The sequence below is a fragment of the Chamaea fasciata genome, unplaced genomic scaffold, assembly GCF_029207755.1.
Source record: "Chamaea fasciata isolate MVZ Bird 193981 ecotype frontalis unplaced genomic scaffold, bChaFas1.0.hap1 SCAF_6, whole genome shotgun sequence".
Taxonomy (NCBI): Eukaryota; Metazoa; Chordata; class Aves; order Passeriformes; family Sylviidae; genus Chamaea; species Chamaea fasciata.
This window is the reverse complement of record NW_027094091.1, coordinates 64,416,233-64,488,321: the sequence shown is the minus strand read 5'-3', so window position 1 is coordinate 64,488,321 and position 72,089 is coordinate 64,416,233. Positions and strand designations below refer to the sequence as shown.

At 36.9% G+C, this 72,089-nt stretch overlaps 1 long non-coding RNA gene across 1 annotated transcript; it reads left to right on the top strand.

Moving 5' to 3' along the window:
* The first annotated feature begins 15,050 nt into the window (after positions 1 to 15,050).
* On the top strand, positions 15,051 to 29,317 carry LOC136290727 (uncharacterized). The gene is made up of 4 exons (XR_010721345.1): positions 15,051 to 15,124; positions 24,755 to 24,856; positions 25,244 to 25,378; positions 29,281 to 29,317. It is a non-coding gene; the product is annotated as an uncharacterized lncRNA (long non-coding RNA).
* Positions 29,318 to 72,089: the final 42,772 nt, after the last annotated feature.

The following is a 72,089-nucleotide window of genomic DNA, read 5'->3' as shown; positions in this document are numbered from 1 at the left end:
CTGTCTTTTTTCTCTAGGAATTGTTTTATCTCCCTATCACAGTTATTTTTAATATCTTGTTGACATGTTAAACCCCATGAAATGTGTCTGGAGAAGCTTGCAACTTTTATGAGGAAAACAGCTCTGGTTCATTGTTCTATTTTAGATAAAGAGCAGACAAATGAGGAGAACAACTCGAGTGATCTTGCTGAGTGGAACAGTAAACTGGATAATCTGTTGAAACACCTGTGACGTGAATGTAGAAGGCTGAGGTGTATAAAGCATGGGAAAAGGTGACCTACATTAAGATGGTGTAGGTGGTGTAGTGTGTAAGAAATTCCCCCTTGAGTTGGCATTAAGATACTCTGAGGTGAATATTAAAATGCAAGTGTAAACGTAAAAGACATCTGATTTAAATTTCTGATGTCTCAATTTTCTAAGTCTCTTGAGAGAAGAACAAAGCCTGTGTTCATTTAATTGTATAGTGTCTTGAAAAAAGTTCTATTAGAGGACCAGTATTTGCATATCTGATACTGGTCAAAAATCCTTAGAAGTTACAGGTTCTGGGAGTTTCATTTTTTTCACATTGTATCATGTATCTCTCTAAACAGCTTGTAATATAATCAGAAAGTACTGACCCACAAGCTACAAAAATAGCATAAATAATACTCTTTAGCTTAGTGAATCTTGTTCTGGAAAGGAGCTCTAGTGATTATAAATGAATTATCTTATTTTATCCTCTTTGCTTAGCCTGTCTTTATGTGTGGTAAGATACCACAGCTCTTCCCACATCTAAAAGGACTACATAAACCCTTATGGAGATAAATGTCCTGCTCCTTAGTGCTTCAGCTCATTCACTAAACCAGTGTTTAATCACTTAAAAAAAAAAAAATCAGAGCACAAAATTGGCAGACTCATGTGAAACAGCACTTGTGAAGATGCAGAAGGTTTCTGGTAATATATCTTGGTCATTTTGTTCCTTGTTCCATTCAATGAAATGTTGTCTTCTTAATGAAAGTCATCAGAAACAAATAGCTCCATATACAGAAGAGTGGGAAATCTACTTTCTGGCACTAATTTTGTTTTCTTCTTGTCTCTAGTTGTAGTAGAGTCTGGGTTTCAGAATAGCATCTGCAAGGCTAGTGTTTTCCTGTAAACCTGTGAAAGCCACAGTCTAATGAAAAATATGGCGAAAAATAAAATGAAATCCAGATGTAATTAGCCAGTCATTAACTTCAGTGGCATTATATGATGGAAATATTATTTGTCTGTAAGCAACAACTATAAAATATCAATGATCTTCCATTGGAGTGAAGTATACCTCATTTCAAATAGCTTTCCCTCAGTTTTCATGTTTGCTGAAATATTTAAGGTACACCACTGCTTTTATCATACATCTGCACAAAACATGTTTACCCTAAAAAGTTTTGACATGTCTGGGTAAGGTAGCTAATTATTAAAAAATTAAGACACTTTCATATGGCTTTGAAATCGTAAGCCCCATTCATTTATTCACTTTAAACTAAAAAATTAATAAAACTTTCAAGCACGTGGAGAGCAGTAATTAATTATATTTCCTCTGGGTTTAAAAACACCATAATTTTCTAACTGCAGTTCTTCCAAAGTGCTAGATTCTTGTTTGTTCTGAGATACATAGCATATAGCTTTTCTAAGGTTAAGAGACGTAGCATGTAACTTCAGGAGGTGTAAAATCTATTCTAAAAGACTTTCATGTACACACAGCAGTTCATAATATATGATAAATAAAATTTTAAAAAGAGTTGATTTTTATGATAGATATTGGAATGAAATATTACATAGTCTCTATCTAGACTCAAAAAAAGCTCTGGCAAGTATAACTGAGGAAGGGAAAATAAAGACACAAGAGGGTAAAAATGTGATAATCCATCCTAAATATCATTTAGAAAAGTTTCAGTTTTCCTGTTACTGATTTGCTGTAACTTTCAAAATAAGGCTAGTTGAATCCATTCTGTTTTTTTCTCACACTTCTTATAGATGCCATGTTCAAAATAAATTGCTCTGGGCAATGTGAGGAGGTGACAGAATACAAAAACACGTGAGTATTTTTCAGAGTTAATGTTTTGAAAGCCACTTTTTCTTTTTTTTTTTTTTTCTTCTGTTTTGGCAAGAAGTACTATGCATTGAAATTGAATAAATCAAAGGTGCAAGTAGTTCACATAACAGTTTTGCGAGCTTTAAGAGATATCTGACATATGATTTCAATCTTAACAGAAAAATAACCTCCTTTCAACTTGTGATAATGAAGAGTCAAATTATTAAATTTCCTAAGATGGTATTTTTGTAAAACCCAGATTTTTTTTTTAAACTATATATTGATTTTTTAATGTAATTTTTCAACTATGTTGGTGACTAATTCTATGACACCAGATGAAAATTATCCAAATTTCTTCCCAGATTTCCGCTTATTTTAGTAATTCTGTATAGGCTCAACTTAGAGTCTCTGCCTTGGATCTTTGGTAGGAAATATGATACCTCCTACAGAATTGTGGATGTGGGATTTAATATGTCTAGACTTCAGGCTATATTGATGTTCATCATCTGAGAAATCATGAGTAAAATTGTATAGGTGAGGAGAACATAGCTCGACCCCCTTTTTAAATGATATGCTAAATGTTTGGTTGGAGTCATAGAGATGGGTTAGAAAAGTTTGTATTTGATCCTAGAAAGAACAGATTTTAGCTCAGAAAACTCAGCAAAATTCAGGCATAAATTAGAGTAGCACACACCAAATAAATGCTGTAGGCATCTTACTTCAGGACACAGGGTTTTAAAACATGAAGGCTGCATCATGATCTCCTCCACGTTTCAGAGCTGGTTTCTCTGATGGATCCTGCTGTTTTGAATCTTTTTAGGAATCCATCAAGAGAAGTCTAAAAATCCTGTCTGCAGTAATTAATTAAAAGGTGGTAACTGAATCTGGTATTTTGTTAAGGTTTTTTTTGTGCATCTCAGATTTCATGAGACTCACAATGTATTGTAGATACCTAAAGGGGTAATTGCAATTTTCAAGTGCAGCTGCCAACTCTCTGATACCCATGCTGCTAATTACCTGAAGGTAAATCTATGTTTCTAACTTTTGACAATAAATGAATGAAACTGTTTTCCTGGTAATTCAAACATTCATGATCTGTTTCTTAAATTTAGAAAACAGTTGTCCAGTCATGCTTGACTTGATTCACTGCTCTGTTTCAGGGAAGGAATTGTAGTGTATGAAGTTCTATAAACTGAAAAAGTGAGAAAGAAGCACCAGTGAAAATGGTTTATTAGTCATTAACAGAGGGAAAACTCTATGCTACGTGAGGTGGTCCAACATGTAACGAAGTTGTTTATCACACATCCTTTTTGATTGCGTTACAAGTTGAATTTTGTTAGTATGTTGTTTTAGTCCACTAGTACAAGTGAAAAGCCACAGGATAGAGATAATATCCAATTACTTTTTAGGCTGAAAATAATTTCTGTTAACATTGGAAAAAAAGCCATAAGAAGCATCACACTAACTTTAAAAGAACTTACAATATTACAAAGGGTTTTGGAATGCTATGAACCAGCTTTTAATGTGTGCTTCTTCACTAAGGCAGAAAATTGCACTGGGGAAAAAATACCCAACCTGTTTCTGCTCCATTGCAACAGTTTCACAGATGATGCTCTGCTTTGAATTTTCATTGGAGAAAGTTTAACATTACTAACACTTTGACTGTTCTGATGAGTTCTGATATAAAATGTTAATTGAAAATCAGTTTGGTTGCATATGTATATATCTTCAAGAGGAGTCTGATATTCTTCTAAATTATTATTCTGAGACATTTCTGCTCCTTACCAACCCCACTGATTTCATTGCAGGAGCACAAGTATAATTTTTAGAGTATAAGAATAGGGGGAAATTGCCATTTTTTTTTTCCCTTCCTCATTACAATCACCATCATAACAGTTTCTTGGTTTACCAATCCTATTCTTGTTACAGTTTCTGTCACAGAAATAAGAATGGAACTGTAATGCCAGTGCAGGCTGGGAAATGCTAAGTGGCTGCAAGAATTACTTGAATGTGATGGTCTGGAATCCACTTAACGGTTTTCTTATCTAGAAGAGAAAAGACAACTAGCAATCAAATGAGAAACACTGAATAAGGCAGAATGGCTATTTTTAGTGAGGCAGTATTTAACTATTGGTAGTGAGTGGGAAGCTAATAAAGTAATATTTGGGATGAGGAGATTTTCTTGAATTTTTCTGCCTGTCTTCTCCCAGTTTTATTGTCAAAGCTGATGTATTTGCCAGCAAGCCTCCTAAAGAATGGTAACAATGACCATGTTATTGCAATTCCAAAACCAACAGCTAAACCCAAAAATATGTTAATGTCCTGCACAATTGCCTTTTCAGTTATAGTAACAAAGGGATTTGGCCCATGAAATTAATAAACTAGTACATTTGTGTCATCCCCTAATCTCTTCTCACTAACATTTCAATCACTTTATTGTATGTTATAACTCTTGCTGTATTTTGGCAGATATCTTCAAGTAGCTATCGTTGCTGATTGAATACTTATGGTCAGTAAAGACTAAGTTAAATGTAATCACAATAATTTGGGTTATTTGGTTTATGAGGTTCACCCCAGATTTACAGTATTATAATTGAGATATGAATTTGACCATTTAAAGGAATCCTGTTGTTGCTTGCTAGGTAACACTCATTGAATGCTAACTATCACTTTGTTCCATGTGCTACAGGCAATTGCTTCATCTAATTTAATATGTTTAAACATTTGAAATACTTCCGTAAGTGTTCCTTGCCTTGTACTAGTTTGTTCTACATTTTATTTAATTCTTCCAGTTTATAACATGACATTGTCTCACAGTGTTTCGTATAAAATTGCCACAGACATTCTGAATTATTTCATACTGTCAGCATTTCTTCTTTCTCAGATTTCCTGTCTACATAATCTTTTTCTGGTGTTTATGAGAGACACTTTATTAACTCTCCAGTTTGAAACAGATCAAAAGAATGTAATCTTAATCTTTAGGGGCAATTTTTTGCTTTGTCTGCCCTGGCCCAGTTCTCTATATTCTGGGTGCTTAAAAGAATCACAGCCAAAGTGCTACTGTTATTATTTACATGGTATTAGGAGTTTCAGTCATGTAATTGCCGCAAGGACAATGATCTCAACAAATATGCCATTCTTCAGCAGTGGGAAAAGAGAAAAACCCATGCACTCAGAGGAGTCTTGTGAGATGGGTTATCTATTGATGAAACCTCTGTGATTTCCTCATTTTAATCTCAGATGAAGATTAAAAAAACTATGACACTTTTGCTATACATCTCAGTACTTCAGTGAAGGTGATTTGACAGCATTTCTATGAAAGACCAGATGGTGGGAGAATACTCTGAAGTGTGTTCTTTTCTTTCCCTCCAGTAGCTTGTTTCATTCCAGTGGATAATTGATGCAGAAGGGAAATTCATAGCATAAACTGCTTTCCATAAACATCAAAATCATTTGCGACGGAAACAAAGCTTTATTATTTTAGAGGGGGGTTGAATGCTGTTTAAAAGGTGCCTCTTATTAGGTACTTTAGAGAACACTTGGGTAAATGAGTAAAAGTTGCTGATGTTTATGATTGTTAAATTCAAACTCTTGCTGTCAGCAGGTGACATTCCATATATAAGTTTGTGCATATATGGAACACAGAGTTTATTGTCTGTCTAGGTCCTAATTTAACAATTATGAGCAATGCAATGAGGGATATATTGGAGCAAAGGTCTCTCTAGCTGGACACCTGAATACCTTGATACTGATTTAGACAACTGGGGTTACATAATTTATGCTCTAAAATAAGTTCATATAATGTTCCCATTTAAGTATTTTAATGCCACCAGATACCTCTGCAACTAGGCGGCCAAATCTTGAAACTCTTACATTCAAAATAATATTTAAGTTTCTCTTTAAAACTATAGTAGTATTCTTGTTTCTATGTGTCTTTGTAAGGCTGAGAGTAGACCTTTTTTAAAAAAGGTCTTTATGCAAAGAGAACTTTAAGTAAAAAGCTACAAACCATAAAACTTCAGCAGCTTACGATAATTAGTTAAAACATGAAAAAGTGTTAAACCTGTTCACCTTGAAAGTGAAAATATATGGACATCAAATGCAAAGATGGGTTTAACCAGAAACTATACAAAATCTACTCCTCTAAGTTAAATGCTTTTGATTAAACAAAATCACTTGTTGCCTAGGCCATTTTGGGGGCAGAAAACAGAATGATATTTTCTGGATCGTTTAAATGAACATGGGTAAAAAAAAAATTTATGTTTGAACAAGGAGAAAAAATATGCAATGAAGCAGCAAATCAGATAAACAATTGCCTTGAATGTTGATGGATGGTTTCCCATGGTACCAAAAGGACATGTTTAGGTGAGTATTTAGCTGTTATCATTGTTGTTGATAATTTTATCAGATGTAAGGTTACATCTGATAAAGACAAGAGTAGATATTGACAGGACAAGGGTTTCATTTTGGTTCAGTGTAAAAAAGGTGACATTTTAAGACTAACAAAAAGTAAACTGTGGTGTGAATACATGAAAAGTTATTTCAAGAAAAAAGCAAATCAATGAAAATAGTAGTAAAGATGTTTTCATCATCTTTTGTATTTCTGAGTTTGGAGAAATGTTTCATACCTGAAGAAAGTCTTTCAACCTTTAACTAGCTCTTTCAGGTTTGGGGCTTTGGGTGCTTTTTAGGCATCTAGCTTGAGAGATGTTTTTGTTTTTGCCCTTGTCCACGTTGAGTTGCTGATGAATTTTCTGCCTTGTTATACAAAGTGTTTTTTAAAATATTGAAGATGGGGTGGCCTTTTAAATTATACACCCTGCTGCTTTCTGGGGAGGCAGGGAGGGTTTTGTTCTCAGTGCTTCTGGACCTCACCTGGAGCATGGGCAGGTACTGTGTGACTGCTCATGCTGAACAGCTCCAAGTTGCTACCTGTCAGAATGACACTGTCATATCTTTAGTGCTAAGATGATGTTTTCTCAATCCATTTCTGCATAATTCTACCCTTTAGGCTGCATTTAGATCCCTCTATAATCAAATGTCACGACCTATGATGCCATGATGTGGTCAAGATATGCAAACATTGACTTTTTAATTTGGATCACTTTATAGATGTTAAAATGTTTGTGTTTGATTGTTCATTTATTTTCTTGTAGTAGTTCTTGTTGAGGCAAAGCTGTACACATTTAATTATTTCAGTTTTTTTTGATTAATCAGTCCCTCCAAAGTGGTAATTAATTTAGACGGCATTCTCTGAACTCTGAACTCCTTGCAATATATCATTTTTTTTCCTGCTACACTGCATTGGAAAGTGGAGTTTCGGCAATGCCACATGAACAGAAGTCATTAATCATCTCTATGTGAAGCCTGTGTATATGCAACCAAATCTAGCACTAGTTTTTGCTGCATCTGATAACATAGAGTAAATGTTAAAAACAAAAGGGGTCAACCCAGCTGAAATCTAATGTATTTTGTTGAGAAAATAATTGGTGTTATTTCCTAAAGGAATGCCAGTAAAATGTGAGGCTTTGTTGGCTGAACACAGTTGCATCTGAAGTCTGAACTATTACTCCCTCTCCAAAAGGTTTATTAACAAGCCTGACTTGGGTTGAGCTGTTATCTCAAGTCCCACACATACTAGAATATTTTTCTGTGTGAAAGAATGAAACTGAGTATCCCATCAACAGGAGTAAGCCAAAAACTTTTCATTCAATTAGCATCTTATCAAAGAAAAATAGAGCTGGATCACACAGATCTATGGGAATTTGAGAGATATAACTGGACCTTTATAGAACAAGTTCATCTTCTTGTCCACAAAAAGGATGATTTAAATCAGTGTGTGGGGTTTTTTTTGTTTTTGGTTTGGTTTTTTTCTCGCAATTATTTGTTTAACCTTTTACACCCTTGAATAGTCTGCAAGTATAAAAGCTTCACAATTTCCTCCTGTGCTTCACTGTTTCTCAAATGACAAAAAAACTCTTTAACTCTTAGGCACCATTACTCCTATTTGTTATAGAGGTACTCTGATAAGCATTTTGGTAATTTTGTCTTGTCAGTCACTCTCCAGTGAAAGTAGATGAAATATTTTTTTTCCCCCACTATGAACTTCTAATGCACCAAGTCATCTGATCCTTTCTGACTTCTTGAGAACAAAAGCCAGCAGTACATGACAGATAAAAGGGGTATGGAAGAAATTTTGCCTCTATTATAGGTACCTCTATTTTGCCTCTATAATAGGTGGGAAAAAAAAGCTGCAAGTGGAAGTTAGATTCTGTGAGCTGCAAAGAAGTGACATAGAAGCAGATGATACCACTCTTTTCTTTATAAGACTTTCTCCTGAGTCTTAGGAGGAAATGACTTGGAAGTGCAAAGAGACAGAGAATGTTGTTTCCTGTGTGGTTTCATGTATCCCGTAATGTACCAGAAGGAACACTCACCCACAAGATTTTTTTTTAGTCTACTAGAAAATGTGCATTTTGTGCATAAGGTTTTTCTGTTTTCTAATAATATTTCTCATACTGTAGTTTCCTGATGTATTTTACTGTTTATTGGTCAGATTACAACACCACTAGAAAACTCTCAGCCGAACTTTGAATTGGATTTGTTTCCATATATATGTGTGTATATGTACCTATGGATATGTTAATGAAGCATAAGTTGTTTCTCTGCAGAATAAGCAGGCAAGGGGTGCCTTTTATTGTGAGAATTTGACTCATGGCAGAACTTGCAATCTCACCCAAACCATCAGCAAATATGCAGGTGTACAGGCAATACTGTTACCATTTCCTACACAGTGAACTGAAGGCAGCAAATGTTTTGCCATAAAAACAATGAGAAAAACACACACACACACACACACACACACACACACACACATATATATATATATATATTTATATATGTGTGTATGTATGTATATATTTAGCATTGCAGTGCAATACTTTTGGCATAAGACAACTCTTTTTACATTTGTGGTATCTATGTATAGATACAGAGAAATTAGTTACTACTTTGCGTTTACTGTTTCCATACTTATGCAAATCTTGTTGCAAATTAGACGAGAAATAAATAAAGCTACTGATGTGCAATCAGCTTATGGAGTCTTTTATTCTGTGCTGATCATACTTTGAATTTGTTTTCCATACTGTTTCATACTTTTTTTCTCCTTACAGTCAAGGAGCGGGAACTCCCACTGACAGATTTACCAGTTGTTTTTGGTGTTGTCTTGGCTGGTTATAATCTCAGTAGGGGATATTACTCCTTCATGAATTATGAAACTCTAATACAGTTTTTAGTATTGTGAGATTTTATGAAATCTGACAGATGGCTGTTCTGTTCTTCTGAGCCTTGTTTATCTTTCTAAAAAACTCCTAGGTGTCTGACTATATCTAGACTTCAGCAATTAAAACCACAGAGCCTTATCATTGGGATAATCTTTACAAACATTGCATGGGCTCTCGTGACCCATAAACCTGCGTACTGTAAAATAACACTTCACTGTGTGTTCTCAGTGCAGGCTTCCCTGCAGTTACACTCTGAAAGTGAGGTTTCATTTCATATGTATGTGAGTGTCCACCCGCAGGGATGAATGTGAGTGAACAGCAAAGCCCTAGAAAGAACTAAATTACATTTATCATATACTTTCAGTTGATTTCCTTCCAATTTGCCCATTAATTCATTTCAAGAGGTACCTCTGAGACTCTTTTTAAAACTGTTTATTAATATGTAGATATTTTATGGGTGTAAGGCATACCATAACCACATTTATGTTCAGATGGGGGTCTGAGACCAAGAAGAGTATGGTAGCAAAGAGGCTTTTGTCTTGATTTTTCAGAGAGAGATTTTCAAGCATTAAGAATGTACCAATGCATTTTGGGCAGTAAAACAGAAATAAACAGTGTGAACCTTTGCAAGATCAATAGAAGTTTTAAAATAAAACATTCAGAATGGGGAGCCAAGACCAAAGTGAAAACAGAACCTGGGACATTCTAGAGGAGCTTGCATAGTTGCCTTGTAAAACCTTTTATAAAACAGCTTAATTACATTGCTCTCTGCTGGTAATAGGAAAGATTGCAGTCTGATGTTTGAAACCTGGGGAAAAAATATCCATCTGGCATAAGATCTGGTAGAAGAATTCAGCAGACTGTTTCTGGGTTTGGCATCAAAATAGGATAGGATTTCTTTTTTCCTGCAAAAATGGATGTTCCCTTCTTTAGGGAAAAACAAACCGTCCCGCAGCTATATAGGGTGATGAGGGAACTGTTGTGTGGAATTAGGAGGAAAAGTTGTGCTGGGGTCTGGTGCTATAGATTGTTTTTTTCTTGTTGTTTATGTTTTACATTCAAAATTAATACACACATGGAGGTAAAAAACCAAAACCAAACCGAAAACCAAACCAAACCAACCAAACAAAAAACCCCAAACAAAACCCCAAGCTTTTCCCCATTAAACTATGTTGGGAGTTTTTTCACTATTGTCATGGTTTCATGCAAATAATTTTTCTGATTAACCTTCAATGGATACTTTGTGCTACTGAAGTCAATGGCAGCAATGAATCTTGTTTATATGTGTTCATATCTTAAAATGAGGTGGGAATTAAATTCTTGACTGATATGTGCATGATAAAATCTTGAAAATTCCCCTCACTCATATTTAGGTACTAAATATTTAGGTATCAGATTTCAGATACCTGTACCTGAAGTACCTGACAGGAGTCTATGACAGAGATCAGGAGAGACACGAGTAGATATTGACAGGACAGGGGTTTCAAATTGAGAAAAATAGGTTTAGATAAGGCATTAGAAAGAATTTTTTTTTCTGTGAGAGTGATGAAGCACTGAACCAGGTTGCCCGGGGAAGTAGTGGACGCCCCATCCATGGAAGTGTTCAAGGCCAGGTTGGAGGGAGTTCTGCATAACTTTGTCTAGTGGAAGATGTTCCTGTCCATGGCAGTGGGGTGGGAACTGGATGATCTTTGAGGTTCCTCCCAACACAAACCGTTCTGTGATGCTATAACTAGGTGCCTAAATTCTTCTGCCACCACTTTGGTTAGGTGCCTCTGAAGGTTCACATGACAACTGATGGGGAATCCAAGGCCCGAGAAAATTATGTGGAAAGAGGCTTGATTGAATCTGAGTGGAACGTTCTTTACCAATGGCACCTCTTTTATCTTCCAACCGTAAAGCTTTTTTGCATTCCTAGAAAGTACCCAGATTCAGAGGAAGGCAAAATAGTCTCTACTGCTTTTTTGATGCATAATTTCCTACCTACTGTCTTTTTTGTGTTGCTCAGCTCACTGGCTTCAAAGGAAGTACAAAGGCAGAATAATAAAATTGGTCTGGGTAGTAAATGGAGCCATTGTGCACTGTAATGCTGACAGCCAGCTTCTCAAAATATTTCTAAAAGTAGACATGATCCATAGATTTTGAGCGAAACCGGTTACGATGCTAGTGCTTATAGAAGTTTCAACAGAGTCTTCTACAACTTCCTTCAGAGCTGGAATAATCACCAAAAATTAGGAGAAAGGTAGCCAGCAACTAAAGGGATTGTACCTTTAAAAAACAAACAAAAAGCTACTAGGTAATTATTTATCTTTTTAGAATCTTTGGTAATAAGTCCAAAGAAGTTACAGCCAAGCTAAAGCTTTGACAGTTTTCTTGTGTTATCAGTTTCAGTGGAAAAAACAGTTTAATGAGCTTAGTATAAGCAATGTCAACTAAACAGGCTGTATGCAGACATGGGAAATTTGATTGAACCAGGAAAAGCAGCAGAGATTTGAGAAAAGATGGACAGGAAGAGAGCACTCAGAGTGTAACAAATGAACCTTATAATATGTTCAGTACCAAAAACTCAGGGATATGGTAAACTGAAAATGCATAGTAAAAGTGGTCAGCAAACTAACAGTTTCCATGACATGAGTCTGGTTATTCCTGCTGTTGGAGCTTTGGTAAAATGGATTTTATTTTTAACCTGAAATATCAGTCAGGAAATCACAGTCACAAGATACTAACTTTGTTGACCTTGTTCTGACATGGACAGATTGACCAAATCTGTTGTTTAGGGGAAGTTTTGAGTGCAGTTTTGACAGAGCTTGATTACTGTATAATTAAATTCACTGATTTTTACATGTTAGAATAATTTCAGAGAAACACCTTTTCTTACATAGAAAGAACTGCAGTATATGTGAATTATTCATGGAAGGCAACTGAAGATCAGGTTCCTTTTGTGTAAAAAAAAATAAAGATTAGCTAAGGACTCCTTGGTACTGTAAGATGCACTGCCATTAGCTTTATTCCATCCACTTCCTCCATGGTTTTCATGTTGTTCTTCAACAATATCATACACACTTTAAAATGATAAGGAAAAAATTGAAGTGCTAGTTGCTATGATGATAGAGCAAGTTAATTCTATGATTTACTATATTTTCCACAAAAAAGTCACCTGAACGTTTCTAAGTGAACAAATCTTTTTAACTGTTCTTTCTTCCTAAGAGTATTTTGTTGTCTTAAGTTTCCATTAATACTTTCTTTGTTTTCTAAACTCCAGGTACCTACTGAAAGCCAAAAAGGGGTTGACTAAATCAGAAGCATTGAACTCTGCTTTCTATGGCTTGGAATGAGTGAGGTAGGATGTTTGAAGTACTCAGCTCTATTTTTAAGGAAACTACCAATGCTCTTTTTATCTTAACATTTCACAAAACATAATTTTATTGTGCTGTCACCATTAGTAATTAATATGCAATCCCTATTTATATGATATGTTGAAATTGAAAAGATACTCTGAAAGCTGTTTACAATACATGTGCCATCATAACAATGTAAAAATACACATTACCAAAAAATTTGCATAGAAGCACAAAGGATTCCTACAAAATTGTGATTTTAGACAATACACAACTATGTAGATATCCCTAGTGATATAGTTGATATAGTTAGAGGTCTTCCTAGTCAACTCGTCTTCCAAAATCAGGGCAGTGGAGAAACAAAAGGATGTATTCTTTCTCTGCTTCTTGACTAAGAAATTGGAAGCCACTGAAAATAAACTGGGGTGGAAAATAACACTGACCTCAAGCGGCTAATGGATGATGTTACTTCAATTTTGTGTTTTATAAAAAATGTTTCATTGTACTTTGAGTGGTAAAAGAAGATAAATGGAAGTAATTACCAAGTGAACAAAGTATGTATTTCATGTGATATGTAGTAAAATTCTATTCTTCCTTTGGTTCTTGAAGACGTTGTGGTTGGGGCAAAATCCTGTAGATTCTCTTTTCTCAAGTAAGGTCTCTGTTGGATCAGAGATAAACATTTATTGATCTATCTTAAAATGATAGAACAATATTCAATGTATTTCAGAAAACACTAAACTTCATTTTGTAATTCATTCTTCTGTTGGGAAATCAAGTTTAGTCTTGTTGATCAGTGTGTTTCACTTCAGTGGTTTTACAGTGATATATAAAATATTTATTTAAATATGTACATTCATATGTGCCTTTTGTTTTTTTAAAACCATCACACACTTAGAATTCTATTTTCTGGAGTAAACCACTACATAATATGTTTATGCAGAGCTGGAGAAATCTCCAAAGGTTTCCAGCATCAAAGCTCACTATTTTTTTGATACCTTACTGACCTTTTCATAAATTTTCTATTTTATTCATTTTCATAATTTAGTTGCATGGTTAAATACTTAGAGCGAAATTAATAAAAAACCACTGGGTTTTGTAAAATAGAACTTTGTGTGGATCAATAGGGCTAGTTTTGCAGATGTCTGCTACTTCCATTCTCAGAAAGTAAAAATGGTAAAATATTCTTTCTCATATACTATACATCCAATGGTGTTTGTAAAAAGCCTATAATAACAGACAAACAGTAAATTATATGAGAATAAACAAGAAGAAGAGCAAGGTAACCAACTTTCACTCTGCCTCTTAGGATACTGAGTTTGGATAACAGAAAAAAAAGGTGTTAGAGTAGATTCAATATTTATTTCAGAGAATAGACCACAAAAGTGCAATTTAGCTCATGTTTTGGATATGCTACTAGGTGGGTGAGATGTAGGGGTGCATTTGCCAATATTATTTTTCTTATGATCTGAGTTCTTTTTCAGGAGATTTAGGTGGCTGCCTCAGGAGTGATGCACTAATTTGCAATAATTTGAGTGATCTAACAATGATCATGTAGGTAAGCTGAGAGGAATATATGGTGGCTTTTTTCCATATGCTTGAGATTAACCTTCTCAACATTTTATGAGTTTGTACTATGACCCATATTTGTTCATGATGCCAGTAATCATAATCTTATATAAGAACTTGATTTAAGATTCATTGAAGTCAGTGAAATTTACATACAGTTAAATTGATTTCATTTATATTCTGTTTCTAGAATATTATTACTATTCATTTACTTGTAGGAAAAAAATCACGTTGTTGTTCATAAGAAACATGATTGTTTTATGAAAAATTGGAATTTAATTGGATATTTAACTAACTTTTTTTTTTTTTCCCAAACTGGGGTAATTCCTGGATTTCACCAATGTAAAGGAGTAGGAGATAAGATTCAATACTCAATCTGCCATAAAATGTTATGACTGTAGATTATGCATGTCTTCAGGTAGATATTGAAAGACAACTGAATAACCTAGGCAAGCTGGTTGGACTATTTCACCACAAGGGAACTGTGGTTGAAAAATATTTCATCATATTATTTGCTTTATTTTACTTCTTTATCTTCAATAATAAAAAATGTCTGTATTGAAACAGCCTTAACTGGAAAACTTTTTCAATCCAAGATACAATTTCTCATCTAAATGAAAAAAAGGAGCCACCCAAAATCCACCTATATTGTAGGAAAAGGGAATACAGGTGACCTCATTCCTGATAAGTAACAGCTGTGTTAATTATCCAATGCAGCCTTGCCCTGTTGAGTCATAGGTATTGACAATAAAGATATGTGTGATAAAAGGAAGTGGGTTAGCTGGTGAGGGGGATCATGAAAGAGAAGGAACCTTGAGGAAGAGGGAACAAGAGGAGCATGAAGAGGAAGGATCCTGGGGAGAGAGAATCCCTGCTGTGAGGTCAGTCTGGGTGTGCAGTCAGAGCCTGTTGTTGGAACCTGCAGTCACAGTCTACCTGGGTAAAAGCCTGAAGTCAGAGTCTGCAAACTGATCCCTGCAGTCAGAGTTCAGCAGGAAATAACCAGCAGTCAGAGGCTGCAAGGGAAACCTCCAGTAGGAGCTTGCTGCAGGCAGTCAGTGAATGGTTGGAGTGAGGATGGTTGAGCTGTAAAGGGGAATAAACCAGGACCATTTTCATGCTGAGGTAAACAAGCAGTCTGTGTCTGGGCTCATTTCTGCTCTCTAACAAGAGGGCTGCTGTAAAACTACATCAGACAGGCACTGTACTTGCATCCATATTAAGGAACATAGCCACTGGACCCTTGACTGATCTGAAGTAACACACTAATGAAATTTTTGAGAGATCATGACTTTTCGAGTAGCAGAATAGAAACATTAGCTCTTCTTTGTCCTGCCGTGAATGTTGATGAAGCCCTCTGCTACACCATTCTTTAAAAAAAATTCTGGAAACAGGATGGAAAAAAGAAAACCAGAAGCACTAGTACAACTGTTTCCCCTAATACACTTCTAAATTGGCTTTTCAGTGATAAAATGATATTCTAATAAAAAGCTACTTACTAGACTCGCTTCCTCCCCATCTCCCATCCCCCTCCCCAACAACAGGACATTTCCTGAGTGCAAGGGAAGGATCTGCACCCAAGACCAGTTTGGGTTTTCTTGAGAAATCAAAAAGACCTCATGCTAATGAGAGCTTTTCTCTGGAAATTAGCTCATTACTGCTCATTTTCCTCTGCTTTTAATCCGTTCTACAAGTCTGTGTCATCTTGAAAAGTTTCAAAAGGCATTTCATGAATCTGCAACAAAAGCAAAGTTAAAAAGAAAAGTCTTGTACTAATGAAAAGCATAGTCATGCTTCAGTTATGAAGCTGGGAATTTAATTATTGAATAGAGGAAAGCATGGATGGGCCACAGATCAGAGAACTGAACTGGGAAAAAAATGTGAAATTATATCAAGGGAGAGACAAACAAAAATTGAGAAACTACAGCTTTTAAATTTGTGAAATGTAGTACTTGACAACTACAAATAGAGTATAAATTTTGAATATGTATAATTTCCGGATAATAGCATACTCTGTCTGAGCTGAGATTATTTTAATGTTATAATTCAAAGATAAAGGATTTGATTCAGGGTAATGGAAAGACAATTTCTAAATAAATCAGAACTTTAGCTATTTCAGATTTTTCTTGGTCTCACTCTATCTCCGCTTTTCACCAAGTTTAGGATTGATTTTACTTTATTTCAGAGTACTTGCATTTAGCACTTAATTTTTATCAACCTGTGCAGGATTTGATGGGATGACCAAATTTGTGACTTTTATTGCTTGTCAAATAACTTAGTAAATTATTTGCAGAGCTGAACATTAAATTCTAAATGATCCTGTATGTAACAGAATACACACATTATAATCTAATTTGTTCTCAATATTACACAGTGCTGACAAAGTTTTATCAAATTTAGTTTCTACTTTCTCTCCATCTAGAAATTTATCCTAAACAGTTTAAGATATTGAAAATATTGAATTATTTTCTTTCTTGCATGAGGTAAAGGTGGGGTTTTTTTGTTAAGCAGTGTAAGAATTCAGAAATATACATTCTATCTAGTATTATCTTTTTGCTGTACAACATTTCTTTGTATTACTTCTGATTAGAAGGCATGAGTCTTTTTTATGACACTGAAAACACCATATATGAATGAAAAACAGGTTCTCAGTCTGTGCAGATAGCAAAAATGATGGTCTGAAAAGGTATCAGGGCCCTTTAAAAATGCTAAGATAGATGCCCTCCAAGAAAGTTTTTGTTTGCATTGTGCCTTAACATATAAAAGTAGTGCAATAGAAACAGACTACTACAAAATAATTGTATAAAGTGACGTAAGTACACTCCATGCAACTCCTTCCTCAATTGTTTTACTTTCTAGAATTTAATTTATAGAATTTTGAAATGTTTATACCTTATTTTTGCTCCTTTGAAATATAATTTTAAAAATATTGCCTTCTTCCTCTGAGTATTTTCAACAGAGAAAGTGATCACTTAATTTGGAAGTCATGTCAGATGACAACTAGCCCTTGTAAAAACCTAGAAACTATTAAAAATAAAGACATCACTTGTACTTTCATGTTCAGATTAGCTGGCCTTTTTGTTTTTTGGCTCCTCTTATATTAGCTCTTCTGCATACTAAGCAATCACTGATGCTGCAAGTCACTGATTACTGCAAGTGTTGGGAAGTGATGATCTTCCTGCTGGAGAATGGCACAGGGACATATATCCTACATCACTTCAATATTTTGATACATTCTGCATTTCGAAGGAGCTAAAATAAACTCAGCTCACACCTATTCAAGAGCCATGTGACTTCTCAATGTCCTCTATTAAAGGTCATGATGTAATTCAAAATTATAGCCATAAGAATAAGACTTTATGACTTATGACAGGGAAATACAGAGGTCATAAACTTCATTTAGAGATTAGATTCTAGTAGAATCTTGGGGAGGTAATGAGTCATGTGATTTATATGATTAAATATACATGTATTTTAAATTTTGCCGCTTCAAATAGAAAATATATTTTGCAGTCGCTCTAGTACAGATTAGCGTGCAACAGTTTCCATTGCCTGAAATTGTGAATCTCATTTGAGAGCTACGAGTGCAACCAGAAAAATAAATGTCATTGAAATGAAGAATTTTTCTAGAGGGGATAAAATAAATTCTCAACTTTGGCTTCTGAAGATGAGTGAAGCTGTCAGTTTTACACTGAAAGCCCATGACAGCAATTCAGTTTAAAATTAACTCAAGACAGGTTCCTGTTTGGACCTTTCACTCTTTGTATTGAAATAAGGATAAATGTAGGTATAGTCAAATATAAAACAGCAGAGAGGATTCATTAGACACTGTATTTTGTAACCTTTTAAGAAAAGAGAAAATTTGGTATTAACGTTAGCTTTTGTACAGTAAAATGAGAAATGGTAATAAGGAAGTCCTAGTAATGCGTATTTTTATAAAGAAATATGAGTATTCTTTTGACTAAAAGTTTAAAATAATTTTCATTCATTGAGAGAAAAATGGTTATGAACTGATTCTAGCCCACTTACAACAAAAATTACAATTACATGGACAGACAATGCTTTTAGGCTGAGTAATTAAAGGTCAAAATCTGGGTCATCGTTTTCTGAGATAGGTTATCCTTACAGTTTTTTAAAAATCAAGTCTATGTTATCTGAGATGCCTCAATAATAATTTAGCCGGTAAGCATATGTTTATTTCCAGATGGTGGTTTGATTTATTTAAATGAGATAGGATCCTACTTTGGCCTTAGTCTTTTGATTTCCTTTTCTTGTTTTATCATCCACGTTTTCTATTTCAAGTGGTTTTGGCACCAAGGTCAAAATATTTAATGCATACTGTCAGGCTGAGCAAAATAGATGCAAGTTGCTAAAGGAAGAGATGTTTCCTTCCTGATGTAAATCAGCTGAGCTGAGCAGTAGAGGTGCTTTCTTCTGAGATTTTCCATTTGGTAGTGCAGCTGATTCCCAGCCATTCCTATTTTTCATGCGGTGTGACTTGAGTTCTGAGCTCATACATCACTGACCGCATACTAAAAATGGAATTCCATTTACATTTAATGTATTGTCATCCAATTTCTTCTTTCGGGAAGGCTTTCTCTCTTTCTCCCCTCAACATATAACGATGGGACAGGCTTGAAGAGACTTAATAGCCCTCTCAATGTGCAGACAAATAATTTAGAGAAAGATATATAAGCCTAATTAATAAAATGGTGCTACTTCATCATCTGAGCATCACTTAAAAATAACACCAAAAGAAGATATAAGTTGTGATGTCATCTGCCTGGTCTTTGTCTGAGTGATTTTTACACTGGCACATGAAGTTATCATCTGTTTCTTGAATCTTGTCTTAAAAACGTAAAACAATGTGGGGCTGGGGAATGGAAAAAAATCTGACGCTTTAAAGATTGGATATATTTTGAAGATATAGCCATAAAAATATTGACAAACTTTAAAAAGACCTGCTTTTTAATTTTTTCTTTTCAGATTTCTATGATGTATTTCAATGTACCTTTAGTTTAAAATGAAAGAAAATCAATAGACAGAACCTTTTTTGGGGTAAAGTTTTGTTGTGATTTTCCTCCTAAATTATTCTCTTATATTCTAAAATTGTGAGGATTTGCGGGTGTAGTGGAACTTAGTAAAAATTCAGTAATTTTGAAAATGCTGTTACTCACAGGAGTTATTGGACAAAAGTAAAAAACAGTAATCAATTTTATCTAAAACTTAATAGGATGAATTTAGTAGAATTCATGAATTTATTTAGAATTAGAAACTAGAACTGTGTTGTGAGGATATATGCAGGTATTTGCACAAACTGTATCAATGTGCATTTTTTAAAAAGGATTTTTGTCTTGGCAAATTTACCAAGGCCCAGTTCAAATCATACGAACAATTACAAAATATGAATGACCCCCTATGTGTGTCATACTTCCAGCTGAAGATACACTGCGGGGTTGTTCATAAACTTGTGTAAATGTGTTGTCTGCCAAATGCACAAGCCAACTGCAGTCACTTGCAGGGGTTCTGAGGAAAGGAGGGATTGGGCTCGAGCAAGGATTATTTGGAGCACAGTGGAAGAATAAGCGAGGTGTTATTCTTCAGTTTGCTTTTTTTCTGAATTACACTATTGTACATGGCATAGTACTAGCACAAAAAAGAAAATAAGTGCTGTCCTCATTAGGTGATGTCTGGTCTCAGTGTTAAGGTAAAAGCAGAGAGATTTCCTGGCTCTTCATTTAGAACATGAAAAGAAAATCACAAGCACTCCAAAAAGTCTTATAGAAGTCAGTAAGAGCCTTTTCTCTGATCTCAAGAAGTACCAGTTGAGGCTTTGCAGACTTCCTTCAAAGGTGGAAGTTGCTCCCTACTCTAAAAATTATTTATTAGATGAGGTATACCAAGAACACTTAAGACACGATGAGGATTTTCCTCTTGGTTTATCTTTCTTTTCTCTTTGTGCTTGCTTGTGCTTGTTTCTATTAGGCCATTTCTCTTTGTTCTAAGAAACTCATTTTTTCCCCAGTATATAAAACAGTGTAGAAAGTATCCCTTAAATACTATGAATGAGGATTTTAGCCAAATGAACAAACTACAGAAATTTGGAAGTGCCACTGTTGTGCCTCCAACCTACGGATACCATCGTTTGAAATCACTGTTTTCTATTGCAGTGATTTTTCATAATTTACTTGAAAACTGGAAGACATAAGTTTGTCCTGGGAAGAGGCTGGATCAGAACAAGAAGCAATATTCTTTCTGATGAGTATGGGGTGTTAGGACATTCCAACTTCAGATTTTTTTTTGTTACCATATTCAGGGAAAAGGCTACGTATAAACAAAGGTGAGAAAGAGCAGATTTCCAGTTGTATGACACATGAAAGGGAAGTATTGGTAGCTGTTCTTACCATGTTTGTCTGCATCATGTGTTCCCTGAGCAATAATCATCTTCAGCTATAGACAATTTTTCATCTACAAATTAAAAAAAAAAAAAAAAAAGGACATCTAAAAGTAAAATCTCTATTGGTTATATAGGTTTATGGATGGTGGAATCCATTTCTAGTAAGCAAAATTAGAATGCTCTAATGACAACTATTTTGTGACTTCTATATTTATGATATAGCATTTAAATTTTCAGTTCAGTCTTGCTTTACAAAGTCTGTCTTCACCTAAACTACACAGAATTTAATCTGAAGCATGCATCTGCATGGTAAAGTACAGGAAACTTTGTGCTGGAAAATTCAATGAAATATGAAATGACAATGAATGTTTTTTAGATGAATCATTAAAGAACACTAAGAAGATTGATTATTGATTCTTTAGAGGAACTGATAGTCTAAGAACTTTTGAGAGGACCTAAAGCTTCATGTCAGGTCACATTTACTTCCATTGCCATTGCAAAGAGCACCGTTTTATTCTGTACCTATGCAGGAGCATCAGGATTTGACAAACTTGATAAAGTAAAACAGCATGCTCGAGATTTAGTGCTGGAGATTTGCCTCACTTTTCTGTCCGTTTTGGTTCTCTTTTCTGCCTTCATGATGCGGCACCATGAGTCTGTAAGAACTGTCTGGTTGCTCACAATGCCAGCTGAGAAGACTCGGGAAACTTCTAAAAGAAGTCAACACTAAATGGGAAAAGCGAGATTTTTCTGCCCTTAGTTGAGGAGGCAAAATGCAGTGTCTTTTGTTTTCCATTTAGCTGAGGTTGCTCACCCTCGTATTCAGTGCCCATTTGATTTCTACAAAGTCTGAAGGCTGATTTCTTGCTCTTAGAAGTGCAGACAGCCAGTACAAGAGAAGTAAGCCTGCTTTCGGAGGATTGCCAGTCCTTCCCATGTGAGGCATCTGAAGTTCTTCATAAGGGATGTTTGTCAACAGGTCTGAAGAATTTTCTAGGGGAAAGGACAACTTTAGTAAAATTGGCAAACCTCAGATTTCCTTGCACCTCTTAGGTATTGTTTTTGTTATGGTAATGATAGTGAAATCATATGGATTATATTAGACTTGTATTTGCTATGATAGGAGATTATATATTCTTCCTAGTGAGAAAGATTTTATCCTTCTGTGATCTTCTTTGATACCTTTGCCTTCCTTTTGATGGTTGGATTATTATTTTTGAATCTTTGCAGATCATTCTTCAGCTGGGATTGTGCGCAAGACATTTTGAATTTCCTTTCTTTGCAAACTGTGTACCATCATAGCTCTGAAGTGAAAAGTTGATCATCAGTCTCATAAAGAAGCCAAGTCAACCCTGATTTTACATAACGTATATAAACTCAGATAACCAGACTGGGTGATTTTCTCACATGGTAACACTGTGCTCCAAAATATCCATTGAGCAAATGCAATATAAAAAGGCAAGGAGCAACAAACTGCTTGGGGCACTTGTTTTCTTTATGAGAAGGTTTTTACTGTCAAATGTGTAAAACATAGTAAGTTCATTTCATTGAATTTCAATGCATGAGAGCAGCTCATGGTATCAATGACTCTCTTCTGGGCTATTCTGTTTCCCAGAGCAACAAACTGTTCAGGAAGTTTAGGGAAGGCTGTAAAGTCAAGTAAGACAAACAATGATGCTCATAGAATAGCCTCTCGTCTTCAAGGCTCCTGGAGCTGGAGGGGATGCCCTTGTCCTAAACACCCTGTCCCAGATAAACATTGTATTGGTTCGTCTATTTGCTCTTTGAATCTCTGCCAACTTCTAAAACTGATTTGTGCTCCACAGGGTAATAATGCATACTGCATTGTGAAACAGCTCAATTTTTTTTTTTTTTATTTTGAACCTACCCCATGTTTTTTCACACCTCCCATTTTTTTCTACTACAAAATATAGAGAGCAATCCTTACTTCATATTTCTTTTTGTTGTCTCCACTCTGAGTTACTGTTATTTCTTTTTTGGCAGGAACTCAAAAATCATTGTAGTAATTTCTTGTATCTACATCTAATTCTAATCTAAGCTTTATTGGATATTTGGAATGAAAGTGAGTCACTTAAGTGAGCTGCTGGCAATAGACATCACATCAAATGATTTTATTGATGATCTCGCACAGAGATGCCTGATATAGCTGCTCTCAGAAAGGAGTTGATGAGTACATCATACTTTGGACCCTTAGTTCCAGCTCACAGCTGCACAAAGCAGTGTGAAGGGACTGTTTTGCAAATATTTTACTGAATTCAAACCTTTTGAGCTTTCCCCCTGTCTGAATGAATTATCAGTTCTTCTCATCAACCTTCCTCCTCATCTTCCCTGAAACCATTCAGGGGATGAGAGATACTGTTCCAGAAGTCTCTGTGCAGCACAGACTGTCTAGTTGAAATTGTGATATTTGTCAAGAGTAAGATTTGTCAAAAGGCTACTTCAAAGGTGACTGACTCGCTGTGAGATGCTTTTGTCCCGTGACTCTGCTGCATTTGCTTGCAGGAGTGCCTAGAACAGATACCACATGTCCAATGTGGATGAATAAGTTGATTTATCTGGTTGGGATAGGCTTTTGGAAGAAGTGGTTTATCAGAAATCAGCACCATTTGAACTCTGGACGGAGTACCCTGGGAAAGTGAAGGCTGAAGAGTGAAAGAGTAGAGGAATACTTTGGCTGAAGAGACACAAGTAAAGCAAGAAGTGGAGGGCAGAAGGACAGACAGTTACAGCAGGAGATGTGGAAAGGCAAATTTAGGTAGCAGTGCTTCATTGGAAGCTGTGAACAGTATTGAGATTGGAATGTAAATTTTCTTTACTAATTTCAGTCATTCTACATGTATAGTTGTGAGAAAAAATATATCCCAGACATGTAGAAGATTGTTGACTCTAGGCTAGATGACTATTGAGCTGCTCACTAACGATAGGTTGTTACAGGTAAGATGGATATTGTCATCTTTCCTGCTGGAGAATGAGCCAGGACTACTGCAGAGTCCACCTTGACCTGTAATAAAGACTGTTCCTCTGTATTAAGGACTTGCAGAGGATAATTTTCACACATGGGTTCTCTTGGAGCTGATTTCCTGGGTTGCTGATCTTGAAACAGTTTCCACAAAGAACTGTAGTTGAAAAAGGATTAAATCTAGTTCCAGTCTTTACATAAAACAGATTTTTCTGGCCCTAAATGATTCGTGTGATATATTTAAAAATATAAAACCCATTTTCTATATTTAGAATTAGACCCGAATAAATATAAAACAGAATATGCCTTGTACTGCATAGTTTATAATTGAGTTTGCTTCCTTTTTTTTTTTTCTGTCTTGAGCATATAGGTTATAAATTAATGGGGCAGCAGAGTGAAACAGAGTGTAAATACTGCAGTAAAATTAAACACTTTATGTTTTTCTCTCTTACAATTATGATCATTACAGTAGATAGTTATTAAATCTCAAAAGATTACTTTAATTAAATTGCTTGTGTAATAATAGCTAACTGATTCTGAGAGCCTCAAAAATTTTTTTTAAAAAGCTGTAATACTACTCTTCTTTATTCAGAAGGAAGCTGCAATCTTGAATTTTCACGTGAATAAACCTTTTATCTCTTTGGTTAAAAATAAAAATTCTGTTGTTTAACATCTTATATGCAATTCATTTAAAATTTGTTATGTATCTTTTACATATCTGTAATGTTAGTATTATTTTTTCTTCTATTAATGAAATTGACATTTCTTTGCTGATATTTTGTTGCTGATTATTGTTTGAAAAGTAGAAAAACCAATGAAAAAATTCAGCATGCTTGACATTTGAACTGGAGAAAAGGACAAAAGTATTGAAATCCTGATCTTTTCTCTTTTTTTGTTTAATGTCATAACTTTTTGCCAACCACAGCTGGCTGACGTTCCACAGTTTACAAGGCATGCTCAGAGGTAAGGGTATCTTTCTCTTTATTGTGGTCAGAGGTTGAGCAGACAGGTATCCAAGCACTTACAACTGGTTTGTTTTGGTTTGGTTTTTTTTTGTTTGTTTGTTTTTAGGTGGGTTTTCTTGCTATCTTTATGCCTATTTAGGCTTATTTATATTTTCTCTATCTATTACAGATATATATATCCTGCTTGGGCACTGTAACTTGGGCTCCTCAGGGAAGTGGTCACAGCATCAAGTCTGATAGAGTTCAAGAAGCATTTGGACAATGCTCTCCGGTACTTGGTGTGATTCTTGAGGCTGTCCTGTGCAGGGCCAGGAATTAGACTTTGATAATCCTTGTGGATCCCTTCCAACCCAGGATATTCTATGATCCTATAATTAACCATCAGCACTTTTGCCATCTCTTTTTGTTGCTGTAAAGTCTTTACTGCTTTCCTTAGCCAGCAGGCCTGTGGAAAAGTGTCCTGGCATGAAGTGACGCTCTAGTGTCCCTGTTAAATCTGTGTTTTATTCTTGGAATATTTTCTTTTTTAGCAAAATCTGCTTATGACCTGGGTCAGGACTATGACTCAGTTTAGCATTTATTTCCCATCATCAGCCACAATACCCATGTACTGCTAAAGGTTCCCCTTGAAAATCAGACTCCTTTTCTGTTCTTGCAGTGAGTTCATGAAACCCTGGATATAATTATGAATCTGTTTTGTGTCCAAGTTGGTGTGTTTTAAAATCTGTATCTTATCCATTGATTAAAGCAGCAGTACATGAAAAAGAAGTAGATTAACAGCAGCACATGTGACGTAAGTATTTGGATGCTTAATAAATCATTACAAATATGATCCACAGAACCACTATTGGCATATGAACTGGGCAAAACAGGGATTTTAACAAGATCTGAGAGGATAATTAATTCAAATTCTTGAAAGAATTATCTAAATGTGTTGAAACAGAAAAAATCCAAACAAATAAACAGAAAATAAATAAAGTAATTGCACTGTTTGTGTGAGAAAATACTTAGACTATGTGGAATATAAAAATAACTAAACCACATGGCTACCAGGAGGGTTTTCTGCAATGCGGATAAATGTCTTAGGGAAGACTTTTATAAAAATTAGAACTTCTGTAATGAACATGATGTCTGAAATGAATAATTTAGTAGCAAAAGCAGGGAACTAGCATGATTTGGGTACATTTATTGATCAGTCAGTCCTGAGTAAGAAGGCATTTTAGACAAAGCTATTATAATCAATAATTTCTGTAACAAGAGCATTTCTTTTGATGGCAGTGCTCTGCTCTCCTTGAAGGGAAATTTCTGTTATTATGGTTTTCTTCAAAAGGCAAAAATCTCAACATTTGAGTCAATTTAAGAAATTAAAATGACTATAGTATTCAAATCTAAAGCACTTCTTTATGGCATCCTTTATTTACATCTCTCAGCTGACATCCGTTATTGCTTTCAGCATCACCACTAGCACCAGAATTGTCCAGTCTTAATTCTGTTTTTCTGTACCATTTCAACATCCAAAATAATTCATTACCCATCCATCTTTCTTGTTTCTCCAAGTCATACAACTTGTCTCACTCTATAAATCTGTTAACAGCTGTTTCTGCTCTATATTTTCTACTGTAGGAAGTCTCAGCTGTTGAGCATTTGAAAACAAGTCTTGCTAAGTCATAGTCAAGGAGTTTTTCAAGTTAAGAAGGAATAAAATGTTAAACTTCACATTCTTGCTTTTGTGAGCAGCAAAGCTTTCCACTATTTACATTTCTGTGAGTAGTGCAAATTGTAATTCTGAATGATTACCAGGGGAGAAAGATAAAATCCATATGCATCTGTCAGAGAAATATATCCTGTTTTCATGTAATGAGGTCAGAGACAGAATCTTCAAAGTTATTCTGTTTTTGGAACTCTTCCTCAAAAAATATTATTCTTTCTGTCAAGTTAATAGATTGTCAGAATATGACTTGTTTGTGGTCAGCACATTCACTCAGTTAGAGAAAGGGAAGATTTATGTCTTCAATATCTTCATTTGGGGTCTTTGTGGGATTCCTAGAAAGATTACCCAAATATATTCAAGATGAAAATAAAACTTCACATGAAAAGAAGTTCTTGTAACATTTATGGCAGCCAACAACCAATTGTTTAAATACAGAAATTCAAAAATGGTATCTTATGAGAAAAATTTAATGAGTAAAAAATTTAATGAGTAAAATATTCCTAATGGAGACGAATTTTTTAGCTTGAAAGAGGTCATCTAATTTCAATTATCACAGATGTTGGAAGTCAAAATAAAGGTGTAGGCTATGCAGGTCTTTCCTGTCTTTTTATTTTTGTACTGCTGGTGTGGCATTATTGTAATTAAAAGCTGAAGCCTGTTTTCTGTGTCTGATATGGGAAATAAATGCTTTGATAATTATAAATTTGCCTAATACTAATAAGACTAATGTTTCTAATTTCTCATTCTACTTTACTCACAATCTAAATTTTGTAAGGCTGTCTCTGTAAGAGAGGAAGGTGATGCCTGTGTGCCTTTTCAGGCTAAAATATTTGAGTTTTAGACCTACTCCTACTTGTTATTTAAAAGAAGTATAGAAGGCAAAAAAAAATCAATGTACACCATATCCTAAAATGGCCATCACTACTGCTGGTGTCATGCATTTAGTGATGCAAAATGTAGCATTTGGGAAACCATTTGGTGAAAACCTGTTGAAAGCAAGAACTCCTTTTTCATTAATCCACTCATGCTTCTACAAAATAAATTTAACCTCTCTGACATTTCATCTGAAAAACCAAACTTGTACTCGTTTTGTTTCCAGTTGTAAAAGCTTTCTGCTCATACTTTCAGCAAGGTACTTTTCTGTAGTGTTTTTTTCTTTTTTCCTCTGCTATTTAAAGTGTGAAAAGAAAAGTCACTCCAAAGGAGATGAAACTTTGTTTGCTTCCTGTAGAATCCACAAAAAACAGTTTAAAGTCTTATATTTGAAAAGAGTCTTAAAATTTTGAAAACCAAATGTTTTCCTGAAGTTTGAACATAATGATAGATGAAATTAGAGACACTGTAAATATTCTTTTCTATTTCTAGGTATAACGCCTACTCTTCCTTTCATTGCTTACTTTCTGAGGGTTGTGAAACTTGATTTCGTGTATCCTAATTAAAAGAAAACGTTAGAAACCTAAGATTTCTGGAGCCCTTATAGTGCTATATTCTAGATATATAAGTGTTTGTGCAGTGGCCAAATGTAAAGCGGCATTATATTTATTGCATCTTAATATCTTTAGAGCAAAATACAGTAAAAAGTTTGTATAGAAATACAAACAACCAAAAACAGAGAGTATTTTAGGTTAAACAAAACATAATGTCTGTCCTGTGCAGAAGAGTTTGATGTCATAGTTTTTATACAGGAAAGTACTTTTGGTTGCAGGTATTTTTTATTCTGATTTATTAAAGAGACATAGAAGGAAAAAAGAAAATATATTTCAATTTCAAGGTTAAGCTGAATGAATATTTTCACTCTAATCTATTGAAATCCAGTTAAGTCTATTGGAGTCCAGCTGAATAAGAGTCACTCTTTTTCTTGAAATTAAATACTTCACCCTCACTGGGCATGGAGATCTTAGTATTTTGGCTTAATCAATGTCCCATTGAGCTCACTAAAAAATTTCTTCTTTCACTTGATTCTTAAAATTAGCCAAGAAGTTTAATGTCTCTTAATGGAACATCAAGCATCACCTCCTGCTGAATGTAAATTGACCATTTATCTTTTGCTTTTGTGGTAATTGTGTACTCATTTCCAACTCCTTCCTTCAAAATAGATTACTTAATTAATATTTATAACAATGGCTTATATTAAGATGAGCTTCAAAGGTTTGAGAGTAGTTTAATGAAATATTTCAGCTGATGACTGGTGAAGCCATTATTGCTCTCCAGAGGGGAGTTGCAGCCTCTGTATAATTAATTTAACAAAATCGACTAAATGTGAGTGTGAGGTTTTCCTTAAAAGGGTTATAGGTAACATTGTACTGAAGAGGGCATGTTCAGGAAACATGACTGTCTACTTCATAGCAAGATTATCCCTTCCCAAATTTACCCTCTAAAGAAAAAGGCATAATATGCTATAAAGGACAAGAATGTGACCACTAGAGTTGTGAAGCAGGTCTTTGATTGCAGCAATGTTGCCTTTTGAACAAAATGGAATTTGAAAAGTGAGAGAGTTGGGGTGAGAAGAGTTGTAAAGTGACAAATAAGATTAATATTTAAAAAGGTGTTGTAATATATTAAATAAGATGCAGTTTAATATTAAACCTTCTCCAAATATATTTATGATTAAGATTTTAAGCAGTTTGAGATTAAATTTTTGCACAGTATTTAATTAAACAGAATTAGCAGAAAAAACATTTTTAATATGATGGGTGTTTTAAATTACCACATCCATCAGATGGACAAATTTCTTTCTGGTTCCGGTTGTCTTTGGTTCCATAAGACAGTCTCAGGGTCACTTAAACATATGGGTATAAATTTCTGTAAATCATTCTTAGGCTATTTATCTCAATGCACAAATACAAATAAATTTGCTATTGCATGCTGTCAAGCATAGGCATACCTGACATTCAAAAATAGAGATGAAACTTTTACCTAAATAGATCACGTACCCTTCCAAAAATTCTAAACTTTGACAAAGATTTCTTTTTCTTCTTTTCCAGTGGCTTCTGCTCACGGTTGTTACTGCCAAGGAAAAGCTTTTGCAAGGCTCTCTGATACAGGGTAGGGATATGTTCATAAAAATATCTGATCATAACATTTGCAAGTCCTACTGATGTGATATTCCTGGGATCAAAGGTTCCAGATAAATGAAGTGTGTATCTTCACTTTCTTCAGAATTTACACTATCCCAGTGTCAAGACCCAACTATAAAAGTTTTCATAGAGATGCCTCTAGAATGTGGCCTTCCTGGGGTGAGGATTTTAGAGCTGAGCCAGTTTGTGTGAGGAAGGATGGGTGTCCACTGCCTGTGACCAGAGGTTACAGCAGAGCCCCAGAACCCTCCTCCTCCCTTGCTGGTGTTGGGCAGTGTGTGCAAAAGTGGCCTCAGCAGATGAGCCTGTGGGCTATGGCCTCCCTGCCCGAGCCTGGCCCAAGGTGATTTTCAGGACAGCCGCTGGGTTTGGCTTTCTTGTGGATGCATTCTCCTGCCTTAGTGTTGTTTCCTTGTCCCCAGAGCAGAGGTAATTGAGCACTAGTGTCACCTTGAAGGTATCTCAGGTTGTGTTGGGCAGCCCAAGTCCCAGCCCAAAGCTGCAGTCAGGTGAAGGAGGGGTGGGCTTGGGTGGTCTCAGCCTTTTTATTCAGTTTTGCCATTATTTGCAGGTCTCCCTCCTGGCAATGTTGAAGCCATTTCCCACACCATTGCAGTCTCTGATGAGGCTGGTGTGCCCAGAGCCCCTGTGAGGCGCCGTGGCACACACAGACAGCCCGGGGCCCACGCTGCCCAGGCCTGGCTTTGGAGGGTGGGCTGTGCGGGCCGTGAGGCATTGGCCAGGTGGACGCAGGCAGGGAGCTGTGGTCAGTGGCTCCGTGTGCAGGTGGAGGCTGGGGATGAGGGCTGTCCCTCAGGGAGGGCTCTGCCTTGGCCCCGGGGCTCTGGAAGGGCTTTGCCATGACACAGAGAGCGGCTGCAGCCCCCTCTCAGCATGGGCTTTGAGGGGACGGGAAGCTGAGCGGGCAGGGGCTGAGGAGAAGCGCTTGGGGTGCGGCTGGAGGAGAAGCTGAGCGTGAGCCGGCAGTCTGTGCGGCCAGCCCAGAAAGGCAGCCCTGTGCTGGGCTGCATGGAAAGGAGCGAAGGGCGGCGGGTCAAGGGAGGTGACTGTGGCCCTCTCATCCATATTTCAGAGCCCACCTGCAGCACTGCATCTGTGTGGGGGGGCCCCGGCATAGGAAGGACATGGGCCTGGCAGAATGAGTTCAGAGGAGAGTTATGGAGGTGCTCCAAGGGCTGGAGCAGCTGTGCTCTGAAGACAGGCTGGGCAGAGAATGTGTTCCAGTCGGTTTAGGGAGAGATGCCTGTGCTGGGATTGAGGCACAAATGAGACCATATGATGACAAGGTCCAGATTTTATTTAACTTGGATTTCATTTCCCAAGAACTGTGAGAGAGAGAGATAGAAAGAAAGAAAGAAAGAAGGAGGAGTGTGTCCTAGGGTGACTTTATGATGCTTGTATCCCCAATTGTCTGTTGTGTGTGTGCTGTTTGTTGTGTTCTGTACCTTTCAAACTGGTTCTGAGAGCAGAGCACGGAAAGAAGCAGCGCACAGTTTGTTTTGAGAAAACAGCCTTCGTTCCTACCCTTTTTTTTTTTCCTCTGGACTCTGTGTGTTCGTCAGAGGCACAGACAGTGGCCTGACAGAGAACTTTCTTTGCTTTTAGTTAGTTTAGCTGGCTGAGGCAGAGAAGCTCCCTGGACTGTTCAATTTTTTTTTTCTTTTTTTTTCCTTTAGGATTGTTGAAACCTGTCCTGGACTGAAAAATCCAGAAAGACAGCAGGATCTGGCACCTGCAGCCCACCGGGGCCTGGAGCTGGGCATTGTCCAGCGGCGGAGGGCCTGGAACTGATAAGAGACCGAGAGAGCTGAGCTAACTGACTGCGAGGGCTTCTCTCCGTTTTGCCATCTCTTTTCAGAATGGTGAGATGTTTTCTTAAAATGCAAGGGCAGCCAGGCTCCCAATCTGTGGCAGCTGGCTTGTGGAAGGAATCCCGATCTGTTTGGGATTCTAGCTGGCAGAAGCCCAGTGCCAGGCACAGGCACTTGGGCACGTACGATGGCCCTTTTCAAAGGGAAAGTGAACTCAGCCCCCCAGGTTCCTGATGTCAGTTTGTAGGAGGCCTTTAGCACTCCAAGGGAAGCTAGGCTTCCAATCTGTGGCAGCTTGCATCTGGGTGGAATCCTGATCCGTTTGTGCCCAAGTGCCTGTGCCTGGCAACGGGCTTCTGCCAGCTAGAATCCCAAACAGATCAGGATTCCACCCAGATGCAAGCTGCCACAGACTGGAAGCCTGGCTCTCCTGGGACTGGGCAATGCAGGGCCCTGCGCCCCTTATACAGCCCTGAGGACGTGGCTCCGCTGTGTCACCAGGGCCATGGGCACCACAACGTTCCTCATCCTCCAGGGCCCTGACAGAACAGTGTCACAGAGGGCCACGGCCGGCATCCCTTCAGCAGCCCAAGCCACTGGGAGTGGCACGGAGCAGCCCCCGGAGTCGTGGGCCTCTAGCCCCTTGTCATCGTCTGGTTTTTAAAACGATGAGAAATGCCTCGGCCTGATTTAGGGTGCAAATGAGACCATATGCCAAAATCAATAGTATGGACTTAATTTGCCAAGAAATTAGAGAGAGAGAGAGAGAGAGAGAAAGAGAGAAACAATAAAGAGATGGGGGGAAAAAGAGAGCGACCGAGATAGATTAAGTAGAAAATCTCCCCAGCCAGTGCATGCCAACGGCGTTTCATGGTTGTTCTCCATCAGATCTTGGTGCTGAGGGTCCCCGGCACCCACGGAGTTCAGAGGGCTGGCGCACACTTGGGCCGGGTGGCAAGGCCCAGGTACCTCCCCCGGCGGGGACAAGTTTGACAGAGTCTCCTGCAGCAGCAGACTCTGGGTGTGTGTCAGCCCTCAGCCTCACGAGCAGTGCTCTGCTGCGAGGCCCCAGCAATGAGTCTGGGCAGCGCTTTGGGGCTCTGGGATGGGTTGATGGCACCTCCTCAGCTGCCCCGCACGGGAATGTCTCGTGGATGTGGCCTTCCTGGGGTAAGCATTTTAGAGCTGAGCCAGTTTGTGTGAGGGAGGATGGGTGTCCACTGCCTGTGACCAGAGGTTACAGCAGAGCCCCAGAACCCTCCTCCTCCCTTGCTGGTGGTGGGCAGTGTGTGCAAACGTGGCCTCAGCAGATGAGCCTGTGGGCTGTGGCCTCCCCTGCCCGAGCCTGGCCTAAAGTGATTTTCAGGAGAGCCGCTGGGTTTGGCTTCTTGTGGATGCATTCTCCTGCCTTAGTGTTGTTTCCTTGTCCCCAGAGCAGAGGTAATTGAGCACTAGTGTCACCTTGAAGGTATCTCAGGTTGTGTTGGGCAGCCCAAGTCCCAGCCCAAAGCTGCAGCCAGGTGAAGGAGGGGTGGGCTTGGGTGGTCTCAGCCTCTTTATTCAGTTTTGCCATAATGGGCAGGTGTCCTTCCTGGCAATGTTGAAGCCATTACCTATGGTGTTTCTGTCTGTCACCCAGAATCATGTCTGTTTATCTTGTTCGCCACTCAGTAGGTGAACATAGGGAGAGGTTTGATACATGCAAAACAAGGAATGCATTTTTTGTAAGTGTAGAAATGAGAATAAATTTTCATGTGTGTATCATTTTAAACAGGGTTATGTGGTCAGTCTCTCACCCAGATTTTTTTTTTTTTTAATCTTTCAGTGTAGTGTCAATCTTACCAGTTTTATTTCTTCTTGAGTTGCAATGTTGTTTACAGTGGTAAGCCAGACAAGAACACTTTTCCTTGGTTGATTCATCCCACTTCAGCACCGAGCAATTCGGTGTAATGAAAGAAAAAAATGCATCTGCAGCCAATGTCTAGAGAATCCAAATAATGCTGTCCCTTAAAGCTTTTAATCACATATTGTGGCTTAACGGAGGACTGCAAAGTCAACAGCACTGGAGAAGTACACACCTAAAGGCAAGATTAAGGAAATGACACATATTCAACAGTCGATACATGCCACAATTTTTCCATGGGCCAGACACCAATCTATGGGTCATAGGGTGAATCTGTATCTTGAGATGAGGGGATGGTGAGGGAAGAAGTAGAACACAGGGAATTGGTCATGGCTACAGAAAAAAAGATGGTGAATTTGAAGGCAAAGGAAGGAAGGGACGGAAATCAGAGATTGTTAGAAATTACACACTGAGATTGAGATTAGGGAGCATTTAAATGGACCAAGAGACACAGAAATAAAAGAGTGATGATCACGTTGGGAAGGCATAGATAGGCACACCCAGCTGTGTCCCCCTACATCTCTCACTTGTAAAAAAAATAACCAAACCAAAACACAATAAACTAGTTCATCTGGTTTATAAACTAACTTTTATTCTAGCCTGAAGGTTTTGCCAGGTGTTTTTTGGGGATTTTTTTTGTTTGTTTGTTTATTTTGTTTTGTTTTTTAATTAATTCATGAGAAGAAACAAACAAAATCCTTTGGCACTTCCGTCTCCCTTTCTGTTCTGTGTGTGGGCCCATTTTCACATTACCCAGACATTGTATAAGAAAACATGCTGGTCCAAAAGAGTAATGGCCCATGGCTCTTCAGTCCAGATATAGTCCTTTGTGGGTAGGCAGCTAGCAAGATGTGAGCTGTAAGAATCTTTGTGAAATCATTTGCAAAATATGCCAAGCTCTGGCTGCCTGCACTTGAAGCAGCAGGTCATCTTTGTTTCTGTTACACCTTTTGTGTACCTCAAGAGCCTTTTTTCTTGTTTGACTGGATTTGTCTTCCTATAGCTCCATCTCAGCAAATAAGACATCTGTCTGGGAATTAATCCTGTGGTTTTTGATTAAACATCACTGTTTGTTTTTTCATCCTCATTCTTTTTCCATCCTGGTTTTAGAAGAGGAAAAACAAAACTCATGGCAGAATGGCAGAACCCACCCAAGCCTTAGTGAAATCTGAACAGGAAATCTTCCATGTCACTTAGCAATGTAAATGAGTATTAGATGCAATAGAAATTACATTTAACTGTGTTATTAAGCTCTTTACCTGTGAAAGTATATTTGAAAGGGCACATGATAAGACTATGGTCTCTTCTGTAATTAATTACCTGAGTGAAACAGACATTCTCCAGGATTAAAGAATTTGTGGGCCATATCATCTGATGCAGTCTCATTTTCCATACCTTCATTATGGTCAGTGGAGCTAGGACAATTTATGAGGGTGGAAGATCTGACCTGGTGTCAATGCAATGGATAAAATGATACTTTATTCTCATTATCCTCAGTGTCAGCACATATGGCACTTCTATGTGATACAATTCCCTTAACACACAGCAAATATTTACTCAGCTCCTCTCTTTGCTTGAGCTGGACCATGAGTGACCAGCTGCCACCATCAATCAATTCAGCAAGTGAAAGGTTTTGACCCTTATTTTATAAAAGCCCATGATTGAATAGGTTTCTTTGTTCATTCAACATTTCTTTGTTCATTCATTCAACAGAATGATGATTCTTATGTCACTTGTAGTACTCAGCAGTAATATTTTAAAGTCTTTTGAAAAAACACTGGTGGTATGAATCCTGTTAAGAATTTCAGTTTATTTTGGAGTGAGGAACAGGGTTGAAGCATACCTTTATGGTATGGAGACTCTGTATGCTTTTGAATGTTAATACAGAAAGTGTGATTATTTCCATTCCTATTTGAAATAAATATCGAATGCCAAGTGTACCAAGGTGCTTGATATGCAATATTAGGTGTGAGATCCTCCATTCTGATGACAGTAAGAAAGGCTATTCTGAAATCCAGAAGTCTCAATGCCTTGAAAAATTTATTCTCTCAGAGTTTTGTTTTATAAAACATATATAATTCAATGACACCGGATGGCATAACTACAGTAGCAAATTATAACGGTTATGAAAAATTCTCTTTGAAGCTAATATCAAGTCATCAAAAAAAATTGTAATGCTCCTGACCCTTTCTCCAAAGTGTAAATTAGCAGCCTAATGGTAATATTCAAATGTAAGCTCCTTTTGATGAAAATAATATGGGAAAGTGCTTCCCTACTGTGAATCATCCTAACATGAGAAGTAGAATTTGGGTACTGTGATCTCTGCAAAGGGCACAACAAGCAGGCAAATATGGAAATAAAAGATGAAAGTAATTTTCTGCATCTCTTGCCAATTTTTTATTCCCTTTTTAGTTATTATATAAAATCCAAATATCTCAAAGCACTTCTCTGTGTTGCTATAAAAACAAATTACTTGCCTAACCAATTAAATGTTTTCATACAAAAAACTATAGTGATGAATGTAAATTAAGGAAGTATGTAATATACTGACCATGCTTAAGAATGTTTCTTGTAAATATTTTCATCTATCAAAAATAGGTGCTTTTACTGAAGCATTAATATTTACATAAAAAGAAAAAAAGGCAGTGATTTGAAATAATATTATTATAAAATTGTAGATATGTGAAATAGTTTCTTCCATAGTTGAATATTTTAGGAAAAGAGCTTTTAAGAATTCTTAAGCATAGAGAAAACAGATTTTTTGATTTGTCATACCCAACTAAGACCACTTAGGGCAAAGGTTGCATAGCCTAGAATTCCTCAGTGCTGGAAAATCTTTTTTTCACAACTAAAAGATTTAATGTATTATGCTAGTTACTTTTGCTCTTTTTGTGATGGAAATTAGATTATTATTTCCATATGTGTTAACACCTTTAAGATCATTTCCAGGTATAAAACAGACAGCTATGCCCTTCCCATCATTCATTTTGCTTGCTCTCTTTCATTCACTTTTGGTGGACACATCTACTAAAATGTACACTTTTCATCAAATGTTGACCCAGGTTGCTTTTCAAGATTGCTGATAAGATTGAAAAAAATTCCAATTAAAAAAACCCCAGATGTTCATGTTACATTTTTATTTTGACAATTCCAAGTGAGAGGTGAGAGCCTTCTTGATGATTCATTTAATTACTTCTGCAGAATATTTATGTGACTTGAGAGCTTCCTCTCCTGAGGACAGATCTTTTCACCCATGTATCACTGATACTCAGAAGTACTCCTGAAATCAAGGATGTTGTGCTTTGGACTGAAACTCACTTAGTTTGTTATTGCCAGTAACTAATAAATAACATTATATAAGTCTTAGAGTAAAATGGACTGCTAAAAATGAGAGTTTACAGTGATCAATAGAATTTGTGTTGATTGCTATTAAAAACCATTATATAGCTCTTTAAGTTTTCCATGTTCTTTAGCCTGATATATTCTTCATAGCAGCATATTTGGGTCTATGATTGTAATTAGCTGGAGGCTCTGATACACAATAAAAGCTGAGAATTTGGAGCCAAAAGACAAAAAAAAACCGCTTAGCTGAGAACTTGAACTCAGAATCGACCTTAGACTTTGTTCATTGGCAAATGTAAGTAACCTAAGGTAGTTATGGAATTGAACTGGTATTTCTCCTCTTCAGCTAATGTTATTGCACTCATGTGTGAATAACGAGGTTCACTTTCTATGTAAAATTTAAGAAATAGATTTAATAAAATAATGAAACAAAAGAGATTAAAAAAGCAAAGTCCGGCTGGATGACTTGGCACTTAGCCAAGTCCACACACTGCTATATCAAAGTCATACTTTAAATACCCTTTCTATTGCATCAGTCTGTTGAATATTCATATTTTTCCATAAATGAGTTTCCATATTTCAGGAACTGTTCTGCATGGCCCCTCCTTGGGTCCACCTTTTTAGAGCATGCGTGTTTCTTGACCGTGTCTTTGTTATCACCTCCAGTTTGGGCCTTGGTCCATGCTTTCTTCAGATGGCAGATGCTGATAGTTGGTATATCAATAGCAGAGTCCCTTTTTGCATGTTCACTGGATGTTATCCCGACCAAACAGACAGTTTAAGCATATTATATCAGCTAATACCACTATGCTTAGTTCTCTTTACTAATAGCAGAAATAAAAGAAAAGCTTATATCCTTACCACAACATTATTACTCATATAACACACATCTTGCGGAAAGCCAACCCTGTAATATGTATTTATAAGACATGCTTGACATATTCCAGATAAAGTGCTTTGGTAGTCCAGCAATCACTAAGTTTAGCAAGATCTCTCAAGGACCTCCTTAATTACAGTTGAGAACTACCCTCCAGAAAGCTCCAGGCTCTGTTCTATGCAGATGGTCTGTATGCATGCATGGTTGAGTCAGTGGTCTCTGTCTCTTTTATAACAGGGAGAAAAGAGCTTAGTATTAGTCAAATTGTATCTTGGATCTCTCTGAGTCATTACCCTTTAATGGTGGCTAAGGTGCTTATGAAGAGATGTTGTGGGGTGTAAAGAACTGGGTATTGTAAGGTTAAGGGCACTGTGGATGTTTACACATTAATTTTCTGTATATTAAGGTTATGTGATTGGGTGCACTAGCAAGGTTTCCTATAATTTAGTGAATTGAGGATAAAAACCTTTCAAATTGGTTAAAGAATGGTGTTAAAAATGCCATTCACTTATGAGCTGGACTTGATGATCCTTGTGGGTCCCTTCCAAATCAGGAAATTCTGTGATTCTGTGGGTAGCAAATACTGTGATTTGGGTTTCCTAGAGAGCTGTATAATCTAGCCTCATACTAAAATAACTGTGTATTTTGTGTCATGTATTTTGTGTTGTCCATGTAAGAAGGCCAAGTCATAAGCAAACTTTTCAAGAATACAGAGAGGGCTGAGAATGCCTGAAAAGAAGTATGAACAAAATATAGGTACAGATTTAAAATGATTAGTTAAAAATCAGGCATATTGATGTACATCTGGCTGTCACTTGTAGTGTTAGAATCATTCCACCTCCTTCTCTCTTAACCAGCTTCATTCACAAAATTGCCTTTTCAGTCTACAAACCAATCTTATATTTCTTGTTATTTAATCCGACTTCCCTTGGGACTTAAATTTCATTTCTAAGTAAGGGACATTTCTTACAAATGACAAACTTTTTCATGTACAGTGAGAACATACCAGTCCCAAGGTTTCAGAGAGCAACTTCACCTCTACTGTGGGCAGGAGGGCAAACACCAGAAAGAAGCATCCTGCTCTAAAACCTTTCCTGCATCAGCTCGTTGGGCATTATGGTAATTAGATCATCTGTCTAAATAGGCTCCATATGGTGATTTTTCTGTAAATGTTTTCTTTACTTGAACACAGTGTATTACTCTACAGCTCCACATTGAAATTAACCTTGGAGGCTGCATGATTAGAATCTGGGCTGAGTAGTAGGAAAATCTTATTACTCAGGGCAGGGGTGATGGAAATATTAGATATATTTTCTTTGGTTCTGAAGAGTAGGAAAGATAAATGTTAGAGATAAATGAAGACATGAAGCTGGCAGTACAGGCATGCTCACATCAGCTCAGAAAGTCTAGTATCAGAAAATCCTGGACAAGTTTGCCCACAGGGTTACCATGTTTTGTTTAAAAGTGCAGCAAATCAGCAAAACACCCTGTTCCCTTAGTGCACAGGCTGTAAAGTGTGCAAATCTTATGGCTCTGTACTAGCAGCCGGGTGGAACAATAAGAGTGTGGTGTTTAGATAAACTTAAATCCCTTAAAATAATAACGTCTTGCTTCAACTTCAGCAGAGAGCAGTGTCTTGGTTTGGGAAGACAGGTATCTGCCAGGTGCTAGCTGGAGTTTCCCTCGGAATGGAGAATGTAAACCACCCCCTTTTTTTTTCCTATTATAAATATACAGTCAGAGGCTCTTCGGCAAAAATTTGGGAAATAGGAATAGCAGTTCTTTACTAGTATGTATTACAACGCAAACATAAAAACCCCCAAACAACTACAGCATTAACAACAAAAGAAAACAGTACCAAGAGCCTTGAGGGCTTTGTTTCACGAAACCCAGGGCAGTTTGGTTTTGTTGTCCCTGCAGGATCCTCAGAACACCAAGCTGAAACAGTGGAAAGTCCCGGGCTGGTAGCTGGGATGGCAGGGTGTCCCGGCAGGCAGGGGCAGGATGTCCCGGCAGCAAAGGGAGTGCAGGGTCACACTGTAGCAAGAGGAGCAGTGCCAAAGAAGCCGTAGGGGAGGCAGGGCTGGCCCAGCTCCTGCGGGTGGCAGAGAAGGCTCAGGAGTCAGGCGGAACCGGTGATAGTAGATTTCCCAGGACTGGATCCCTTTGGCCACAGTGAAACTCCTCCAGCCAGCAACAGCCCAGCCATTCTCTCTCCCTGAATGCCGAAAAAAGAACAGCCTGCAGCTTCCTCAAACTCTGTCCTTTACTTGCGTTATCTCCTCCTTCAAACTTTGTTTGCCTCTTTGTTTCGGTTAAGTACTCTCAAGTATCCAACACTTGGTCTCATTGGTAACTTATTGGGAAAAAATTCTTTAGAGAAAGAAGGAACAAACCTAACCCCCAACAAGCAGTTAAATGAAATTGTTATTAATAGTCATCACCTTAAAAAATAACTAGAAGATAAAACAGAGAGGAATCTCCTTCATTTAGCCTTAAGATAGTCACAGTGTAGGTGAGTAAAAGTGTTCAGTGATCATTCAGAAGCCAAACTGGCTGGGCTGTTCTACCTCAGTGTCTGCACTGGTGGCCATGGTGGTTGCCCCATCAGGTATGATGAGCCACAGGCCCTGGGGCTCCTGGGTGGAGCATCTTCAGTCTGGTTTTCACTGCATGTCGGAGGCAATGGCACAGTGCCAGTTCACATCCTGGAGGTCCTTTTTAGTGATCAGGGGCTGATGAAGGTCCTAGCCTGTTATTCACTTGCAAGGAAGCTGGCACCTTTTGGGACATCTGCCCCGCTTTTAGAGGAGTTAATTGATTAAAAGAGAGCGCAGGACCTCTGCAAGCAATAAGCAATGATTTCATGGATAATTAGCGGAGAGCCTTTAATTGGTGGGTTGTCTCAGCACAGGACCTTTTTTAAGACTTTGGGGCTTACTTGCTCGTTTACATTCTTATTTACTTATGTATTTCACCTTTTGAAAGAGTTTTTATGCTTCCCTTGTACAAGATATTCTGCTAGCACCCCAAAAATATTTTGGATTACTCAGACCACTACTGTACTCAACAATACTACATTCTCTGCATAATTTTACTTTTCAAGAAAAATAAAATTGTAACACTATTTCCTTTTTTTAAAGAGGTCTAGAGCTGCAGTCTTCCATTTCACCTTTTCTATTGTCTCTCAATGTTAGGAACTAATTTTCAAGAGATGTCTCTGCCTGAATTGGGGTGCAAATAGGACTATGCACCAAAGTCAAAACTATGGATTTTATTTAACAGTAAGTATGAGAAATATGAGGGAGGAGAGAGGAAGAGAAACACAGTGAGAGGTTAAGCAAAGATATCACCACATGGAATCCTGCAACATCCATCTGGTATTTCTTCTTCCTGGTCTGTTTGGTGGTGGGGGGTCCCTGACATACATAGGGCATATGTGCTGTTCCCACAACTCAGGATGGTGTGTGTGTAAGCAGCTGCTTCCTTTATCACAGTTTGCCGAGGTGGGATATTTGTCTGTATAGGTTACCCAGGTCTGTCCCATCAGGCCTGGCATCTCCCTGGTGTTGCTGTCTGTGCTTTTCCCAGTCTGCAGGGTGGAGTCTTGTCCACTATGCTTATTTCAAAACTTTCACCTTTGTGTGGGCCTGAAATTAACTCCTTCCTGTTTGCCATCTGTGACTGTGTCTGTTGTGGTAGCTTATCTTGTGGGAACTTCTTCCTTTGTCACAGATAGTTTAATGTGCTTCTCTAAGTATCACACAGAGCTGATCCAGGCACTTTGTTTGAAAGCACACCCAGCTCCTCCTCCTCAGCTCTGAGGGTAGTAAACCTGTCCTGCAGAACTTCATGTGGAGTTGAAATAACCATCTTTCCCCTTTCCCAGACTTTTTTCAGAGGTTGCACTTATTGGTTCTAATGACAGTAAGCCCCCAAAAACTGGCTCCACAAGCATCTTAAAAGGACTTATGGGATTTTTGAAGTACTCTCAGTTAGACACACAGGTGAAATGCTGACACGATATTCCCAAGAGGTCAAAACAACAAAAGTACTTTACTGTCAACTTCAGAAAATCAGAGAACTTTGTTAAAAGTTTAGAGGAGCTTTTTCACTTCTAGAGATAGGCACGTGCCAATTTTTATATCATGTTCCAATCAGTTCTTAGTTTGCACACATCGGTAATCTTTATGATCAGACAGGATCACCCTCCTATCACTTGATTTTTGAAATAAAACAAAAAGAATTAAGCACTTTTCACTAGCATCATCAATCCTCCCAAGAGGATAAATATAGTCAAAGCTAAATGTTACAACTTTGATGTGAAATCCATGTAAAAGAACACAAGGATTTTTTTTGTTATTTAAAAATGAAAATGTAAAGCACTTGGGATTTCCTTCATTGCTCAGTAGTATTATAAAGAAAAAAGGATCTATAAAAATAATAGTATCTCATCATCTTCATAGCAAACTGCACTAGAATTTATTGGCACAGCAGGAAATTAAAAAAAAGGTTGATTTGGGTTGGTTTTTTTTTTTTTTTTTTTTTTTTTTTTTTTTTTTTTTTTTTTTCCCCAGCCAGAATAGTGTGTTCTGGCTAACAGATATTTGGAAATATTCTGAAAACTCGTTTTTACTCCTCACAGAATTTGCTACTGAAGGCTTCAGAGACATTCATGGAAACCTGCCTGAAGAAATAGGAGAATGTATTCAACCCAAAGTGCTAGAAGGCCTGAGACAAAGCAGCTGGGCTTGAACAAGGTGACGAGAACAAGTTCAGTGCTTACATGTATACTTTTAATATTTAAATTAATTTCCATAGAGACCCTGCTTGGCCTTCTCGAAGGCAAACAGTGCAAAATCCATCGTATTTCCATTTATATTTCCATTTTATATTTAATGTAGGTTGCAAGAAAAATGCAGTGCCATGTTTCATTTTTTTAAATAATTTCTCTGTTCTACTACATCTCAATATTGCACACAAGTCTATCACTCATTAGAGGCATGCTCTTGAGGAGACAGCTGGCAAGCTGAAGTGTATTCCTATTTCTCTACTGAGGCCCTTGGTAACTTTGGACACCTTCTAAACTTTTGTATTCAGTAGAATGCTTACAGGCATCATGTCTTACAGGTCTATTTTTAGGATCAGCTAATAACTGTATTATAACTGTATGCCATAACTAACATGACTAACAGGACAGGGGCTTCAGGTTCAGCTAATGTACATACAAAGCAGGCTGAATTTACAAATTGTTAATATGTATTCCTAATGGAGACTGGGAAATAAAGCACTGCAGTCAGACAAATGCAAAAACAATGGGAAACTAGAATTATGTGTTTTTCCTATCCATAAATTTAATGACTTCCACATACGGAGTGCAGCAGCTCACACATTTTCCACTTATACCACCACTCATGCCTATAGCCCAAAGCGAAACAAGAATGATGACTTTAAAATGCAGGATTTTTATGATATGAAATTAGGTTTTTATCACATTGTCCTGGTTCTGACTATGAATTAGTTAACTTTTGCCATAGCTGGGATGGGACATGGCTAAGATCCTGAGGTTATTCTAAACCACCTTGTATCATTTAATGGGAATTGGGGAAGGGGTTCCTTCAGGTCAGGGTAGTTAGCATGGAGATGGTTGGGTATTGTTTCTATCCTGTGCTATATAGTGCATATTTAGTATTTGCAAGTGGATTGCTCACCTCACCTGTATGTTTTTGTTATAAATACTGTTACTGCTCTTTTTCTTATTTCATTGCTATTTCCAGTAAATTGTTCTTATCTCAACCTATGACCTTTGCCTTTTTTGTCTCCCATTCTTCTCTCCACCTTGCCAGAGGGGAGGAGGAGGTGGGGAGTGATTGACTGACACAAGGTTTGGTGTGGTTTCAGTGGGAACACTAAATTGAATACTGTTCCTAAATCACAATATACATTAAATGTATAGAGTATGAAAATGGTGTAGCATGAGATTTTTTGCTGAGAGAGTAAAATGCTCAGATGATATTTGCATTTAGTTCTTCCATTCTCCAATAATGGCTGTATATACTAGGAGTATGTTCACATTTCAAAGCTCTTAAATTCCATTATAATCATTGTGGTAATAGTAGAATTCACATGTTAGGTTCTGTAAATCTAATGGGCTCCTCCCAGTTTTGTGTTATCTGTGAACTGGTTCAAGTATCCCTTCCAGTGTTGTGACCAAGTGATTTATGAAGATGTTGGAGAACATTAGGCCTAGGATGGAGCCCTGCAGAACCCCACTACTGACAGGTCACCAATTTGACTTAAGGAAGTTTTCATTTCGGTAGAGAAATTTTGATTATTGTCAGTACACATACCCTGTAGGTCTGCGTTATTTATTTAGCTGTTTCTGTCCAGTATCACAGGTTCAGTATCTGTCCAATATTTAAGTGTTTTCTCACATCTCAAAAGCTACAATGTGACTTCATTTTTCATAAAGCTTCCTGCTTTCTGTTTCTGCTCTGCTGATGTGAATTACTGATGTCCCACTCTCTGTGTTAGTTCTTTTCCTTGGTTGCTTTACAATTTGTGTACTTCTAGAGGAGCACAATCCATGCAATCCATGCAAAAAATATGATATTCAGTACATGTTTCTTTCTACACAGTGCTACCGCCCATAGCATTACCTGATGTCTAAGCCCTCATACAGTGCTAACTTGTAGGTGAGAAATAATGAAGACTACCTAACAGAGTGTGTACATACTGGCAATAATCCAGAATTTTTGCAGATACATAACCTCTGTCCCAGCCATCGGCATGATGCCATACACACAATAAAGCAAAATTCTAGAATGTGAAAAACTCTGACAAAAGATGGCATGGCACGAGTAAAGACATGACTGTGAGTATCTCTCTGAAAATTAGTTTTACCGACCTCTCAAATGGCATGAGTAATTCCAAAACTCTTCCTGATGCTAAACAAACAGCTACAAGGCAAGCACCACTTGCATCAAATGTTCACTAGGTCTGGCAGACTGACAATGACAGAAACCACTGCTTTTCACTGCTGTGTGCAACTATGCTATTTTAATATTTTGAAAAAGCAGAAGTTCTACAGATGCATCATTAAATTGTTTCCTTTGGAACCATGCACCGTGTTGGCAAAAGAATAAGCAATACATTTAAAGTGGTTTAATTATAGAAATAGTAATTTCAAAATATTTTCCAGAATTTTCATTGCTAAGAGGCATTTGAAAGTCTCAGGTATCACCAGCCAAATAGTTATCAATATTAATCACTTCTCTGTCCCTGTTTTCCAATGACTTGTATGTCCCACTAGTCGAGTTCTTAGAACAATGTTTTAGAATATGTTTTTCTAAAATTTATGATGGATTGTTTAGCTGATTGGTATTCCAAAGGGAAATCCACAATATGACTCCTCCCTGGTGCTACAAGATGAGAAAGTGGAATAGTCAGTAGGACACTCAGGATTAAAAAGGTTTGACTTTTGTCCAAGGCCAATTAATGGCTTAATTCATAACAGCAGACAGTTTGTCTCTCTTATCTTTGAAACAGGAAAATATTTACATGAGCCTTTGAACCACTCTTTTGAACAGAGTTTAAACACCTCACATTCTCATCTAACCTAGGAATGGGTTTATCTCCTGCAATGAAGCACACCTTCAACCAAATATCATCTTTTTCAATTTACAAAACATCACAGTGGTGTTCAACAACCAGGGAACCAAGCCGCACAGCTCACTTGAGCCAATTCTGTGTTATGAAAAAAACACTTATTTGTATGACTTCAGAGGAAAATAAAGGAGAAAAAATGAAGAAAAGGATTACATTGGCCTAAAAGAAAGATTGTTCACACCCACAAAAAACAAACAAACAAAGCAAAACAAAAAAAACCCCATAAAAACAAAACAAAAACCAAAACAAGTCCAAATCCTAAAACCCTTAAAGAACCCAAATCCTGCAAAACACCCTACAGGTGTCCACCCCGCCCCACCCCATCAACAGAAAATAGAGCAATAGGAAATGTCTGATCAATTTTGATAGTCAATTCCTTTATAAAAAACTTTTCTATCTAGTGATGAGAATCATAATTAGTACTTTAATAATGTGTTGAAGAATAGCAGACATCAAATATGCTATTCTCATGACAACATCACTTAATGTTGCTTTCAGTGTAGCACAGGAAGAATGATGTGTAGACTCTGAAAACCTGCTCAGAAAAATATGCAGATGTTGTTTTATGCAAGCCACATTATGCATGGTACAAAAACAGAAGACTGTTTTAAATGTTTGAGAGCATTTAACCAAATTGTTCCTGAATAACTAAATGATAATTACTTCCAGAGATTATAGACTTCTTTTAAAAAAAGAGTACTGTCACCCCAGACCACTGGCAGTTGTATGGAGGCTGAAATGCAAATGGCAAAGTTCAGCAATAAGGTGAGTCTATTTTTGCATTTGTTACAATGTAAAACTAATAAATAAATGTTGTGAATTCTGGGGCAGCAAAAGATGCCATGTTATCTGATGGGTTAGCATGTGTAGTAAATGAAACTGTCACACAGAGATGACTGCTAGCAGAACCAAATTTAGATTTAAAATGAGCCCTGGAAATACCTCTTAAAAAAGATTTAACAACGAAGAATTCACTGATTTTCCAAAGTGCAGGAGGTCATGTATTACACCAATTCAATCAGCTGTGCCCCTTCACTGAAAAAATAAGAAATGAGGAGCTCAAAGTGACTGAGATAAAAACAAGTTCTTAAAAGAAAGAGTGATACTTTATAACTAGGGTCACGGGTCACACCATTTAAAGATAGCAGAAGCACTCTTCCAAGGCGTGCAAGACAAGGTCCAGATGGATCCATTTCTTTCAGAAGATCAGAGTACTCTTGAAGGCTGAAAAAACCAGACATAATGCCCTTGTTTCATTTCACATTAGGAAAAGTTCTTGTAACTCTAGAAAACCGCAACTAAACCCAAAAAATGTCTGCAAATAGAATGTAACATCTTGTCCTCCTTACTTACCAAAAGTGTCATAGTCACTTTACTCTGAGCTATATAGGCAAAAAAAAAAAAAAAAAAAAAAAAAAATTACTGCAAGATTCTAACATCTGAGCTTGATGAGAAGCTTTTCTAATTAAAACGGATAAAGAATAGAACATATCAACTGCAACAAACTAGATTTTGTATGATGTTATTAGACATACACTAATATCCCTGTTTTACTTTGCTGCCTCTGATGGACATGAGCTTTGCCGAAAAGCTGCAACCTATTTGGGATCAATCCAAATGAAATGGAGAGAGAGGCCTCCTCGCACTGGTGGTCCTTTCAGTCCACCAGGGCTTTGTAGCAGCCAGGCACACACTCTTCACCTGGAAGAGGAATAATAGCCCACTCACACTGGAATGCACTAAAACCATTAATTTTTAACAAGTCACTGTAGAAGCTATGCGTACACATCCTCACACCTACAAATGGATGATAGTTCACTCTGTGAGAATTTCTTCCCCACACAATAAAAACATTATAGTAAAACTAAAATTCTAAATCCCTTACACTAAATTCTTCTGCTTGCAGGAAGCATCTTCTGTAAGTGTTCCTCTTTTTGGCTATTGCCAGAACAAAGCACATCTCCTTTCTATAAATTTATCTTTAGAAATTCAACCAGTCTACATTCTTTATCTCTCCCAAACAGCTCTGGAAAGGGACTTTTGGAACTGTTTTGAGCACAAAATGTGGGACAGTTGTTAGAGAATTAAAGGCAAAAAAAAAAAATCTCTGTGCAATAATATGGATAAATTAATACTTGTTCAACATGAATTAGAAGATGAAACTGGTCAGTAAAGACCAGCAGAAATCAAGCATTCAACATCTTAATGATCAGAAGGACCTTGCAGGAATTCAGCACAATGCAAACATAAGTACTACTGAACCTTAGAAGAGTACAGTGTAGAGATTTTCTCTCTATTCTGAGTGTGTGCTGGTTAGCATTGTAAAAACATAAAGCTGTTTTGAGTAAGCAACTAGAATTCCTCCTGTAGCCCACCATAGCCAACCAGGGCCAATCTTCCCTATAATATCTTCAATTTTCTGGATATAAAAGAAAAAAACTAGGCACAGTGGGAAAAAAAGAAGAAGAAAAGGTAAGCGTGCAAAACCCAACAGGAAAAAGTGTGGCAACAGCATTTGCATTTTTATGACAACTTATCTAGGTTGTACAGGTCTCCCAAATTGCTACCCTGAAGCTCTGGATACTTAAGTATCAGAACACAATCTCTCTTTTTCTCTGGCTTTCAAGGATATTTGGTCTATGATTTTCCTTCCAGTCTTAAAAGCAAAATAGAGACACATAAGTTAGAGTGTGTATTAATAAAGGATGTTCTATTCCCTATTTATTTTTAAACTATACCTTGTTAAATGGTTTGCCAATGTGACAAAAAAATTGGGTTTTTTTTCATATGTAGGGAAAAAAAACAAAAACAATGTGTAAAAATAAAGTGAAAATCCATATCTATGCAGAATTCATCACTATTTAAATCAGAATTATCTCTTTTACATCACAGTTTTTCATTGATTGAAATAAAACCTCTATGTAATTCCAATGAGGCCTGAGTAGAAAGCATCAGTTACTAATATTTACAAATATGTCTTCATTAAAGAAAAACTTAGTGAATTACTGTTAAATAAGCAAGCTAGCCAAATGATCCAAGTTATGAAGACAAAATTTAAATTACAAGCTCTGCATTCAACTTTGAAAAAACATAGAAAATTAATATAGTAATTGAGGGCTATTAAGAACAATTTGTCTGTTATTTTTCTATTGTCTCTAAATATCATTGTTCAATCAGCTATTCAAAATTCATATAAAAAAATTTGTGAGTGCCTGTGCCTGCTACCATCAGGAAAATATAGAAAAAAATGGATAATAACCCCCTAGGGTACAATATCTTTCTGACAATGGATTTTAAAACATATGCCAAAAATTAATGAGGCAGAAATTAAAACAGATTGAGTGAAGTTTAAAATAGCTTAAAGTGAAAGATGTTTATTATGAATTATTTTCAGAGTTAACTGAAATAAAAAGTGAAGAAAATAAAGACTGAGGTAATGATTGCTAGGAACCTGTAGGAGAAGGGAATACAGGTGACCTCACCTGTAAGGTAGGTAAAAGGTGAGTTAATTAAGCAATACAGCCTCACTCCTGAGGAATCACAGCTATATCCGATAAAGATAAGTGTGATAAAAGAGAGTGGGTTAGCTGGTGAGGAAGAATCATGAAGGTGGGACCTTGAGGAAGAGGAAAGGAGAAGACCATGAAGAAGAAGGAGGATCCTGAGGAGGGAGAATCACTGCTGTGAGGTCAGTCTGGGGGTGCAGTCAGAGCCTGTTGTTGGAACCTGCAGTTACAGTCTAGCTGGGTAAAAGCCTGCGGTCAGAGTCTGCAAACTGATCCCTGCAGTCAGAGTTCAGCAGGAAATAATCAGCAGTCAGAGGCTGAAAGGGAAACCTCCAGTAGGAGCTTGCTGCAGGCAGAGTTAGTGTATGGTTGGAGTCAGGATGGCTGAGCTGTAAAGAGGAATAAACCAGGGCCTTTTCATGCTGTGATAAACAGGAGGTCTGTGTCTTGGCTCATTTCTGCTCTCTAACAAGAGGGCTGCTGCAACAGGAACCAATTATTAAAGAGGTGCCTCTGCCTGAATTAGAGTGCAAACGAGGCTATATGCCAAAGTCAATAGTGTGGATTTTATTTAGCTTATTTATTTAACTCTTATACACGTATTTATAGTCCTATGTTCACCATTTATTGTCTAACGTTGTGGGTTTACATTGTTTCTTCCACTGCTTGCAGTTATACCCCAGGGTCCAACCAACTTGAAGACTGAAATAAACATCTGCATCCAGACTAATGGCTAAATCTTCTTCTAGTATAGGTGCATTTTTTGCTTCTTTGAAAATAAAAATCATCTGTATGAATGACCGCCCTTTTTTTGTCCGTATTTTATTACATTTCTGATGAGTTAGGCCTCTCTTTGTGTCTTATTAAGATGCCCTGTAAAATTATGGGTATGAAAACTGTCAGTTTGGATTGGGTGATACTATGGTGAAGTCAGTTTTCACTCAGATATTGTCAGTGAATATTTTATTAGTCTAGGTATATTGTCCTAGATACCAGTGAATCTTTGGTTTCTTACTAGGAGCTAATTCCCCTCCCAGATTAAAAGCCTTCCCTTAAACTTGAAAAAATTGATTTCACATTTCTGCATGTTTTCTATTTCAGCAAAATGTTACTGGTGTACAATAGGGCAGAAGTCACTCTCTCTGTGGTGGACCTTAAACTCCCTAATAATATTGAATAAAGTTGGGAGTAGGTAGAGAAAAAGAGCTGTGGGCATTTAGTCTAAAGGTAAGTCCTCCTTTTGTGTCTGACACTGTATGGAAGAGTGGCATAGATATTCCAGATGGAACAGAATAAAATTAAATAGCTCAGCTCTGAAGAGTGGAGATATGGGGGAATAAATGGAAAGAAGGGAATGGTGAAGAGCAGGGAGAAAATTACCCATTTTGCATATAAATGATGTAATTACCCCCTCAGCTTCTCAGGCAGAAGTTGACATCCCTAATTAGAATAATTTTATGATCTTCTGGGGACAGATATACAAAAGCATAAAGAGAAAGAAAAAATAACAAATACAACCAACATCATAGGCTGCTTTTACAACATAATTTTGCAGCAGAACTGATGAGGTACATCCAGTCTCAGCTTTTTAACAAATTACCATGTTTGTATTTTACTTCAGATGATTCACAGGGCTTGATATAAAAGGCAGAGGCTGAATGAAACCTTTTCAGAGAAGAAAATGATGAAACCACAATACAAAGACAGGGATTTGAAAGCCTACTGTAATGTGTTTCATTATTTTCTTCTGATTAATACTGTAAAATGAAAGCCACTGTGTTTAACCTGTGCTGATGCTACAGTTGCTGTAATTAAGCATGAGAACTTACAACTTATGCATGCTGATTGTTTCGTACAAAGCACCTGATAGATTTGCCAGGATATACTCTACTAAATCTACAACAGACATGTCCAGCCACCAAAGTCTGCCATTGTTACTTGTCTGATTGATCTACAGTATTCCACCACATCTTCACTTCCTAATTGCTGGGCAATAAAGCAGATATTTAGCCTTTTCCAGATGGTGAGGTAGTGAGGGATTGTGTTGTTTTAGTCATATGGGAAGGAAGGCATTGTGCTACAAAGGAAGATAAAATCCAGCGAGTGAAGCAAATTTGGAAAATTCCAACATCATACAGCTCGTCTTATCATTCCTATCATCTGACTGACTGATTTAATGTTGCCGAGAGACTTGACAGACCAACTTGTTAGCATTAGATACTGCATGCAGTCGTTGTTGGTAAATCAATTGTTACCACTAATTTTACTCCAACAGTTTAATATTCCAGTAGTCAGGAGTTGGCTGAAGGATATGTTTGTGTACAGGCATTTCTTTCTTTTTTTTTTCTCTCTTTTTTTTTTTTTTTCTTCACTTAACTGATTTGCTTTTGCATTTCCTAAGTGTGATTTCATGGTAAGGAGACAAGCTGGAAGCCAAGAGAATAAAATTATCCTCAGGCATAAATGCAGAAAAGTAGGCTTGAAATCTCAGAGGAACTGATGTTCTTGTCCTATAACCATTACTTACAGTAGTGACTAAGTTTTGAATAATTTAGAAAAATTTAAATCTTTCTAGAGTTATTTTCATGTACAGTCCTGATTGATTAATTAATAAAATCTAACAAAGATATTAAGCCTCAGAAAATGTTTGCGTTTTGGTCTGCTCAGAGGATGGTCACGCTGTCAAGTCCATTAGTTTTGAGCTGATTCATCCTGCCCAAATTAATACGATTCGCTCATAGACCACAGAATCTGGAATAACCACTGTGGTTTTTGAGCTAATTAGATATTATCTATTTCAACACGTACTTAATTCTTCAACTCAATTTACACAGGTGGAAAGGGAAACATATTCCAGTTATTTTAACTAAAAAAATAAGTCTTAAGTGATATGGAGATGAATCCTTCCCTTCCCAATTCCTGTGTTTGTTTTGCAAAACAAAGAAGGACCAGATAAAATTACAGTTGTAGCTCAAAGCATCCTTCAAGGGGTGAAGGGATGGTTTTGTTGCAGGGGGCTCCACCGCAGGCTATGGTGGGGTGGTCAGTAAGATTTAGGAATCTTTGTGTTATCCCAGTGAGTCATGGCTGCTCTGAACAGTGTACATCCCACATTCATGGTTATCAAGGCTGGGAATAAAATTAGTTTACAGCAAACTAGAGTGATCAGTGAATATTCCTGAGTGAGGAGGTTTTTTGCAAAATGCCCTTCTGTGCAGGACTCTGAGGGAGCTCAGCAAAGGTGTCAGGCAGCTGAATCAAAATGGCATGTTTACGGGCAAATAATGTCCTTTGGTTGTTGTGACGTGAATGAGAGAACAACACAGCTCTACTCTTCCTCTGAGAGAAAAAGAAAATCAAAGGCAGAAGAGTGTACTGCATTTTACAGAAATTACCTATAGCACCAGTACAATGGGTAAAAAAGCTGATGGAGAGTGACTTTGAGTGGATATTGTGAATGTGATGATCCTGAAAACATATAAGCATAAGGAATTGATTCTTGAAAATACACTGAGACACTGAAAACCATGTGGAGTGCACCATCCTTCAGCTTCCTCTGTCCATGAGGGAAGGGTGCTCAGTGTTTACCCTCTTGCTGGAGCTCCTTTCAGTTAGAGAATCAAGATTTATTTGCACAATGTTAAACTCAAGAGCTTTAATTCAAATATATGGCTTTACTTTCCAGCTTCTTCTTTTGTAAAAATGTATATACATCCTGCCAAAAGCAGCATGCAGTCTGTATCAGATAGAAATTTTGTTTATTTCTGGGTTGTAGTGTGCATATAAATTAATCTGTCTTTATGGCTATTTCACAAGAGGTGTACATTGCTGTCCACAGACCAGCATTTATCTTTCTGGTTCGTGACACTGTGTGGATAATACATCACTGGAGCAGTGGTGCTAGTTATGATGTATGACACCAACATATCATAAAAGTGTTGCCACTTCTGTGATGTATTATTAAAAACACGGAACTAAACAGAAAGATCAATATAATATGAGCCCTTTAATTTTTTTAAGTGGGATAGAAGTTTTCAGATTAAAGAAAATGGGCTTCAGAGAGTCTCAGTACATAACAAAAATGAATAACTGTGATTTCATATATGACTCAGTTTTTAATGAAAAAAATCTGTATTTTTAAGTTTCCTACGTTTCATGTCCTCTCTGTGCTCAGTTGTAATGCAGACAGCTTCTTACCACATTGCTACAGAAAATCTTCCACAAAATATTGTCTTCTGTGCTCGATCATAGAATTTGAATGAGAAATTATTTTGATTATTTTTGGTTTCTAAGTTTATTTCAGTTTTGCATCTCCTTCTATAATGTTTGGACAGTTTTTTCCACCTTTTTCTCAGAGAGGTGAAACAGCAAGAGTCTGCCAGGTATTCACATACATGAATTTAAGATATTGCAAAGCGTTATTAAAACTAACCATTGGCACTTCTGGCTTTTGCATATCTCACATAAAGAAAAGCAATCCCACAGCAAGTCAGAGAGACATTCTTAGGTCCAGTAGGTCCTCACCCTAGACATCTAAACAGAATAAAAACTCAGTATTAATGTCAATTTTATTTTTATTGAGGAGTTGCAAGCAGTCTTTTTACTTTCATCTCTTATTGTTTTGGTGCAGCCACCTGTGTTGTCTTCTCTACTTGAGTATTGCATTTGTCTATCTCATTTAACCATTGTTTTTTGCTCTCTACCTAAAACATAATGATTTTGGGATAGTATATTTATCAACCTTCCTTGAGCAACATACAGGTTTTTTTTCCTGCCTCGATATTATTTCCTTGGCTCCTTGAAGAGACTTTATATAGTTTTCTAGCCCCTTAATCTCTTGTTACCATAGATATGTAAATTAAGTTCACTTCCTTCTTCTTCCTCTGAAATACCTTCTAATCCTTGAATCATTCCAGTTGTCCAAATTACCAGCATATATGTTTTCTGGAGATTTGGAACATAAAAAGGAATTTAGAGTCCCCTGTCTACCATGAGGTGCTGCTGTGAACATACCTGTTAGGTCTAGCCTTCAACAAAGGGAATTGCAATTCTTCTTGCACAGAGTGGGCCATTCTATTTACTATGAATTTTTATCAGTTTTTGATATTATTCACAGTCCCAGACACTATTTATGCATTAGATACTGTGTTTCCTATCTCAAAGAGCTTAAAGTGGAAGATTTTAATTGTGTGTGAGAAACCCCTAGCAGAGACCCCTACAGAGAGAGCTGCACATTAAAGCCTCTGTGGTATTTCATTTCCTTTAGAATACATATTTAAGACATATATAATGTTAAGTGATAAATGTGTTTATATTTATAATGTATTTTGTCCTAAAAATAATGTTTCAGTAAGAGCATTTCTGGGACAGTGAGAGAAAAGGGAAATAGTTTGGACTGTGCGACATCCACAACCTCTGCAGTTTATGGAGCTTGTGGCAATTTATGTTTCTTAGCCCCAGGAAATGCAGAGGTGTTCAGCCAGAACATTCTGATGCAAATACAGCTAATTTTATCTAAGCCAGACCAAGAATATAACACAGGTCCTCCAGCAAGTGATATATAATAACTGTCTTCTCTCTAAGGAGGGACACTAAATCTTCCAAAAATGTTTTTCTCTGTCTTCAGGTCTGAGTCTAAACAAATCCCTACATGTGACCAAAGTACTGGCATTGCCAAAGAGAAGTATGGTTGTACTGATAGGCAGCTGAAGATACACATCTATCTTCTAACTTCCTCTTCTCTCTCCATGTTGTCATTGTAAATGAATTAGCACAAATGATATTCTTGATGTAGAATTTCCCAATGAATTGCCTATAAAAAACATGGAGTTTTGGACAGAGAACAGAATTCTATATTGCTGTAGCACAGAAGAGAGTAACTTAATATAGTGAAAAATATTGTGTTGGGGTTGATTATGCTGTTGAATATGTATAAATGTGAATGCAAATGTAAATGAGCAGTGTCCTTGACACTTTCATTTCTAAGTTTCCTGTACATATACTCCAGTATTTTTTATGTTCGTGTACTTGAGAGTGCCAACATCTCTAGGAAAAGCTACCCTTTGGAAGCCTTTTGAAATTCTGAAAACACACAACAATGCTGATCCTTCTTAGAAAACCTGTAATTTACCTTGCATCAGTCTCTGACTTTATGTGCAGTGTTGGCAAGGAGTTAAGGAGCAGAGGAACTGTCTTCTATGATAGTAAAGGGAATGTTAACTTTTCAGTGTTGCTGAAGGCAAAGTTTCTCTGTAACATCCTATCTGTGTCTCTCTACCCCTAACCAAGTCCTCACCATTGCCTTTTTCTACATATAAAGAGCCAATCTAGTAGCTGTGAAACAATGACCCACAGTTGCTACAAGTGAAACTTGCCTTCTGAGAATTCCCAAGTTTGAGATATAATGAGTACAGTGAAGAAGATAATCTTGGTAATGTCATGAGCATTCAAAATCATATCTTCTTAAGATAATACATACAAATTTGTATATTTTACATCTAGAAGTACTGAATGTAGTGAGAAGTGGATGTTGCAGTTACTGGAAGTGCACACAAGGTACAAATAGAGACCAATGTGTCTCAACTGACAGTCATAAGCAGAAAGTATAATGTAATTTCTTTTTTTTAGAGCTGTGTTGGAGGTAAAAAGCTAGATGGAAGTCATTAGCTTTTAATGATTTACAATGTTTTTAAAAGCTTCCACACAATGAGCAGAGAAAAGGACGGTACTGCTGTAATTCACAAAAGGTCATTTAGGCAGAGAAAATATCCTCTGATGTGTTTGTGTAAACTTTTTACAACACAAATAGAGATTTAATAAAAGGAGAAGAATCATACAGCAATTATGTAAGGTACACAGTTAAATCCTGAGCTTTTCTTTCAGAAAAATATCAGTAAATATCAGTATGTTGGTTTGCAGAAACATGCATTTAGAAAGACTCATGGGTTTCTTTTGAGAACTTTTTCATTAGCATCTAGTATTAGCAAATTAAAGCTAAAGCAAATTAACTTAGGACATACATTGCTAAATTTTAAAAGGACAGAAATGTCACTGATTACATAAAGAAAAGTCTATAACTGAAATACATCTCACTTCACCCTAGGTCAGAACAAAACATAATATATAGTTTTTCTTGATAAAGGCATCATGACTGCTAGGAATTTCTACTAGGCTTTTAAGCAACTATTATTTTCCTTAAACTTCATCCTTACATACAACTAACATTATTATCTAAGGTAACAAGACAAAGGGATGATGGGTTTACATTTGGTTGAAGACTGAAGATAATTTATAGTAATTAAATTTTTATTCTGGGGAGAAAAAAAAAAAAGGCAGTCAGCCCTTGAAAGAGACTGGGGAAGTTCTAGTTTCAGGTAGATACTGTGCATTATTCAGCAAGCAGTTTGGGTTAAGTAAACACAGGCCCTTCTCCACCCCTCATAAAAGTATCCTAGCACCTGTGACCCTGACAACAAGCCCTACATTGCTGTAAAAGGTGAGCTGCATTTCCACAGAGGCCAGTATCTTATATTGTGTCCCATTATTCTGCTTAGCCTGTCCATATTTAAAAGCTGAAGTGGCTTCAGGCATCTTTGGCCAGTGTTTAGGTGCCTCCTGGTGTGTCCTAAATGTATGTGGTACTTGGGAGCAAGTAGGTCAGGTTAGAATGCTTCTGAGAGTGCAAAGACTTTTTTGCTCCGTTGGGTTGGTGATTTGCTCAGATGTGGCTGTCCAGTTTTCAATATCAGGCACCCTGCTTGGATGTGGATTACTGCTTCTCAAGGAAATTCTTTGTGTTCTGCAACATGCAATTTAGTTACTGCCTTTTGAAAGATTATTTCCCTCACTCTGGCTGACTTTGGTGTCCAAGCAAGCTGGCTATTGTGAAGAACCCTGTTAATAGTCCTCAATATTTAATGTGGATGATTTAAGGACTTTATTCTGTGTTGTCATCTTTTTTCTAGCACTGAAGCACAGGTCTGGCTCTCATTGATTCCTGAGATAAGGTAATTACTGGCCTCAGATGTAAGAGGAATATAATTCAGCTATGGAAAATAGCATAATGCAATGCCATACACCTTGAAGAACCCTATTACATGACTTTGGGTGGTGTTCTGGAAATTGACAACTATGTGGCCTCATTCCAAACAATTAAATGAATCTCTCTTCAGAGCATATGGTGTAGAGAACATGTCATGTTTGAGAAATATGGTTGGCTGGTAATCTTGATTTTTAATTTTGCAGAAGAACAATTATTTGGCACAGTATAAAGCCTTTTTTCCCTCTCTTTTAAGTACAGATGTGTTTTCTTCAAAGACAGAAAAAAATCTTTTCAGGAAAATCCAGTTTTGCCTTGCATATCTGATACATATTAATTTTTGTCTCAGTTCTTCTGAAGAACAGTGTGGCTGTTTTTATATCCTATTGATACTAAAAGTTTGTGATGAAAATCAAAATACAAAGACTCAGCTATTGTAGATTTGTAGGTTGATCTATGTGAAGGATCTGGCTAGTATAATTGTTTCTAAAAATGTGGTACATGAGAGAAAAGATTCATTATTTGATACAGCAGAAATTTATCAACCTATCCTTCTCCCCTGCCTGAGATTCATAATTGTGTTTAATAATTGCACTACGGTCCAGGCTGGGTGGTGGAGAGGAATTGTCTGTGCTGCACGAAGAAGGGGCCACCTCATTTTTCCCAGGCTTCTGGAAACATCTCAGGTGAGATCTTGATGCCACTACATCAGGAGAGATCTCCGACTGGTGTTACTGAGCAGAGAGCAGTGGTATTATACAAAAACCAGCCACAGAAAGACATCTGCCTTCTTCTTTCTGCTGTTCCTCAATTCTGGGCCACCTTCAGATTTCCTGAGCTGGTCCTGGGTGAGGGAGGATCAGAAGATTCCTGCCCAACTGTCATAGAGTCCATCCAGGCAGCTCGGCTCTGCACCACAGCATTTTTCTCTAAGGAACTCAGGGGATTAGGTTGTTAAGGGCAAATCTAAGAGGATTGTGGATTTAAGAGATGGCCAAAAGGGTACATTTATTTAACCAAAAGGTATTTTGACTGGAAAACCAAAAGGATTAAGGAATTGGTAAAACCAAGTTAATGTCAAGTGTGGGGTTGACCCACAAATTAGATGCTTTTGTATCAGATCTTTGGCTTCTAACTTTTTTTTTTTTTTTTTTTTTTTTTTTTTTTTTTTTTTTTTCTTCTCCTGAGATTAAGCAATCTTTAAATCCTACTCAGGTAATTTCCCATCAATCTTTTTGACCACTCCAGTCCTACTGTCCACAATTACAACATTACAAATATACTTAAATCCAACACAAGAATTTGATTGTCTGGTACTATAAAAAGAGAAACAATTAACAGACTATGAAATAATTATAGAAAAATCTCATATTTCATGAGAGTTATAACTGAGTCCTCATTTCTCAGCACAGATGTGTTTGAACATGTGAATGGACCAGTGTTTGCACTATTACTTTTATGTCTACTTATTTTAAATGATCTGCTGTATATGAAAGTCAAAAGGAGAGGCAGAGTATTGATCAGGTTATAAAGAGAAATTATCACAGTTCTAATTCTAATGCAAAATAATCCCTGTTCCTTTTTTATCTATAAATCTCTTGTTTTTATACTATTGAGTCATGTAACATTATTTTAAAGACAAAGTGAAGGTGTTAAGTCAAAGGAAATAATTTTCAGTTTTTAATTATTCTACAAGTTTTGCCCTGCAGCACATTTTCTTAAAACTGTATCTTTTGTTCAGCACTAAACTGCATGAATTACTTATAAGGCAGACAGATCAATATCTCAGAATGGCTTACAAATAATAGTTTAGTTCAGCTGGCATTTTTCTCTGTTTTTGTTATTCATTCACCAATATTTTATTCTCATAGAATTAGCAGCAAAAATATGCTAGTGAAATAAGAGTTCTTATCAAATTAATCCATCAGTTCAAGGACACAGCTTACATTTAAAATAACATCGAACAGCTGCTAGCATCCTGACACTCAAAATATGAAGGGGAATAGGTGAATATTTCTGAAAATCAATATTTCAGGTTTAGTATTGGTGAAATGTTGCAGGAAAAGTGTCCTGTGTGTATGACAGATGTCTGTATCTGCTTGTGGCTTCAGTAAACCATATTATTTGTTGTATTATGCTCTGTCAGGAGCATCTGTAAAATCATCTGCTTTGAATATCTTTGGAATGTATTAGCACAAGGTTAAAAAAAAAGAAAAAAAAAAAGAAAAAAAAGAAGCCAGGATCAGAAGATATAAAGCACACAAACCAGTCCCAAAACTCCATTTTTCTGAAGTCCAAGCAGAAGATACCAGAGTTGGGCATGCTTCCTTAAATTTCCACCAAGGGATTTCTCTGACAGCACTGCTATACCTTTAGTGCTTTTCTGTCTGTTGACATGTTATTTCATTCAGCACTTATTTCAACTTCTATCATCTCCCTAGAACAGACTTTAATCCATGTAGAGCCATGACTTGCTCCATAAAGTAAGTCTCTCAGACCTGGGCAGGGTGCTGCTCTTTCTTTTATAACATTGTCCACATATCCAAAGCAATGCTAGGATTTACTTTGCTGTAATCACTTTTGACCCTCCTGTTCATAAAAAAATCTCATCTCAGTCCTAAAGCTAAAATATTGCTCAACCCTTTAATTTGTAAAGTTCTTTGATCTTATGGAAGGAGAACATCTAAAAATATGCCCATTCCCTATTTTCCCTATTTGATATTTTGAATGGATGGTGCAGTCAAGCTCACTATTTTATTTTAAAACAGAGTTGGCTCATATTTATTTTTTGCTTGGCATTTCAAACGTGTGTTTCCAGGGTTTTAGTGTCAGCACTTCTTTGTGCAGTTGGAGGATAGAGGTGGAATGAAAGAGCTGGACTGAAATGGCACTGAAGTGTTGAAAAGTTTGTTACCCATAACAGTCTAAGTGGAAGGGATGCCTGTGAGATACCTGCCCAGGCTCTGGGACCTTAGAAACACATTGTTCCAGGAGGATTGGCTGCCTGGGCTGGGTGCTCAATCCCATCACACATCCCTTCTAGCTCTACCTTTTCTGAGCATGGATTTTGTACATTTACTCCCTCTTTCTTCTGGTCCAGAAGATTCCCACTATCCACCTGCTTAATCAGTTCAGTCCAAAGCTTTTTTTTTTTTTTTCCAAGAGAAATGAGGGCAAAAAAACATTGCTTGGGTGTCAAATGCCTTCTCTTGCTCTCATATCCTTTGGGAATTTGGGGCACCTGAATCTTGACCTGACTTGTGCTTGCAGATACTCAAGTTTGAGTCACTATTTAATTTGGATTCCTTTAGATATTTGTTGGTAGTTGTGCTGTACAAAACTGACTTTGCATATTTTCTTCTCTGTCTGTTGTTTGTGCAGTTCATGGTGATGCTGTGTTCTTTTGAGGATGTTTCTCTCCATGAACTCAACACTTTTTGAAGAATGAGTTCTGGCAATTTGTGGAATAATTGATTTCTGAATACAATTTTTTCCCTTTATTTTCTTCCCTGCTAAGTCTATATTTATTGCATGCCATATAAAAATGAAACTCATGATACCCTCCTACTTCCTTTAATAATTTCCTCCTGTATTGACAGCTATTACTTTGGTATTGATCTTTATCAGGCTGACTTTATTTACAGTGTAACAAGTTCATACGAATAACATCAGTCTGTAAAACAGTCAATAAAACAACCTAAACTGCATAAAACCACCTGATTAACAGTTTTTTACGACACTCTCTTCTGAAATAAAAACCCTGTGCTAGATTTGGGCATCTGGCCCCCAATTCTTGGAGGGATCATAATTTTTTTTTCTCTCTCACATAAATGCTGGTCATTTTTTCATTTACTTTTTCATGGGGATTTAGCTGCTGCTGCAAAGCACCTCTTATTCACACCTGAAACTTAGCTGATGCTCACTTCTGTTTACTTCTACCTGACATCTTCTATTAGGAGAGTTTTTCAGCAATATATCTGTAAATGTTCTGGGCAAAGTCAAGGGACCACTGACATCAATCAATATTTCAGAATTATATTTCATGGGGTTTATGGAATTTATCTGTTTATGTTTTGCTTTTCTATTCAATTGTTCATCTGCACTATTTTTCTGGCAATTAAAATTAATTTTTTTTCATAGATTCTCAAGATGCATTACACTCTATTTATATGTTATACTACTGACCATGATTAATGACCTAACACAATCTGAATATCTCATTTTTTACAATCATGATAAATTGTAGCCTAGTATGGTGACTTTATATGCTTCCCATGCAAGACCTAAGTGGAAAAAAATTATATCATAATTAGGAACTACAAGAATACTTTGCCGAAATAAAGCTTGCATTTCCATGCTTTTACTAAAAGGGTTTTATAGCACATCAACCTAGCTGTTCTGTTCTATTCTTATGAAACTGGTGACTTAGGAAGGCTGATCTGAAACAGAGACTGGACAGAGCTAGAGAATAAAGTAAGTATTTCTTGAAAGGTCTTAAAGGATATACCTTGGGCAGTACAAGAGCCTGACCAGGGCTACACCCAAGGTAGACTTAGAATGGCCACAAAATGGTTGACCAGTCACGAGATCTTACATTTTTATAAGTTTTGGTCCATTTGCATATAGGGGTTTAATTGTCCAATTACAGCTTCAGGTTGTGAGGTCTCATCCTTCTTGTTCCTCCCTTCAGTCCACTATTTGTGCTTTTGGGCCTGAAAGTTGTACTCATTGTCGTTGGTCTTCAGCAGGAAAAGGATTTTTGTCCACCTACTCTGTGAAAAGAGCTGACTAACTCTTAATATAAGGCTTAGAACTATGCCCCTATGCAGCACAGAATCTGAAAAACGTGAAAGCTAAAACTTATGCCATCATGACTGTAGGTTAGGAATTTTATCACAGTGCTGCCCTCATGAAGGAGTGTCTTTATGCAATTTTTTTGATTGGTACCTTGAGAACTCATGAAAAAGGTCAGATAAAACGGCCTGTCATGTGGCAAGGTGAAACTGAGAGACTCCTTATGTGGTCTCTAGTTTATGTGGGATGGATCCCAGACCCAGTGCTCTTTGGTGGTACATTGCCTAGTGTTCAGTGTGTCCCAGCTAAAAACAAGTATCATACTGAAAGGTGGTGACAAACATCATTCTGCTTTTTACCTCCCCTTTTTTGCACACAGGTATGCTGTGGGCATGCAGGCCCCAGAGGAGCTGCAGCAGCTCCTAACAGTCTCTGATAAGGGTGACTGAGATATCAAGTATCACCCCATCAGGTTGTATAAACTTGGCCTCTCCAAATGTCACATTTATTGTGACACCTCTTCATGCTTAGTTTCTCCCTGCTCCGATGTCTTCCCTGGTCCTGCTGTCTTTCATCACTGTCTGAGTGACAGTGGAGGGTGAGAGCACAGAAGCATCAATCCCAGTTCCAAATCACCTGTAGCATCACTTGTAGTAGAGTGAATGTTTACCAGGTCCCTTGCAATTTATCACTTGATTTTAGTTTTTATAGAACAACAAAAATACTAAGTAATGGAAATGATAATTCAACCTTCTAATAATAATTATTATTATTACTGCAGCATTTATGGTTTCTCTGCTTGTATTTGTCAAATCATTCCTGAGTTAGCATCTTGCACTTGGTAAAACGTTGTCTTGGAATAATCAGTGTGTTTGTCACTAATATCAAATAACATCATGCACTGCAATGAGAAGCATTAGCACCAGTCAGTAAAACTGAAATTAGGTAATTCTTTGGCTATAAGCATAACCAATCAATTAACAGGATTTTTAAAATTCAGTTTTTATTTTGTCAGTAGAAGGCATTGAACAGCAGTTCTTTAAGACTGGAGTCTTACTGTCCCTGCTCTTAACAGAGCTAGAGGTAAGAAAAACCATAATATTTCTTCATCACTGAAGAGAGGAACTGTGAAGTGTTGGTGGGAGGAATCTGGAGAGACAGAAGAGTTGGATCTCTCTTTTGTCACTGCCAAAACAGGGCTCTGTGAGTGTAAGCTTCTCTTGATTTATCAGAGTAAGTATGCTTGTTTCTAAAAAGGAGATGCTGGAAATTGCAAAGGTCTACTTACAAAAAAAAAAAAAAAAAAAAAAAAAAAAAAAAAAAAAAAAAAAAAGTTAAGGTTGCCTGTTAGTTCTTATGGTTAGGGTTAGGATTGGCATTGGGTCCATACTTCACAGAGTTTTCTCAATTGATGCTTGAATTTACAGTTCTAATTTTAATGTTACTGACTGAATTTTATTTTGTTTCTTAGTCTTTCAGAGACTCCCTTCCAGGTCTAGAAATGTTTACAGATTTTTGGACCTTGAAATAAAGTACGATTTTCCTCAGAATTTAATTGCTGTTCAGATGAACTTTAAAATATCCAAGCAGAACTTCTATATGCAATATCTGGAGGGATAAGTGATTTCAGATTTGAACAAAGCACAAGAATGGATTACCTTTCAGGATTTTAAATGAAGCAACATGCAGCAGAAACATCTAATCAATGAGTTGTTTAATCAGCTGGAGAACTAGTTATGACTACCAGAGTTTCTGCTACAAACTTCCATCATTATTAGTATAATTTTTTTGTTTAGTTTATTTTTTTCTTTTTTTTTTTTTTTCTTTTTTTTTTTATTCTTTTTGCTAATAAGGGAAGATTTTGTGATTTTTTTTTTTTCCCCCTGAAGAGCACATCTCTCCAGATAACAAACTACTGCTTGGTTGGATAGGGAAATCAGAAGGAGTAGAATGTATTTATCATAAATAACTAAAGGAGAAGAATTCTGTATGTTAAATTCTGAAAAAAATCTTCTCCTGCTGTTTACAATGCTCTCTCCATTTCCCTGTTTAACATTGCCCATTATTTGGAAAAAAGAGTAGTTATTTTAATTTCACCTCTTTTTCACTTTTATTGATGTTCCTTTTTTTAATGGAGAATTAATTATTTTTTACTCCTACTGTTAAAAATTTTACAGTTTTTCCTTTTTAGTGAAGATCATCTGGGAAAACCCATTATTTACCTAGCATATAAAATAAAAATCACTAGTCACTGAGATGGCAAAAACATCTTTTTCAGCAATGTGGAAGCTTATGCAAAGGCAAAATTATTATAATAATGGCAGATTTAATAATCAAAATTACAGAAATGGGGAAATCATAGGCCTTCTGAAAATGAGAGAATCTAAAATATTATTTACATGATGATTTAGCCATAGTCTAAAAAAGCTGTCATGCATCCAGGAACTGCACTTGAAACACATACTTTTTTTTTGTTTTGCTTCTGTATCTGCATTAAGACTGCTTTTTTTTTGTTAGTGACACTTTAATGTAAATGCAGTTTGAAAATCTCTGTCCGTGTCCATATTTAATGCAAATGGGGAAAAAATCAAAGCAAATTTGATATGATTAATGAACAAAACACTCAAATCTCTTCTCCCCTTTTCCTTTGGTGATTACTGTATCTAATAGCATAAGACCATTAAATTGAGCCTTCATGCTGACATTTTTTCAGAAGTACTCTATACTTTAGATATTATGAACATGTTCATGTAAATGAAAAATGTGTATCTTTATTAGAAGCACGGTGCTAGAAGCAGACGAATTTAAGCTTACCCACCACAGTCACTTTTTACAGAATTCCTGGTTCTGCTCTATATCTGTCTCCTGATTTTTGGCCTTTTCTCCTCTTGACCTAAGTTGACCCTGAGAAATAAAGCTGTTTAGGAAAGTCTATGTTGAGGGCATTCTGCTGGATCTTTTGTGTCTTTGGTAAATAACACCAGAAGTGCTATAAACCTGTTGACTCCAACAGGAAGAAAACAGTGGAAAATTAAATAAACTGTTTATCCACTATTTATCTGTGTGCCTGGTCAGAATCAGCTCTATCTTTGCAACGTAAAGGTTTTTTTTTTTCAGAATTATTGTGTATTATGACTCAGTTGCATTTTCAAAATTGTGACCATCCTCCATTTAGCATTCATCGTAATCAGTGATGTTCAAAGAGCCAGATAACTCTTTCAACAATTTTCAGATTTGAAACTCCCTGATTTTGAACAGTTGCTAGATAACCTGTGACCAGGAGAGATTGAAAGAGAGAAGGAACTGTGTGGGATTAATGACAGAACTATGGGATTTGCCTTCACAACTTACTCTGCAGATGTTTTATGTTTGTTATTGGGCATATGAGGGTCCACAGTGAGAGTCTCAGGGCAATGCTTTGCTGAAAGCAGATGAAGGTATTCTTCCTGGGACTTATTTTAGATTTCACTGGAGACATTGAGACAAACTGGGAGGGAAAATAGAAAGTAATTGCACCATAATTGCACGCTGTTGAAATGACCAAATCAAGCTGTCTCCAGCCAAACCATATAGAAGATGGGTAGAAGGGAAGGAATTCACAGGGACTTATGGAAAGTTATGTAGGGTTTTCTTCTTCCAAGCATGCCTCTGAAAATAGTTGCTAAAGCAGAAAACTTTCCTACTTTTAGAAGAAATGATTGAGAGAGATTTGTTTTCTTTCATTCTCTCCTATCTATCCGCTTTTGAATAGTCTATGTTTAAAAAGGCTGCGTCAATCAATTTTCTTACTTCTTTCTGTAATTTGAAAAAACAACAAGTTATAGAATTTTGAAGCCTTTTGACATGTCTCTTTCCAAAAGATGCTTTACCTCAAAACTTCTTCTAGATCAGGATTCCACTGACGTAAGTTTTGAAGAATTTACAAGCTAATAGTAATGCCACAAATGATCCATTTTTTATAAAACTTTCCTTGTCTTATAAGAAAGAAGTATTTCTTATAAAAAGAAATTCAATTGGTGCTCTTTTGCCTATATTACTACCATTAGGAGGTTGCTAAAACAGATTTTTTAAATACTTATGTGAAGTACCTTATAGATTTTGTGATTGGACAAAAAAAGGTATTTTTTATTCTTGGGACTTGTCATTCAGTCCCAAAGAGCAAATGATGAGTTTTGATATATGATAGTCTAATGCAGTGAGCATTTCATTAGAATGGCTAGGTGCTAAAAACTTCCCACACTGTTTTAATTCAAATGGTTGGAACAAAGCACTCATAGGATGTCTTGTATCTCTCAAACATTAGATGTCGGACAGAATTGAAACAAATTTTGTGTACAAGGGAGTGGATGGATCTCATCACATTCAAATATTCGTGAATGAACAATACTTGGCTAATTTCAGGACAAAAATAAGTGAGTTTATTCATCTTTTCACATTCTAACCTCATTATGTGGAACTGCTTTTATGTCTTTTTAATTTTTTTGTTTGTTTATTGCAGGAGGACTTCTAAGGTGTCTGCAAGTGGCTGTGTTGCTGTTAAATTTAATGGGCTCCAGCTGTGCAATGGCATTACCAGTAAGAAAGAAAAAAATCGCTAGTAGAAAAAGCCAGGAAAACACGATGCTTTTTAAGGGTTATTTGCTTATTGGGAGGATGTATCATTGGTAGATATATGTGGGGATTTTTAAACAGCGCTGAACGTGTACTGAGTTACGTTTAAGCATGCAGAATAATTTTGGTAACCTGAGACATCACAGTGATGCAATTAAAGATCTGCGGTGGAGCGACTGTTCGCACCTGAATGTCTTTTCACACATCCTTTGCCTGCAAAGGAATTTAGAATCATGTTTTTCTATGCATTAGATAACTTGTTTATAAGCTGTTTCTGAAACAGAAAGCCCTTCAGCCCCTATTTGTGGAACTTCAAGAATTTTCCTCTGCCACCTTTGCTGCCACAGCTGCCTCTTATTTTCTTCACTGTATGCACAGAGCTGCATCACTTGCTGTGCTGCATCTGCACTGCTGGCTACCTAGGGGTCAAATCCCATCTGGTGTTGCTTCCTGTGCTGTCCTATCCCCCCATCCCTGAGATATTTTAGGAAAAATGAAAAATGTTTTGGTGACTGTTGTCACTGTGTCCCCCTCTCCTGCTGCCTTCCCTTGTCTCTTTTTCCAACAGTGTTTTGGTGAGGCAGCTCTTTGAGGTGAATGGACCAAAAGCAGCAGGTGATCACCATGACTCACTGGGCACAGATTTCTTGCTGAGGGGCTGTTTTCTGATGATGACATCTGCCATGGATGAGGTATTTGTGAGATTCAAGTGTGTCTGTCATGCTCAAGTTGCTGTTTGCATCATACTTGTGTCTTCATTCTTGCATGCACCGCAAGGATAAGTTGATTTGACCCAGCAGGGCAGAGAAAGTGCAGTTAAAATTAAGTGTGTACAGGAAGGGGCAAGTAAGATGTGAAATTTGTGTTACATAGAGATGTGCCTAACTCCACATACTGAAAATCTAGTGCTTTAGGAAAGGTACTGATTGCCACTCTTTTGAAAAAATCAGAGCCTTTTTGATAATGACCCAAAATGTAAACTACTTTCCCATTGCCTTCGCTCTAAGCACGATTCATTTCTTCTACCTTACTGATTGATCCTGCTCAAGCTGAATTTGACCGAGAGAATAAGACTTGTTTATGATTTAACTTGGAAATACCATGAAATATATATATTTGATTACTGTTCTTTCTTTATTTATTTTCAGATAACCACTACTACATTCAGAATGAACGGTCTAAAAAATTTGAAGTGACATATGGAAAGCAAAGATCCTGCAGAGGGCCATGCCTCTGGAAGCAGCTCCAACACTGGACAGAAAGTGATGTTGCAAGATAGAATTGGACCATTTGGTAGATCACTAGTTTCTTCTGTAGGTGGGCAAGGCCAAATATATACCTCTGCCCCACTGCTAGATTTTGGGTATGGAGTTAGAACCTCAGGTGACATCCCCATGTGACTGGAATCAGGTGTTTTGCACTAGCTGATATCATTGTATCCAGTGCATTCACTCCCACCCTCTTTGCTCAGTCTGTCTGTTCTGCTTAAAACCACTGCAGTGATGAGAGTAAGATCAGTAAACACATTAAACTTATATTTCAAAATTGATTTTTCCTGGAAGTATAAATATTTAGTACATTAGCCAAGGTATCACAAATTTCATATAGATGTTCTTTTTTGTGTGCAATGATGTGACTTTGAGTTTACTTTTTAAGAAATTCTCATCATGAATATAAAATATTCATCTTCAAAATCAACACAATCCATTATTTCAATATGTTTTCTGTCATTCAGCTATGCTTTCTGGTCATTTTTAATGCTTAATCCATCATTTGGTGCCCTTCAGCATGGGAAAGGTAAATGTAAATCTTTCCCATAACAGAGAAACAAATGGAATGAAAATGAAGACTGTTTTGTTTTGATAAAAACTCCAAAAATTAAAACAGAGAATTCAAGGTAAAGCTTTTCTCTTCAGAGGGCTCTCTGCTGACTTCATAAAAATTATTCATTTTAATTCTTTAAGGATAGGTAAACAAGACCATCTCAAGTTTTTTAAACTGTGTCAAGGGAAAAGTTACAAATCCAAATGAAATTTTTGATTTACCTTTTTCTTTTCTATATCTTTAACCCAATGTTTTTGTGGGTTTTTTCTTTTTTTCTTTTTTTGTTTGATTTTTGTTTGTTTGTTTGTTTGTTTGTTTTCTTGATTTTTTTTTTTTTTTTCTCCAGTGCAAGCAGAAGAAGAGGATTACAGGCTGTGAGGAGGGAATAGAAACATTCATCTCAACAATCTACCTCATGTGTCTCTACAAGATGAGACTGTTTTGCTCTCTTCATCTTGTGCCTCCATGTTGCCTGTGGCAATTGTGTTTCTTGCTGCTTTTTGTGTCTCCTCCCTGCCTTGCAAGGTAAGAAATGGCAGATGACTTATGCTATCCCTGGCTCTGACTGGTGAAGACAGTTTTTATCAGCCCTGTCCTGTTGGGGATTAGAGGCATGGAACTGAGGGAGGGAGACTGGGCCTGCAGGAGAATTGTTAAGGGCTGATTATTCACCATTGGGATCTCTCAAGCAACACAGGCACTCTGTATGTCATTCCCACACATAATCTAAATATTGCTGACATTAGAGATAGAAAACTCTGGGAAATAAATGAGGTGTTGCCCTTACAGCAAAGATGGTAAACAGGTCCTTTTTCTGTCTGGCATCCAGGAAATGTGACATGTTTTTTTTAGCTATAAATAAATTTTTGGCAGGTTTGGTCTGGTTGAAAGGCTTTTAAATCATTGAATGGGATAACAAGGAGGTGTGCCTCTGTGATTTCCATGGTGGTAAAATATGCACATGGTTTTCAGATTGAAGTTCTTCTCATCTTTGGCTTGAAAGTGATGCTGGTTTTTCTGCACTGACTTTGGCCAAGCCTGTTTAGAAAGGATGAGTTCATCCCACACTCATTGTTTAGCCATTTGTGATGGTGAGTGCTATTTGAAAATGATGATGCACTAACACTTCCACAGTTAGAAATAAATGGCGATGACTTATTTTCTACACGTATGAAAAAGGAAAGATGAAATGATTTTTCAGATAAAATCTACGACATCACATTTTGGTTTTGACCTGTCAGAAATGTTCCTTTCTGGCTTTGCTTTAGGGCTTGTAACTCTGGCTCCTTTGCCAGTCAGTACCTGTGCTGGTCTCTAATGAAGGTGCAGAAAGAGTGTGACTATCATCCCATTTACTCCCAGCAGATTTATTCCACTGAAAGGCCTTTAGTTACAGAGGACACCTCTCTAACTTTGTGCTCAGCTTTGTGGAGCACTCAGGGAATCAAAACAGATCCTAATCATAAATTAGGAATTATTTTTTAATACTATTATGCTTTCTTTTCTCCTTTTCTCCAGTTTATTGAATTAGTAGCAGTTAGTCCAAATAAGAAAACTGATAGAAAACTGGTGAATGTGAGAAGCCTGTTGATGTCTTTGTGTCTGTATTTGAGTGACATTAATAAATATATAACAAGGGACATGTTTCTCAGCAAGCTTTCTTTATAAAATAAATTCTCTTTGACTAACAGGAATAACTTGATTTAGTTTTAGGTGTGTGAAGATGCCTATGTCTCAGATGAAATCCCCTCAGAATAGTATACTCAGCTAACACTGGATTCAGGCTAAGACTACATAATATACATTTTGTCTAACATAAGACCAAAGGAATTGCATCATGAAAGTCAAAAACACTGTTTTCACTGAGGTTTAAAGGTCTGTATTGCTTTTGTAGCTAGGGAAAACAAGAAAAGAGTTCATTCTGATATTTCTTTACCTTTTTTTTTTTTTTTTTTTCCCAGAGGATACAGTATGACCTTTGTGGAAGTCCATGTCACAAATAATGTTACAGCAGGCTTTCTGGTACCTCTTTCCTGATTCTTACACTTTCTCATTTAACATATTAATGTGATTGGGTAGAGAAAATTCAAAATCTAGATATTTCCCCAAGTATCTGATTAATGTAATAAGTGCATGTTGTTTCCTGTTATTTTTTTACATAGCCCTATAATGCCAATTGCCATAACAGCAAATGCCACTGTAACTATTTCTTTAATTAATTTCCTTTCTCTCTTTGTATATACACTACCAGTGTTTTTCCTCTGACCACTGTCACAGGTGGAAATGAGATGTTGTGGTGGTTTGTCTCAGGTGGAAATTAGATGATATCATGTTTCTTAATACTCATATGGGCTAAAACTAGGAGTTAATCACTCTCATATCATCTCTTAAATAACAGTTGGAAATTTTTAAGTCCAAATTAGTTCTGAAGAAATAAAATTAAGAGAGAAAAAGCAATGAGAGGTGGGCTAGGCTGAAGCTAGTGTTTTATGATACTTCACTGAGTAGCTAGTAATCTGAAAGAGAAAGAAAACAAGAAATCAGTTAAAGGTCAAATACCAATTTCAGATAGAAAATTAAAATAGACACAGCTGTTGTAGCCTGATGGAGAAAAACCCCACCAATCTAAAATATCCAAATGCTTAAAATACAAATCCAATTCATCCTACACAGTTAGCTATCTAAAGTTCTGCTACTTCATATACTCTGATTTGTCTCCATTTATTGAATCTAAATATCTTGTAATAGCAGAAGTTGTAGATACAATTACTTTGAATAAAGCTGGTTTAATTCTCGTGGAATTAAATTAGGTGTGCTCACAGAGGCATTGATATTCTCTCAACTATTGGAGAAAAAACTTTTCAAATTTTATCAGATTCATCTTCATTTTCCATACTGCTGTCTCCAGTATCAGCTCCTATATTCAAAAATTTGCAAAGCATAAAAAGAATTGGGCTTTCTTAATTTGACTTTTCTAGAGCTGAGGTTTTTCAGAGGACAATCCAGTTGATGTTTTTAAACGTTCTTGTATGCCAAAAACACTGACTGGCACATGAGGTTTTTTTTGTAAGGAAACAACCATGGCTTGTAATGGTCTGTCTTTTAGATAACAATTCAGTGATATTCACAGATCACTCATTGGGCAGTAGCGCTCCTCAGCTGCAAGTGGAAGTCACCAAACCCTGATAGATGCTTCCCATGGTTAGCCAGATGTATACAAATTCAGACAGGTGGTGTTATTCAGGTTGAATCCAAATTTTATTCAATAAAGGTGAAATGTACTTCACCCACATAAATCATAAGAATAAAGCTATGGATGGATGAAGGCTGGGTGTCATGAAGTGCATGCCCTTGCCTCCACATCTGGTCTACCTTATAATAATGTCACAGTCACTCCACATTGCAGGAAAAACAAATGCAAAGCATGATCTTGAACATTCTGGTGGGGGTTGTATGAGGCTTCAGCAACCCTCAGCTGGGTCGGTCCTGTCTCCTCACACTCGACAAGTTATCTGAAAAATATGTTTCATAATGACCAAGAGATGTAAGACTAACAACCCAACTCCTGACAACCTATTGAAGTATTTTAGTCAGTGTGAAATGCTCTTTTGTACTTTCAGTTATCCTTACTACCAACACCATAAGACAATAGAAATCACAGAAAGAAAACCATTTGTTATCTCATGTATATGTCCTGAAGAGGGCATGATTCCATTAATGACAGCAAATTCATTTGCTTGCATTCACCACTATCTAAAGAACTGCCCCTTCTCTTTTTTTAAGTACAGACTTATTTGGCACTAAAAAAGAATTTGCTAAAACCTGATCCTTGCCTTGAATTTTTTTACGATTATAGTCTCAAATGAGGTGTCAGATTTTTTTCTCTTTACTTCATTTCCTGTTACCTAAACTATCTACCATTATGTCTTTTGTCTCCAGCAGCAGAATGTTTGGCAATATGGATCCATCTCTTGTATATTATTCTAAATCACTTTTAGTGAGGCCTTTCTCTGTGATTTTGGTGAATTAAAGTACTTTTCAAATCTTATTTGCAAATCAAGAGCCTCTGACTCCTGAAGGGCTGAATGTGAGAGAAATAGCCTGTAGAGCAGTTCATAGGCAGGAGTGTTTGCATTATAATTTGCAGTCACTTTGTAAAGGAGGTACACAGAGATGAGTTCTGGGATCTTGTTTGGGTAACTTGTTTAAAGCAAGCTCATTTATGAATTCATCAATGGAAAACTGAGTTATTTAGCAAGATATTGCAATTCCACAACTTTCTGATGATTTACTCTAGAATATTTGGCATATTTTATTTGAC